Source organism: Furipterus horrens, unplaced genomic scaffold (genome assembly GCF_987537825.1).
Source record: "Furipterus horrens unplaced genomic scaffold, mFurHor1.1.pri manual_scaffold_3, whole genome shotgun sequence".
NCBI classification, from domain to species: domain Eukaryota; kingdom Metazoa; phylum Chordata; class Mammalia; order Chiroptera; family Furipteridae; genus Furipterus; species Furipterus horrens.
The window spans coordinates 174,606,137-174,678,225 of NW_028327173.1; the positions used below are offsets into that span (position 1 = coordinate 174,606,137).

The 72,089-nt window shown below is 42.0% G+C and overlaps 1 protein-coding gene across 2 annotated transcripts; it reads right to left on the reverse strand.

Moving 5' to 3' along the window:
- Window positions 1–30,173: 30,173 nt before the first annotated feature.
- On the reverse strand, window positions 30,174–37,006 carry BMP4 (bone morphogenetic protein 4). Of its 2 annotated transcripts, XM_090270899.1 has the most exons (4): window positions 36,919–37,006; window positions 33,520–33,644; window positions 32,049–32,375; window positions 30,174–31,061 (listed from the first exon to the last, which is right to left on the reverse strand). In XM_090270899.1, exons 1-4 carry the CDS (start codon window positions 36,978–36,980, stop codon window positions 30,205–30,207), a joined length of 1,371 nt encoding a protein of 456 aa, XP_090127025.1. In that variant the 5' UTR covers window positions 36,981–37,006; the 3' UTR covers window positions 30,174–30,204. The 2 variants fall into 2 exon arrangements, with proteins under 2 accessions (XP_090127025.1, XP_090127024.1); XM_090270898.1 differs by lacking the exon at window positions 36,919–37,006 and having other exon boundaries at window positions 32,049–32,428; window positions 33,520–33,579.
- Window positions 37,007–72,089: the final 35,083 nt, after the last annotated feature.

Below are 72,089 nucleotides of genomic sequence, written 5' to 3' on the forward strand. Positions count from 1 at the left end.
CCTTGAAGCTAAGTTCTTTCCTAAGCTTTGTTTTAAAGCATTTTCACCAATTCTTGTTCTGAGAACAAAAAATGCTTGTCTAATAATCAAGAGTCTTAATAAAAGACAATATAGGAACTACTTGCACTTGCTTTTCCTTTTTTCCCAGTATGTTGGGGATAGATAAATCAGGTTATCATCTTGCAAGTTACTGTCACCATCACAAAAAGGAAAGCATCAAGGAAGTGCTCAGTCCCGGGTTTGGGTTACGCTGCATGCCTGATCTGTATTTCTTTCTCATCAGCCAAAAATAAAATTGTTAGTCTAGCACACATGTGAAATCTGCTTACTAAGCTCACCCACAACTAGGGTTTGAGCACTGGCCTGCAAACCAAAGGGTCACCGGTTTGATTCCCAGTTGGGGCACATGCCTGGGTTGCAGGCCAGGCCCCTAGTTGGGGACATGCAAGAGGCAGCCACACATTGGCGTTTCTCTACTTCTCTTTCTCCCTCCTTTCCCCTCCCTCTAAAAATAAATAAATAAAATATTTTTTAAAAATCTCACCCAAAATTAAATAAATACAAATAAAAAGAAGATTCAATAAATGAGAATGCCTGGAGATACCCAGTCCAGGCAATGGTGTCAGGATATGAGCCCTCTGACAAAGTGTTCATGGGAATACAGAGGACTGCAGCCCTTTGGAGAGCAACTTCAGGATCTAGGAAATAAATACATATATCTAGTCATCCCAGTTTTAGAATCTGAACTACATATATAAAAGAACACAAACACACATATTATAAAGATCCTTTGTTGTTAAAGATGGGGAAAAAAATCAGTACATCCATTAGTAGAAGAATGAATGAATCAGTAATGGTAGATTTATGCAATGGATGATCATGCAAATATTAAAAGAATGAGAGATCTATAAAACAGCCTTGAAACCATGATGAAGTTGTCCATATTTTGTTAAAGTAAAAGTATCATTAAAAAATCACTTGATTTTTTGTAAAATTTACCAAAGAAAACTTACCCATGATCACTCAGTATTATTAATTGACAGAATTTGTGTTGCAACTCAAAGACAGCTGTCTCTATATGTCATGTTCTTCCAGGGGCCCTGCCTACTTCCCGTATGCAGTAGTATCATTGCTACATTTTGTGACAAATTCAGAGAAGGGCTCTGTTTTTTTAAATTCCCTTATTTGAAAGGCCAAATTTGCACAATAGATTAATTCAGAAGCAATTGTCTCTATCACAATAGTTTAGTTCACTTTCAAATAGATTCAAAACAAGGATCCTTTAAAAGGGAAGGTTTCCTGGTACTTTAAAAATATGGCTTCATTTACACCAACTCTAGGGGAATATATGTTATGCAAATTGAGAAATGTAAGCAATCAAGGCTCTCTGACAATCCCTTTTCAAAGAGCATTTGGAACAACCTGTCTAACCTGTCATCCTCAGTTTGTAGGGACAAAAGAATTACCCGATCATTTGCCCTCTACAATTCATCACCTTGTACCAGGTAGGAGTGTACTCACAATTAGCATGTAACACTAAATCCTTCAATTTTCTCACTGAAAACCACACAGGGCATCAGTTACCACTTAACCACATGTTGGAGTGGAAGCATTTCCTGATATACCATGTTTTTACTTACTGCCTTAGGCCCTATTTGTTCTCTCTAAAAATCATCCCCCAAAATACAGTTCCATGAACTGAGATTTTCTGGGGACCCATGGAATCCACATGAATCACAAAGCATATTGGATTCAACTTTCTAGCCATAGAAGACCAAGTGTCAAAGGTCCATTGGATCAACAATCAAGGCCACTGTGGGAGAGAAACAGGCAAAATATTAAAAGAGCTGGTGATACATCTGAACTGGACCTCAGGAATGGCCTGGTTCAAGGCCGGGCACAAAACAACCCCCTCCTCTGTAGCCTTGGGCATCACTTTTAACAACTAACTTCAGTTTCTTCCCACCTGTAAAACAGATAATCATCACCTTCCTTTGAGATGTGTATAAATTAATTAGTTGAGGTTTGGAAAGAGCTGTGAAAGCAAAATGATACTCATAAATGTTAAATATTAGCTGATTTTCTTTTCAATTTCATGGTTTGAGTTTGGCATCATGTATCATATTACACACACACCGAGAAGCAGGAAATATCACCACCTTGTATCTGATTATTCTTCCTTAAATTACATAAGGGCTAACCTCAGGGATTAAAAACAATTCCACAGGACTCATAAATCATCATGCATTATTAAGGAAAAAGATTATTACTTGCAAGGCATCTTAATATCCTATAACATCTCCTGCTATTTTATTAGTTCTGCTTCATAAACACTCATGGAGGTGGTATAGTTTTGTCACTGTCTTACAGCCTAGAAAACAGGAAAAGATTGTGCATATGCCTTACACAGGCCACTTCCTGTAATTAGAACTCATGATTTCTAAATTACCAATCAATCTCCCCTAAATCAAATCTTCTCTATAAAAGAAGCTGTCCAAACGTGCATCGTAGGCATCCAAAAGAAAAAGGTGTATGGTTTATATTCTGTGGATGTCTGTAACAGTTCTAGAAGCTCAAACACTCTCTCTCAATCCTTTAAAATTAGGCTATATACTGGAAATTGTCTCTTAAAAATTTTTTTAACATAGAAGACCTCATGAATTCATATCACCATTCAATTTGCTGAGAGGTGATTTTTTAAATCTCTTCCCCAGCTAAGCAAAGGCCAGCACTCTGAATGTTCTTTTGGGGACTTTGGACCTTATTTGAAAGGACCCAGGGGAAGCCAGGTTGGCAGGGAAAAAGGGGGTTATGTGAAACGCTCAGGTGTACATTTTGGAAAACTCAGTCTGGCTTCATGAGGAAGGACGGTCTGAAAAAGACAGTATTATGTGCAGAACGACATTTAGGGGAGCTGAGAGATTGTGAGATTGTGTTGGCCTTAAGGAAGACAGAGGCAATGAAGCTGGAGATATGAAAAAACCCAAGAGCTGCTAAGTCAATAAAATCAGAGAACCTTAGAGACCAGAAGGGATGGGATCCAGAACTCACCAGCACCTTACAAACATTTTAAAAGAATAAAGGAGGAACATGCCCAAACCATCAATGACTGTCAGTAGAAGGTGAGAGAAAAGTAGTCAGAAGCTGGAGGTTAGCAGAAGACAGCAAAGAATCCAGATGATCTTAGAAGAGTGGGGGGACAGACAGGCTGTCGGGGAATGTGGGAGGAGGAGTGGGGCAGGGCAGGCAGTCTACACTGGGAAGACCCCAGAGAAAGAGTCCTGGGGAGCAGTCAGGTTTGACTTAAAGCAGAAACAGGAGGAATGCTCTGTGAACCAGGGAAAGTATCTGCCATAGAACAAAGCTTTGCTCTACTAATACTTCAGTTTCTATAATATCAAACACATTCTGAAGTCTAACTCTGATCTTGAAACTAGTTTTAGTTTTCCCTTCTAAGAAAGTGTCACCTAGACTTCTGGTCAAGATAGAAGCACTAGGAAACATGCTTTGCCTCCTCACACAACCACAAGAAGAATCACAATTAACCTCAAAACAAAAAACACCCAGAACTGCCAGAAAATCAAACTATATGGAAGTCAAACAACCAAGGATTTAAAGAAGCCAAATTCATCCAGTTAGGTAGGAGAGGCAGAGACAGGGAGTCGAGGCAGAGAGGATGTGGCATGGTGGCGGCAGTGGAACCGGTGGCACCACATTTACAGTGGTGGACAAAAATCAGGAGGGATGCTTTGGGAGCGAGCGGTCCCAGCCCAGGCCGGATGGTACAACCCAGGGATCTGGCCTGGGAAGATAAAGGCTCACAACTTCTGGCTGTAAAAACCAGTGGGGTTTGGGGCAGCAGAAGATACTGCCAGTTTCTCAGGGAAATTTGTTTAAAGGGTCCACTCAGGGTTAGAATGTATACAAATCCACCCACTCTGGGAATCACCACCATGGCAACAGCCAGAAGGGTGCCAGTTACATATGGGAAGTGGGTGAAGTGACTGGAAATGGGGCGAGTGCCGGGCAAGCCTTCAGAAGCCAGGTAGCATCACTGTCCCTTCTCCAGCTCTCCTCACCCCACAGAGCCATAGAGCCACAAAGCAGTGGAGTGGGTTGCCCCACCCTGGTGATTACCCAAAGCTCTGCCCCATTCAACTTAATAGGTGTGCTAAGACAAGAAATCAAAACAGCTCTACGTAACACACAGAAACAAACACAGGAGGCTGCCAAATTGAGGAGACAGAGAAATATGGCCCAAATGAAAGAACAGAACAAAACCCCAGAAAAAGAACTAAATAAAACAGAGATAGCCAATTTAACAGATACCGGTTCAAAACACTGGTGATAGAGATGATTAGAGAACTCATTGAGTATGGCAAGAACATAAGGGAAGAAATGAAAGCTACACTAAGTGAAATAAAGAAAAATCCACAGGGAACCAACAGTGATGGGAAGGAAGCTGGGATTCGAATCAGCAATTTGGAACATAAGAAAAAAATAAACATTCAGCTAGAACATAATGAAGAAACAAGAATTTTTTAAAAACCAAGGACAGAATAAGAAGATTCTGGGATATCCCCAGAAGTGCTAACATTCAAATCACAGGGATGCCAGAAGGAGAAGAGGAAGAGCAAGAAACTGAAAATTTATTTGAAAAAACAATGAAAGAAAACATCCTTAATTTGGTGAAGGAAATAGACATACAAGTCCAAGAAGCACAGCAAATCCCAAACAAGTTGGAACCAAAGAGGACCACACCAAGACATATCATAATTAAAATGCCAAATGTTATAGATAAAGAATCTTAAAATCATCAAGAGAAGAGAGTTACCTACAGAGGAGTTCCCATAAGACTGTCAGCTGATTTCTCAAAAGGAACTTTGCAGGCAAGAAGGGGCTGGCACCCTGGCTGGTGTGACTCAGTGGATTGAGCTCCAGCCTGTGAAACAAAGGTCACTGGTTCGATTCCCAGTCAGGGCACATGCCTGGATTGTGAGCCAGGCCCCCAGTTGGAGGCAAGTGAGAGGCAACCAATCTATGTTTCTCTTGCACATGTTTCTCTGCCTCTTTCTCCTTCTTTTCCCCTCTCTCTAAAATAAATAAATAAATAAAATCTTTTTAAAAAATACAAGTCCTAAATTTGTTTCTAACCTCACATATGTCCAAGAAGCTCCACAAGTTCACTAGTAAAGGCCATGAGACAACAGAAAGCCAAAGACTCTTTAGAGGAACATATAGCTCTCCATTCAAGAAAGAAAAAATTTTCTATGCCATAAAAGGTCATCAAATCCTACCAACATATTCGAACAGAGGTTCTTCCAGGTCACTGAGTCATTATGCCAGGCTGGGCAGGTATCTCCTGCAGAAACCCTTCTGTCTGGGGACTCCCCTTAACATTTAACTCCTTTCACTGAATCTTGCTAGTCCCAATTTCTATGAAGCAAAATCAGCACAGTCAGAAGATGTTATTTATGAAAAATGTTTAAAGCTTAAAATTTTAAATCTTAATATCCAAGCTGGTTTTAAATCTTAATATCCAAGATGGTATCAATGTTCTTTTATAACTAAAAAAATAGATGTCTTCTCCCTACTTTTTGTATTCCTATTTTTATGGTTCTGGAAGACTTTCTATTCCAGGACATGTAGTTTATATACAGGATGGGGCAAAAGTAGGTTTACAGATGTTCATATGGAAACTAATACAATAACTAATAAACACAAGAATATACTGTATTTTGCATACTCAAAACTGTAATCCTACTTTTGCCAACCCCTTTCCATAGGGTCAGACCCAGAAGCTCAGCCATTGTGCAGAAGGAGCTGTGTAGGCCCAAGCTGCTTTGTTTGTTTTTTCTGGCAAGCTTCCCCAGGAGCACAGGTCTACAGGGAAAATGTATACTTCTTACATACCAATCAAAATAACAACCCCTAGAATTTAATTTTTCTCCTTCAGTTTTTTGTTTAATATTGAAGAGTAAACTCAAGACAAAGTTGACAATGGTGTTTCTTCTCACAATCAGCTAATAGGCACAAATAAGCTTTTCTTTTCTTTTATCTTTTTTTTTTAAGGTATGAGAGTAAAATCTAGAGCGTCTCTGTAAAGGAAAGGAAACAAATTCCAGGCAGCCATATGATTATAAAAGGAAGTTTTACTCATGCACTTCTCTATATAGATTTACGAGGGTTTCTGCTGACATGAAGTATGTTCTTTACTGAATTCCTCAAGTGAAGCAAAACCACACATATCTGGTTCTAAAGCAACATACTGAGTCACTAGTTTACACAGTAAATGTGAAATAGTCATTTGCAAGCCTCTGCATACCTGTGAAGTGGACTGAACCATAACAACTGTCTGGGAAAAGAAAAGAATTTTTTAAATGCAAAAAGAAAATTAAACCAACAGTCTAAAAATCAGCTTACAAATCATCTCAACAACTTGTCATGAGCAGAAATGTTTCAGCAGAGTGGACACTGGATAGGAAGCAGGAAATCATGATGAATATGTTTGTTTAATGAATGAATGAACCCTTATCGCTTTTGTGGAATGGACATCAGTCCCCCCTTAAGTTCTAACTAGAGGCTATTCTGAAATACTTGGCCAAGGTGTAGTGTTTGGACCTAAGGTTATCAAGGCCTTGTCTCTGTTGCCATTGCATGAAACCAGGCAGCAAAGCTACTTCTGTAATCTTAGCCTCAAGTCCATCTTTCCTTTCATTCTTGCTATGACAGCCTGAGTTTTGGCTCTCATTCTCTCTTACAAATTTTATTGCAATCTTTCTCACTGGTTTTGGGTGCCCAACATTCCCCTTGCACACAAGGGCCAGACCAGTTCTCTCAGAACACTGCTCTGGTCATGGCTGAACATTAAAAGCTTACAGTCCTTAGGCTCTCCATCAGTTGGCCCCCTCTCCTATCTATCTCTCAGCCTTCTCACCTACTACCGGCCCAGCACATCCCTTATCCTCAAGTCGACTGGATTGGTTGTTATTGCTCAAGCTTACTCTATCTTTTTCTACCTTTCTGCCTTCACTTCTGTTTTGCCCTCTGCCTATGATGCCATTCTCTATCCCTGAAAAACTTCACCTTCTGCAAAGGGCCAAGATCAATACCACTCTTTGAGTGAAATTTTCCACGAAAAAGTAGGATAAACTCTCTTTCCCTTCCAACACTTTGCTTTGTTTATGCCTCTACTATGACACTTCTAAAATAGCTTTTAGTGTTTGGTTTTCCACACTTGTTTAATTCCCATCTTATTCATGCATTTAATGCATATGCATTGAGATTTAGCCACATTTAAGTCACCAGGTTAAAAATAAAAAGTGCTGTGGAAAATGAGATGCACATAGACCCTGCTTTCACGAACACTTAGTCTATGATGGAGAGACAGTTATTGGATAAATAATTGCACAACCATTTACAGAATGAATAACAATGGTGATTAGTAGTATAATTGATAGTTGCAGTCTACATAATAGGCACAGCTTTCAGCAGAAGTGATGTTTAGGCTGAGATATGAAGAATTTGCAGGACCTAACCACACAAACAAATGAAAAAAATTGGTGAATAGAATAAAGGGCCAAGGAAATTAATGTGCAAAGTCCCTAAACCGGAAGGAGTGCAGTGAGGTTTGGCCATAGAAAGAAGTGGAAGGAAAAATTGCTTAAAATGAGGTAGAGACGGAAAAGGGGCCAGGGGATATCAGGTCATCCAAGCCATTTAAGAAGGTTACAAATGAAGGAATGATATAATTAGAGCTGCCTCAAAAAAGTCACTCCAGAGACAACATAAATAATGGGAAAAGAAGACAAGAACAGATGCAGAGAGGCCAATAAGAAAGGTATCTCAGCCTCTGAAGAGCCAGCACTTGGACCAAGATGTTGTCACTAAAATAGAAAAAAGTGAACATAGTTGATAAGTATTGGGTGTAATAATTTGTTTTTGTACCTAAAGAATCGTTGCTTATCAACAATTTCATATTTAGGAGGCAGGTGCAGTAAGACTTGGTGTTTCACTGGGTGTGGGGGATGAAGAAGTTGTCAAGGAGAACGTTCAGTTTTCTGGACTGTACAAATGACAAGTCACTTACTGAAATGGAAAAGGCAGAAGAAGGAGCATATTTAGATAAATAAATCAAAATTTCCTTTTAGGACAAGTTTTATAAGAAGTCTCTGAGCCACCCAAGAATACATCTGTATATGGTGATCTGGACTCAGAGGTAGCTCAGGGAGATGGAGATTTAGATTTAAAGGTTATCAGCATATGGAAGTCATAGGAGAGGATGAGGTCACCTAGAGAGAAGGAGAAAGGGAGACACAGAGAGAGGGAGGAAGGGAGAGAAGGAGAGAGAGTACAGCCATGGTTCTTAACAAGAAGATCTTATTAAAAATAACCTGTGGCCCAATAAATCAGAATTTCTGGGTCCAGATATGTGTAGCTTAAAGAAAAAGAAGAAGAAAAAGAACACTCCCAAGTGCTTCTGATGTACCTCATGATTAAAATAATCATAAAAGGGTTACAAGAAAAGAGACTCCAAGTGGGGGTCTAAGAAAAGCCAATATTCAGATTTGAGAAGAGACAGGAGGACTGGTGAAGGAGCACGAAAAGGAACACCCACAAAGTAGAAAAGAAAACCAGAGAGGAGAGTGGAAACGATGACGTGATCACATGTGGAAATGCTCCTGGAGGTGACATTAAGGTCGAGAGGGCTAAAAAGTGACTATTAACAAAGCTACATGGTGACCTGAGCAGGCACAGATTCCTCAGAGTGGTGGGGACAGAAGGCCAAGAGGAGAGGGCTGAGGGGGGGCATGTGAGGTGGGGAAAGAGCCACATGGAGCTTGACAGGGAGTGGAGAAGTAGGCACGGTCAGAGGTCAAGGGGGGCATGTGGTTTCCACCTGACTGTTAGTTCTTCATTAGGCATTAATCTGATCTAAGACTTCTCTGCATCCCCACCATGCTGGGTACACTGCTTACACACAACAAAGAGCATCTGAATTTACAAGCTTGGTAAAGTGCATTTTGCCTCATTAGGAATATATACACTTAAAATGGACTTAGTTCAATTATGTTCATTTATTCAAAAGACTACGTGTTCCCCTCTTTACATGCCAAACACCCCTAATCATTACTGAGGACACAGAGAAGACATGGTCACCTGTCACACGTTTATAAATGGGTGCGTGCCCAATGCAGGCCATAAGGACATGGAGAAATAGATTCCTAGGGAACACCTCAAGGGTCAACAATGTAGGGCCTAAGCTGGGGAGTCATTTCATTTAACTTGGGAAATACCCAAGTCGTATGAGTGAAACTACTCAAAACTACATTCCTGTACTACCTAAACTCTCCTCTGAGAAAATCTATGGGAAATCTGGAGTCCATTCCCTCCTTCTAAAGTTGTATATAGTCCAGGTAAGACATCTAAAACCAGGAAGCTATTACAGGGAACCCCAACTCGCAGCTCTCAGAGCCTTCTTGAGTTTTTCAGTCTGCAGTGATGGTAGGAATATCCCTTACCACCTTAAAGAGCTAGTTCAGGGCCTTCTCAGCTGGAGAATTTGCTGACCTCTTCTTTCCTTGGGAAGCCTGCAGGGGTCAAGGCCAGGACTTCTTGAGAAGTTCTGAAACCAGGGAATTGGGCTATACTGAGGACCCAGTAGACTTCTCACATAGTTCAGAGAGATTTGAAGAGAGGAAGAGCTTGTCTCTTAAGAACCTCTCCCCAAAAGAGGGCCATGTAGCACCTGTTTGGGGTCACCTGACCACTAGGGGGCTTTAGTTACACACTGGAAAACAAAAGGATTTAGGTCAACAGCACTTTACCTGTTCTTGAGAATACATACATTTATATTTTCTCCACCTAATCAGATCCCTCCCCCCAATTCTTAGGGGTCTCATAATGCCGCTGAACAATTCCACTCAAACCCCAATATCCAAATGAGCAGAACTTTAGAACAGTACTGAATGATGTGTGATTAGCAGCCTTTCAAAGGAACTATGAAAGTAAAATCACAGATTATCCATGAATAAAATTAGACCATGTGGAGAGACAACCAGGAGCTGCATTCATTCTCATTTTTTCAAGAAAGAAAACTCAGGAGTACAGGGGACTTAGGAAGTTCGAATGGCGGGAAAGGGAAAATGAATAGAAGGAAGATGCTGTGGTCATCCTTGGGGAATTCACTACTCCAGGGCATGGTTTGATTTCAGAGACATTTAGAGTTAAGACCCTTGCTTTATAAATGAGATCCAGGCAAATCTAAGTGCTTACTTTAAAAACATCCTTGCCTAGTTGTTCAAAAGAGAACAAACTTAGGCCCTGTCATAAAATATGCCTGGAAACGATTAATGTATCAATGGTCTTAAATGGAAACATTTCCTGTAAATATGCAAGATCCAACACATGTTAACTAAAAGTAACTTTTTTTTCCATTGGATTTCATACTTTGTAACCATCAAGTAGCTACATACCTTTGCTAAAATCAAATGCTTCATATACAAATATATCTTTATATTCCAAAAATGTTAAGCTTTATCTAAAATCTTTAGATATTGCTAAGCAGAAATTACTATATGGACTTCATTTGTCACCACAAGTTTCTAAAGGCACACAAACAAGAATATTTTAAGTGAAGAGTTCACCTTCTCCCCAGTTTTTAAATTCTCTGGATTATGAGGTTTATCTCATCCCATGAAACTCTGTGAAAAACTATATACACAAAAACAATAAATGGAACAAAACAGTAGGTTCTTCTATTTTACAAGAAATAGCCCTGATTAAAATCATATTTCTATTCCAAATACTTTTATCTAATTGAAATTACAGAACAGCTCCACACCCATGTGTATAAATTTTTTTGCCAACTCCAACCCAATCTAGGGCTGGTATAATTCTATTTCTTTGGTGTTGTATTTAGATTTCTACCATAGATGATTTTTTTCAGGTGTAAGATTTTGAAGTCAGTGTTCACTACATATATTCCTTTTACTAATTTGGGCAGGTTAATAAAACTTGCTTAAAGCCATTCATGTAAAATATGTTTAAATGACTTCAAAATATTAATAGAGAAAAACAAGACTTTGTACAGGGGTTACAGATGAGGTAGGTTTACTTGCCACCTTAGTTTTCTAGGGCTCCATTAAAAAGAAATACCACAGACAGGGTGACTTAAACAGAGAAATTTATTTTTTCATGAATCTGGAGACTAGAAGTGGGAGAACAAGGAACTGGCTGAGTTGGTTGCTTCTTGGCTTGTAGATGTCTGTATTCTCCCTGTCTTCACATGGACTTTCCTCTGTGCATGGCTTTGTCCAAATGTCTTGTTATTATAAGGACATCTGTCATACTGGACCAGCCTATCCTAATGACCTTATTTTAATTGAATCACCTCTTCAAAGACCCTATTTCCAAATACAGTCATATTCAGAGGTACTGGGGGTTGTTAGGACTTTAACATCTCAATCTGGTAGGAGGGGGTGGGGGGTTGTGGCAATGCAAATCATCCCATAACACTTGTCTTCAGGCAATATGTTTATATTCTTAATTTAATTGGCCACTATTGGAATAACTCATGCTTACTAAAAGGAAAGTTCAAGATACACTACAAACCCTTTTCATAATATTCTGCTAACCAAGAATTGTACTGATAAAGAAAACTAAGAAATCTCAGCAAGCTAACAGTATATAGAATGAAGTATTTAAAAGGCTCTTTTGGTTAATATTTTGACCCTAGGAAGCATATTTCTGTCCCAATTTTCTTAATTTATATTTGAATTATAAAAATAATACAAAAAGTTTCATCTCTATAAAATACTAAGGAAAGTAAAATTCTCCTAAATCATTAAAAATCAACAAAAATCCCACTAATCTAATTTCCTAGAAGTTGTCCTTATATCTGTATTACTGGACATTGTCATATCATCTATCCATGCACACACACACAATTTAATATTGATGGAAGTGTCCTACATGGTTGTTTTCAGGACTGCTTTTGTTAAATTATTAAACATATTATTGCAATATCTGTACATGCCAGTGAATATTGCTATGACTCACTCTTTATAATGGCGACATAGAGTTCCATTACATGAATGCAAAATAATTATTTTGATCCATTCTTCAGTGTTGTACAGGTAGAGCTCTTACTATTTTTTCTCCAATTATTTCCAATGCTGTGATATATATTTGGTACACTTGAGATACATTCCTAGAAGTAGAATTTTTAATTTTGATATCTAGTATCAAGCAGCTCTCCAGAAATTGTACAAATTTATACTTCATTAATAATGTATAAGTGCTTATTTTCCCAGATTCTTGCAAAGATAACCTATCACCAATCTAATTCTTTGCCAGAAGTTCAAATGTGATAACACTCGTATTTGCTTTATGCATTTCTTTGATTACTACTGGAAATCTCTACCTTTTTTACATTTTACATAAAATACTTTCATTTTTATTGTATTGGTTTGAAAAAAATGTTATTTTTAAACCATCACAGAAAAATAGGAAATACCAAGATTATATCTTGCTCATTTATTCTTCCTTTCCAGTGAAACTTCCCAACTCTGTCCATACCATATATGGTAGTAACCACCTGATACTGAGAAGTCAATCAACCAATCACATTCAAACTCCCTGCTATTTTAACCAGGACATTCCAAAAAACACTGCCAGCTGGCAGTGGAGCTGAGTATTAAAGGATCACATGAGGTAGGATCACATAAGGTTATCATCATTCACAATAATGTGCAATTTTAAATTACAAGAGAATGAAAAAGGTTCAGTTTTATAGTCCCAAGGGGAAGTCTTGTTTAAGAAATTAACAGGACTTTAAGGAACAATTTCAAAATTTCAGCTAAATCTTCAAGTAGCCAAAGGAACAGCTGTGGTGAGGTATTTGGCTCAATAATGAGCTCATCCCTGATTCTTGGTTGGCTCGGGGAAGAACTGAATAAAAATGGATAGAGAGAAAGGAATGGATAAAGTAATAACAATGGTTAGGTATAAAAATAATAATAATAGTTATGTGTATAATATTGTAGTTTACCAACTTCCAGTCAAGATGGAGGCATAGGTAGACACACCTCTCCTCGTTGCACAACTACAGCAAAAAATTACAACTAGTCTACAAAACAAATATCACCCAGAATTGTCAGAAAATTGAGCTGTGTGAAAGTCTGACAACCAAGTATTTAAAGAAGGCACATTCACCCAGACAGGTAGGAGGGGTGAAGAAGCAGAAACACATGAAGAGGCATGGAGAAGTGGAAAGGTGCAGAGGCATGGAGTAGCATAAAAAGGCACAGAGATGCAGAATGGGCAGTCCCACATCCACATGTGGTAGATAAAAATCAGGAGGGATACCTTTGGAGTGAGAGATCCCAGCCACAGACCAGACCACCCAGCCTAGGGCTCCAGAACCAGGAAGATAAATCCCCATAACTTCTGGCTGTAAAAACCAGTAGGGGTTGAGGTGGCGGAAGAAACTACAGAATTCTCAGGAGATTCTTCTCAAAGCAAACTCAATAGACTTAGGCCTTACACAGACTCACCCCCTCTGGGATTCAGCACCAGGGCAACAACTGAAAGGGCACCAGTGGCATATGAGGAGAAACTGAAATGACTGGCAACAGGGTGAATGGCAAGAGAAAGCTTCTTTTCATGCAAAACTCCAGAGGCCAGGCAGCAGTATTATTCCCTCTCCAAGCCCTCCCCTACACAGAGCCACAGAGAGGTGATGCAGGTTGCCCCACTCTGGTGATTACCTAAGTCTCTGCCCCATATAGCATACAGGTGTGCTTTTCTATAACAGGCCGAACTACTAAGACGGGGAGTCAAAGCAGGTCTACCTAACACACAGAAACAAACGCAGAGGCTGCCAAAATGAGGATACAAAGAAATATGGCCCGAATGAAAAGAACAGGACAACACTCTAGAAAAAGAACTAAATGAAATGGAGATAAACAACCTATCAGATGCAGAATTCAAAATACTGGTTATCAGGATGCTCCAGCAACTCATTGGATACTTCAACAGCATAAAAAAGTCCCAGGCAGAAATGAAGGTTACATTAAGTGAAATAAAGAAAAATCTACAGAGAACCAACAGTGGAGGAGATGAAGCCAAGAATAAAATTAGTGATGTGGAACATAAGGAAGGAAAAAGCATTCAATCAGAACAGCACGAAGAAAAAAAACAATTAAAATAAAAATTTTTTAAAAGGATAGGTTAGGAAGCCTCTGGGACATCCTTAAACATATCAACATCTGAAGCATAGGGGTGCCAGAAGGAGAAAAGGAAGAGCAAGAAATTGAAAACTTACTTGAAAAAATAATGAAAGAAAACTTCCCTAATTTAGTGAAGGAAATAGATATACAAGTCCAGGAAGCACAAACAGTCCCAAATAAGTTGGACCCAAAGAGAACCACACCAAGCCACATCATAATTAAAATGCCAAAGGTTAAAATAAAGAGAGAATCTTAAAAGCAGCAAGAGAAAAGAAGAGTTATCTACAAAGGAGTTCCCATAAGACTGTCAGTTGATTTCTCAAAAGAAAGTTTGTAGGCTGGAAGGGACTGGTAAGAAGCATTCAAAGTGATGAAAAGCAAGGACCTACAACCTAGATTACTCTATCCAGCAAAGTTATCATTTAGAATGGAAGGACAGATAAAGTGCTTCCCAGACAAGGTAAAACTAAAGGAGTTCATCATCACCAAGCCATTATTATATGAAATGTTAAAGGAACTTATTTAAGAAAAAGCAGATCAAAACTATGAACATTAAAAAGGCAATAAATTCACAACTATCAACAATTTAATCTATAAAACAAACTAAGCAAACAAGCAGAACGGAACAGAATCTTAGATATGGAGGTCATTTGGAGGGTTATCAGTTGGAAGGGGGAAGGGGAAGCATGGAGGAAAATGTGCAAGGGTTAATAAGTACAAATTGGTAGGTACCAAATAGACAGGGGGATGTTAAGAATAATATAGGAAATAAAGTAGCCAAAGAACTTATATGTATGACCCATGCACATGAACTAAGTGGGAGAATTACTAGAGGAAATGGGAGTACCAGGCAGAGTGGGGCAAAGGGGGGAAAATTGTGACAATCATAATAGCATGATCAATAAAACGTATTTTTAAAATAATAACGTAGTTTACTGATTCCATGTGAATTGGAGGGTCTGGCAAACCATGGGATGGTTAGAAAAATGCTTCTCTTCTCCCTAATGAATTTAGCTGGATATTACAGATATGAATACCTGTTAGGACTAAACAGATATTATAAAAGTGGAAAAGAGGCAAATGTCTGTACCATATTAAAGACAGTCAAATTTAGAATCCTTTAAACAAGATGCTAGCCAATCATGATCGCGGCGGCGGCAGTCGTCCGTCTCGAGAGACGATGGTGTAGCTTCTTAAGAGTCTATCTGCACCGCCAAGAATGGCTGTGCAGTCCGACTCGGGAGTGACACGGTATCTGTCTCCTCCCGTGTTGAATCGACATCTTGCGATGACGCTGGAGTGTCCTCTCCAGTGAAGCTGAAGCTACAGAGCCTGGGCAGGGTGATATGGAGGGTCTGCTGTTGCCCATGCAGCAGACCGCCCCTCTCTTCGCAGCTGAAGGATCCAAGGGAAAGACGGAGTCAATACAGCTTGGCTTCAGGTGCGCCGCAGGAGTTGCCGGTGTTGACTACAACGTCAAACCGCCTTAGGGACTCCGGCTCCGGATTTTCCGTCAGGGTTTACTCCCTTAGCCTTTCCCCTGAAGAGGTATGCCGCAAGGCAGCGGAGGTTTTTTGGAATCAGAGTTTTCCTTCTCTGATGTGCCCTGACTGGAAGATCGAACCAGCGACACTTAGCTCACAGGCCGACGCTCAATTCACTGAGCCAAACCAGCCAGGGTAAGCCAATCATGATCACATATTCAATTAATCTATAAATTACCATAGTGATAGTTGCTCTAGACTCTAGTTGATATTGAGAATTGATGTTGAATCTAATACTGTACCAAGATGCCATCTGAGCTCACTTAAAACCTCCCCTACTTGTTAACACTTATCTTACCATCATGTCATCGTTATGGGTTGAATTTTGCCCTCCCCAAATTTATATGCTGAAGCCTTAATTCCCAAGGCTTCAGCATGTGACTGTATTGGAATATAGAGCCTTTAAAGAGGTGACTGAGTTAAAATGAGGCCATTAGGGTTGGGCCCTAATCCAATCTGACTGGTGTCCTTATAGGAAGAGAACATTTGGACACACAGAGGGACACCACGGAAGCATTCACACGAGGAAAGATCACACACAAACACAGAGGAGGGTGGCCACTGCACACCAAGGGGGCTTCAGAAGAAACTAAACCTGCCGACACCTTGATCTTGGACTTCTAGCCTAGAACTGTGAAAAAATAAACTTCTGTTGTTTAGGCTGCCCTGTCTGTGGTATTTTGTTATGGTAGCCCTTGCAGAGTAATACAGCCATCATAAATACACATCAGTGTCTTATTCCAGAGCAAAGGCTGAATCTTATTCAGATGCCCACTGCCAATTACAGTGGTGACACATGGTAGCAGTTACTCAACAATTATGTATGTGTGAATGAGTGAATTTGCTACAAATTATATAGACTTTCCAACTTGGAAGCCGTTTACGTTTTTAGTGTATTCCCTTTGTAACCAGGGAGAGCTAGAGAAGAAACTTACTAGTTAGTGAGTGAAGACAAAAAGCCCAAGACACTTCAGGAAGATTTCCACTCAAGTCAACAGCAACCAGCAGCAAATTCGGTACTTTTTTTGTTCCGAGAGACCAGGCGCCAGAATAAGCACAACACAGGCCTCCTTGTGTCAGCCCTGACCCTCAACACACCTAGAGCAGGGCTTCTTCCCTAATGGGGCAGGAGACCACATCCTCTCCCTCCCACCACTGTAGGTAACACAAGGTCAGCATCCTCTCTGGGCTCATGGGCGGGAATGGCCTGGAGTTTAAGTGCCCTACCATTCCCTACAGACAATGAAACTGAGTACACCAAGGCATTAAACTGATGCTGTGGGTAGTGGCCATGGACCTGCAGTTGTGCAATTACCTAGACTCTAGGCCATATTTTCCCAATTTGTTGAGAACTATATCATGTGGGAAAGAATTAAAAGGTTTACTAAGGTCAATACAAACATAATTTATTGCTTCCCCTCAGTCAACCAAGCCCATCTACTTAGGTCTGTGACTAGTTAGCTAAGTTGGTTATATCATTGTCTGCTCAGGGGCAAGGTCACGGTATCAATTTACAAAATTGGTTACTTTCCCTATGTAGCACAGTCACAGATGACTGCCCTAATAAGTCAGTATTTTTTTGGTCCCATGAGGAACCCAAAGTCAAACTCTATGTGGAAAAGCAATGCAAGCCAAGGGCACTGCTGGAAAACTGCCTCAAAGTCTACATGGGGTACAGCAGGGGTGGGACTTTGGAAAGAACACGATTCTCAACCTTTAAGGGTCCCAGTTCAAATTTCACTTGCTCTATGAAAGCTTCTATTAAGACTATGTAATAAACTTGAATGTTCCCACATATTAAAGTTAAATTGGCAGGGTGATTAATTCCCTTTTTAAAAATAATTTATTATTTTATTTAGGCATCTTGTCAATCATCTCGGAATTCTTTGGAATGTTTGTTTCACACACTGTGGTGATTTCACCCAATTCTTTCTTGTCTAGAACCTGTAGATTTGAATACCACCAGATCATTTACTTAAGCCTTCAAAAGTTCTTCATGCCGATTTGGTTTTCTGCCCTCACATTATTTATATGATCTGTTCTGGTGTCCAACTCACAGTTGACCAAATGTAAAATCTAAGATCAAAAGCCGAATAGCTTTGTTTTCTTCTACCAAGTCTCTTTCCTCATGATATCAAATCCCGTTTCAGTTTTCCTTCTTGGTTCGATCTTTTCCTTCCTTGGGCTGTTGTGATTTCGCCCCTGACATACCCACGCTGTCTTCAGAGGCCTCCTTGGTTACCTGGCCTAATTCTCCATTTGGAGGCACTCCAGTGATAGTGCTCAAAAGCATCATTTCATTCTGGAAAATTACAAATGTTGTATACTAATGTTCTATTCAATATGAAATCAGGCAATAAAATGAGTTTCTAAATAAAGTATTTTTCGCCTCCTTTCAAATCAATCACTTTAGAAATGGATGACATCCAAGATTCTTTGTGGTGTCTTTTTATTTCCCTAGGTTAACAGATAAGGTAGAGTTTTTCTACTGAAAATGGAACTTGAAGAAGAGAATAATTTGCACACCTGAGAAAAAGTGTGAAGAGTTATCAAGTAATACAAATCAAATGTAAACAGAATTAAAGTCAGCACTAAAATGGTAGCTATCTGTGGTTCTATGTACCTGAGTGAGGTTCCTTATTTTGCAGGTCTGCTACTAAATGTGTTCCCTTTAATGAAACACTTATGGGTGAATAAACTGCTGAGCTAAGCATCTGTTACAAGAAAATTACAGTGTAATATTAATGGTATTCTAAGCATCTCCTTTAATTACAAAGAAGGATCATTCCCAAATATTAAAAAAACAATTATTCTAAATTAAATATGATGATGCCATCTTGTCTGCCTAATAATGTTCATTAGAACACTGGAAATGCTCCTCAATAGCTCCTCAAATGTGTTCCATACAGCAGCTAGAAACAGGTTAAGTACATATCAGTAATTTATTTTCATGTTATGTTATGTTTAAAATTACAGGTCCTCTACTACATTAAAAAAAAGTTTCTATACCCTATACCATATAGAAGAACCAATGCTGTTACAGACTATGTGCAATTTATTTTAACTTTGCAACTTTACATTAACCATATTTATTTCCTAACTTCAGTATTTAAATAATCTCTTTAAAAGAAATCACACAAAGGGTTAGCTAGCTAGTACATTAAAATAATAAACAAATTTCAATTGATAGCACTTAAAACATATTTTTATATCATGCTTTAATTTTTTAAACCAAGATGGAAATTATGTAATTTAAATATACCTTTCTAGCTACTGTGTCTTTACACTTTGGTAAAAAATTATTTCTGGATCATAAACTACTTATATTTTACAGAGACTATATTTTCTTACTCTGCACAAATAAAAAAGTAGTATAATGATCATGTGAACTGGGTAATTGAGTCTATTTATTCATTAATAAGAAGAATGATGATATGTTATGTACATTAAACCTAGTCAAATGTCTGCTAACCAATTCTTTAAGTTTGTATGCTGGCAAAACACCCATCATACTCCAAACAGACCTAACCTATAAGATGACAAAAAGAATTTTCTCAAAACTTTCAAAAGAATTGAAATGAATTTTACTTTGAAATGGCATTTCTGCCCAACCGGCTCTAACTTTTCATTTTAAAGAAAGGGGGGTGGGGGCATCATTTTCCCAAAGATATTAACACATGACTTTTACACAATGCTTTTCTCCCATGAATCTGAACAGGTCTTCATAAGCATTAATTAATTTCTCACTATCCTTCTGACGCCCACTTCCCAGTACAAACTATTAGGCTAGGTTGGGTGGCGCGTCTGACGCTATGGATGCTATAATTACATAACAGTTCTCTGACCAGTGCTCATACACGGAGCTCACGTACACATCAGTGCATCTTCGCACTGCAGGTCAAACATCTTAGCCCGCAAAACGCTCAGATGGGCACTTGGCATTCCCTCCTTACTGGACTGGGACCACAGAGCAGCATCTAAATCTGGGCCAGGTTCTTGCCCCTGAGCTAATTTGAGCATCACCACGCATGGGAAAGGTTTTGCTTTTGAAAGGTTTCAACAACAGGTCTTTGTTAACCATTTAAGACAATAGAAGAAAGCTAATAAGTTCAAAGTGTAGGAACTAGTGTCTTCCACATAATTGATGCCGAAGTACCCTATTTAATGCAAATACTTTGTAGTACTTAGTAAGCTTCTACTTTACAAAGGACTAAGAGGCCAGCCAAGTGAGTTGACTGAGCTCAGAAGTACTAGTTCTGCCACCTTTAATTCAGGACATTGAAGTCTTTGAAAATGACCTTAAATTAAAGCATGTAAAGAACCAGTTTTCTCTCCTCAGTGCAGACAAGCTCCAATCTCTTTCATTTTGTCAGCTTTTTAATTTTCCACAGAAGAGACTGCAAAAAACACAAGATTTAATTTGCCTTATTGCAATTTCTTGTCTAGCAATGTTTAGTGGGTGTGTACATGTTTACATCAGTGTATCAGAGGGTGTGTATTTGATGTTCTGCTCTTTTCATTTAATATTGATAAATAAACACAAGTGCAGACATTGATGTAAATTACACTATTGTCATTCTTAACAACCACAGAAAGATTGTTTCCAATCTTCTGCTATTATAACCATTGCTGATAGCGATTTACTGGGGGGGGGGAGGGATACTGCTTTCCTCTTCAGATGATTTCTATGAGGTATGTTCCCAAAGTGTCAAGGAGTATAAAAAATTTTATAGTTCTTATTGCAGGTTACCTGTATGTCCCAGAAAAAAAATTAATGGCTCCATTTACAGAAACATCAGCAATTGACAGGTGTAATTACATGAGCTGCTTAGAATAAACTTTGAGTTGCAACGTAAACTTTAAACTGTATTAACTTGCATTGTAACTGCTAGCGACACTGTGGCATTTTTTCAAGTGATAATTTATTGTTTGTATTTTCTTTTGCAGGAAATAATATTTCCAAAAAATGTGAAGTGTAATCTGTGAAATAACTCTCCCTCTCCATGTCCATCTCCTTCCCTATCTATACTTCTATCTTTCTCTCTTTCTCAAACTCTCTGAAAAAAAAATTATATTGCCTATATTTTATGTGGCAGACACTTCTAGAGATGGGTTAATCTAAGGAAGACAAGAGGGGCAAGGGTCCCTCTACCACAGAGCTTCTATTTCAGTGAGGAGATGATACACATACATACACATACACAGAAACAGAAAATTTCATATAATAGTCAATAAAGAACACGACTGAACCCCATGGCTGAGCATGCTGGGAGGAGGGAGCTGTTTTAGAGGATCTCATCAGAAAAGGCCTCACTGAGAAGGAGACATGTGAATTGGGAACTGAATCACAAGAAGGGCAGCCTTGTGGAGACCTTGCAGAAGAATCTTTTAGGCAGAAGGCACAGCAGAGAGAACATCCAGGACAGGAATGAACAATGTGGTGGTTAAACCACAGAAAGAAAGACTGTGTGGCTGGAATCTAGTTAATAAGGGAAAAGAAAGCCTGAATTGCCCCAGAGAGATAGGCAAGGGCCAAATCATGCAAAAGGCAGTGCAGGGTAGAAGATCTGAGGAATAAAAGGGGGTACTATGGTCAACTAAGTTGAGTCATCACTGGGTTGACCAAAGGTAAGCTTTTTCCCTATGGAACTTCTCAAAGCCTTTAAATGTGAATGTCTGTTGTAAATTTCCAAGAGAGTGATGCAGTTCTCAGGGTTTCCCAAATATATTTGGTCACACCATTCTTTTTTATAAAAGAGCTCTTGAGACTATTGTTTCAAGGAAAACGCTTTGAAGAACACTGGCCCAATGCTGGGGTTGACACTATAGCTCCCAGGCCTACTCAATCTGCAGCCTACTTTTGTAAGGTTGTGAATTAAGAATAGTTTACATATTTACATAATCTTTAAAAATTTAAAGATTTCATAACATATGAAAATTATATGAAATTCAAATTTCTGTGCCCATGAAGTTTTACCGGGATACAGCCATGTATATTTGTTTACTATTCTCTATGGCTGTGTTTGTGCCACAAGGACAGAGTTGAGCAGTTGGGATAGAGACTTGTGGTCTACAAAGCCTACAATACTCACTATCTGGCCCTTTCAGAGAAAAAAGTTTGCCAGCATCTATTCACCTACTTTGATTATACATCTTCATATGGACCTTGGATAATAGCTATAATTTATATATTATATAGGAAATATTTATCAATTACTTATCCTATTTCATACTGCTGTTTTGCCTTATATACTTTTATTACATTTTGTTATAAATTGTTTAAAATTTCTATTTATCAAACCTAGTTTCTTTACCTTTAAGAATGCCCTCAATTTCTTAAGTAGTCAACATACCTTTCTTTGACAGGTTGGATAATAGGCAATTTGGTTTTATCATACTTAAAAATAAGTTATGGTTTTAAATATATTTAGACATTTTTAACTTTGGTGTAACATATATATCTCTATTAAATCACTTTTGCAGGATATCCATTTAACCAGGTAGTAATTCCTATAACTACTCCTATATTACTTCCACTTTGTCAGATGTTAAGCCCTAACAATATTTTAAATCTATTTCTGAGCTATCTGGTTATTCCTTTCTGTTGATAACCTAATAACAAAGGCTTCTTATAATTGTCATTTTATAACACATTTTTAGATCTGCTACAGCCAGTCTACCTTAAAATCTGAGAGCATATTCTTTTCCATTCATTGACCCATCTGAATATCTTCCAGGTTTCATAAAATATGTTTAAGGAGATTTTAGTTAGTGTTGCACTAAATTAACCTAAGGAGCATTTTTATTATCATAACATAATTTCCCCACCAATGGCCAGGCTTGTCTATTCAGATATACACATCTTTTTTAAAAAAAGAATGCCCCAGGGATGCAATCAACTCCTTATAAATTCATGTTTATCTTAGTAGACACTCACTTCCATTAAAATTTTGAGTTTTTATATGTAGTTATGGATGTACACCCTGAATATATTTTAATTGTGAGCTATTATTCTAGGGAAAATATAAGCCCCTTCTTGACTCGCCCCCTTGTCACACACCCCTTCCCAGAGCCACGCGTTTCCGTAAGCTTTGTCAATGGTTGAAGCACTGCAGAAGCGGCCACAGATCATTTTGTTCTGCTTGTCATTCTTCTCCTACACTTCCCTAAATGGACTGTTCTTCAAGTCACCATGATTTGTCATACAACACCAGTGATCTTAAGGAGATATGGCTAGAATTACATTCTCCCACAAATGTTCAAAATGTAACAGTTGGCTTCTAGCTGCAAATCTTTTAAATTTTTGTAATTGCCCCTTCTTATTGACAGACCTTATTAAAGGACTGGTTTCTTCCCTCAGATCCCTGTGACTAATCTCCCAATTAGGAAATAATAGACAAGTTAAAAGAAGTACAATAGATCCCATGCTTAATTAGAGCCTTGGAGTGTTCAGTTTTCTAGAATGCTAAGAAGTCCCCTTTATTTATGGTGGTGGGTCTCTAATGTGGGGCATATTTGGTCAAAACAAATTATGAGCTAGTTCTGGAGTACTGTTAAGTGACAATTAAATAAACAATAACCTACATACAGTGTAGGCCCTCAGAGACCACGGTTTAAATGCATAGATGAGTTTAGGTAGAACAAGCAGGACGACCGAGTGACAAACATAATATCAAGATAAAATTGTAGAATTCCCATGCAAAGTGTCATCAATATATTAAAACTTTCCTCCTTGATTCATTTGTGTGTGTGTGTGTGTGTTATTAAAAGTAAAATGCAATGGCTGTAGGAAAGAGGAGGGTCATTTTAGTGAAGTTTGTTTTCCTGGAGTTTTTACCTGCAAGTCTATACTATCTGGCTAAAACAAACGATGCTAGCAGACCTGTCCTCTCAGCAGCTATATGCTAAATCCTACAAACTCTTCATCTGGAAAAGCTGGTCAATCTCAAGATAGATATTGAGCAAAACAGTCTGAAGTTCTGGAGTTTAGAGGAGGGGAAGGATTGATCAAACTGCTGAGTTTTGAAAGACTGTGGGAAAAGTGACTCTCCTAATTCAGGGTGCCCTCCCTCTCCTTTCCAGCTAAATGGAATGCTTTGCTATGCAAATAACCAGTCTGATCTCAAAGGAAGTGAAGGACTCAGGAAGGTAATGGAACTCACCTTTTGGAGGTAAATTAACTCTTTTAAGGTACCATTGAACAAATTACTTCTCCAAGCACTAGAAGTTCTCTTGGTGCCCTAAAACCTCAAATCACCCAAGATTAGTTTGCTCCTTCAAGGGTCAGACCTCAGAAAGAGCGAGTCCCTTTGGAAAAACATCTTTTGTCTGCCTTAGTTAAGATACACAAAAGAAGCATGTGGCAATCACTCTGCAACTCGACATTTGTGTTTGACCCCAACCTACTGGAATCTGAAGGTTGAAAGTATCAAGGTCAGTTTGGGGCCTGGTAACCTAAATGTCTGAATAGGTTTCAATTTGGTAATTACTATTTAAATAACTAGCTCCCTTGCCATTACTCCCGGTTCCCACAAAAATCGGTATGTCAGGGCAAGAAAATGAGGCAAATATTAAACCCAGTAGGAAATCAATTTACTAAACTAATGGCTTCTGAGAATATGAAATAGATCTTTAGCATATCTCTTTCTCCAGGTCACAGTTACGTTTCTCCAGAAAGAAACATCCCCAAGATGACTAAATCAAGAGAATACAAGTGCTCTGATGTAAAAGTGCCTGAGCCTTGGATGTCAAGTAATCCACTTTTTAGGATACCTAAAACATACAGAGGAGCATTCTGTTTAATACTTGGACCACAACATTTAAGCAGAGCCTTAAAAAGTCATTAAAATACTTAATGAAATTTGGAAGTGTTGCCCACAATCCTGATGTCATAACCAGGCTGCTTTTTATTACCTGAGGATAACCAAGTTTTATATCCTGCTTACTTTCACACAAGAGAGAAGGTGGTCAATATTAACATATGTATAATCCATACCTTTGAAATTTAAAACATGTTAATGTTATAATATTTATCTAAAACTAAGAAAAATATTACAAAATAAGTTACACGTAAACATATGGACAAAGATTGAAAAGGAATAGAAAATGTAAATAGTTGTTTTAGAATGATGTGACTATAAGACAATTTGCTTTCTTATAAAAAATTAAACATCATTTTAATTGAAACTAGAAACAATAGAAGGAGGAAAGACATAGTTGCATCTCAGCAATTGAAATGAGATATTACAATTTCACATTAAATACTTGGGTCTGAACTTACTGAAGGTGAGGTTAATGCTTTGGGTTATATAGCGCTCACTGACCAGATGATGTAAGTCAGTTCTCCAAAGTACAGTTTTCTACTTCTGAATCCAACTTGAATTCAAGGGACAGTGGGTATAGCCTTAAACATGCCTGCTGTTATCCTTGAAAAAGAGCACTTTATTATTTTTGCATAATAATCAATAGAAGACTAGTGTAAGGTGAAGTACACTCAAAAATTCTCTCTCTGATAATGCGCATTTCTTTGGACTCCTCCCCTGGGTCCTACCTTAATAATAAACTGCTTTCAAAACCAAATGGCACTGATTTAAAAATTCAATCAGTATGAAGCTTGAGATAAACGATTATACATTTTCTCAGCCGAATAATGAGCAATTATGTGCAGGATGGAGCTAGTTTCTGGTACTAGAGGAACAGTGTAACAAGTTGAGGAGTAAATGATAGAATCCAATGTTTTAAACTCTCCAGTCAGTATGTTGTGGATCCTTTAGAAAATTATGTGCTTACATGGCTCCAGTTAATAAAACTGAAAAGATATAAATATATAAGTATATAAATATAAATAAATGTGTCGTTAAAGTAATGACAATGAAATTATGCAAGACTAGAACCTACTTGCCCCTTAGCTGAGGTTCAAGGATTTAGGATGGGAAGGGGGCACGTTGTTTTTAAATATTTTTGTTAGGAATAAAGTTATAAAAAGTGAAGAGAGATCAATGAGACCTTTTCTTCAGAAGATGCGGCAACACTGACTGAAAGCTGGACTTAAGAAATTCTCATTAGTAACATAACTCAGCAAATTATTGTTCCATCTTGTCTTCTTTTCCTCAAATTTCACATTTTTTTGAAGTAAACATTTCTGAATACTATAGTATTTTATTTTTTGAGTAGTTTGTTCTGAACAACATGAAAGCATTTATATTTTCATTCAGAGTTTTTAGAGAATATTTTGAATAGAGAGATAAAAGCAGACAACTGGAACTTGCTTCAGTTAATACCTTAAATAAAGTGTCTTATGAACGGTCGTTTTAAATGGCTTCCTCTTTTTCTAGAATTGACCAAATGTTACACACCTTGACTTTTTTGTTTTCCAAATGTTCTGGTGACTTTTCTAAAAATAAAAATATTAGAGCAATCCAAATTTTTTCCTAAAACCAGGCACTTTTCTTCATTGATGCACTCAGTTTTGAGCTGTTTATTTATTCTGCCACTAAGTGTTGAAAGCATAGGGAAGTAGGACCCTTGCAGTCCCACCGGGGTCACATTTCTGACCACTCCGAATTTACTTCCAGTTAAGTTTTCAAATCGTGCCCGTCTATCTCAAATGATACACCCGAATAATCATGCGTCAATTCTAATTTGGCAGTCCACCAATTACCCTAAATTCCTCCAGGGAAGAGTAATAACTTTCTGATTCTCCGGTAATCTAAGGTCATCAAAGTTGCTTTTCCATTGTTCTTGGTATTTTAAAAAGAGAATCGCTGTATATTTTATACAATTTGCTTTGTGTGGAAGCACAAAGGGCAGCTTGGAGACTTGGGCCTTCGCTTTATTCGCCTCAATTCGCCTTGGGAATCACCATTCTCAGTCCCGGGCTTTGGGTCACAGGTGGAGGGTGCGGGCACTGTGAGTCCTTGGGCCACAGGCCCAGAGGAGGTCAGCTGAGGTGCTGTCAAGAAAGTATGAGCTTGGCATCTCGCTTCTGAAAGAAATCAGCCAACTCCATTCAAGCACATTTCTTCTACTCCCCTCCCTCCCCCAAAGGTTGGAGGGAGAGAGTGGTGGCAGTTGAGCCCAAGACCGGGGCTCTGTGCGTCCTCGAGGAGGGTGAGACCTCGGCTCCTGGGCCCTGGCAATGGTCTGGTCCCCACTCTTCACGCCCCCATTCAGTCACTGCAAGACGCGATCCCACTGTGAGCTCTATGCAAGGAGAGCCTCGCTCACTAATTCCTGCTCTCCGGCCCACAACAGAAAACCCCTAAAGACACAGACGCCTCTTACACCCCTCCACCCAAGCGAGCGTGCTTCCCAGACTCCTTGGCTCTGCGCGACCACTTGACCCCTTTTCACCTTCAAGGTGCCGAGCACCCGCCCTTAGGACCCGCGAGCGCTAATCACATCCGCCTGTCTTTGCAAAGCTTCACCTGAGCCGGCTCCCGAAGGGCGGATGAAGTGGACGGTGGTCAGCTCGGGAGGAGCGGGAGGGACCTGAAATCTGCAATTTGGCTGAGGAAGGGGCTGTAGAGAGCAAGCCCGCGGATCCCCTCCCGCGCGGCCACCAGGCACGCCGTCTAATCCCCGGCGGGGAGGACGCCCTCTGGCGCCCCCGCGGCCGCCGAGCCCAGGAGCTTCAGGCGCTCCAGGAGCAGGCGGGGGCGGAGCCTGCCCGCCGGATTTTGACGTCAGTCCAAGGCCAAGTGATTATTGGGGTCCGCCAGCGCCGCCGCTGCCCTGAGCCCTCACAGCGTGGCGCTGCCCGGCGGCAAGGCGGTGGTGGAATGAAGCACCGTCAAGACAGAAAACAAAGTCAGCAGGTCACCTGGCAGGTTCTGAGCGAATTATGCAACGAAAGCCAGGGAATAAGTGATGCGTTCCACCCTCCTCCAACCCCCTCCCCCCGCTTTTTTTTTTTTTCTTTCTTTTTTTCTGAAGCTCCTAGGAAGCCCGTCCCAGTTTAAGGGTTGGGCAGGGATCCGCCAAGCAGCTCCTCTGATGTGGTTGACTTTGCTGAACTCCTCAAGAGTTATTCTTCCTCCCCACTTTTCTTTAAGTAATGGGAACATTACTCTGGGGAAAAATAAATAAAGAAATGAGGGGGGAAATGGCAGGCGTGATCCAAAAGCAACGCCGAGAAGACTGAACCCTATATTCAGTCTCTCTAGCATGTTCAATTTCTTATCTCATCTCAAAAAGAATCTAAAGAGTTAAAGCTGGCCGTAGCGCGTTGTTTTTCATGCTAACATTGTGGCATTAGGACTATTTTGTTAACTAGGTATATGCAATTCACAGAATTTCACGGTAAATTCCCCAGACCAAATATTTGGCTGAACAAATAAACAACATTATCCATTCCTGAAAATAAGCCAGTAGAAGTAGGGGGAAGTTGGGGGGAGGGTGGTTGCTAGAAAGTGACCTGAGCCAGGGAGCCACCGGGCTCAGGACTCGCCCTCGAATCATTTGTCCAAGTGCTAGAGATCTGCGGGTTCCTTGTCAATGATACGGACATTTCAGAAAGTTGCTGGAAATCGGGCAAAACAAAACGAGGCCGCCTGAGGGGAACCCATAATGGGCTTCCCCTAAATGATTTATTCGACCTCCATACCATTAATCAAAGGGGCAGCGACCTGGGGGACTGGGGGGGGGGGGGCGCGGTATCTCTCCTTGCAGGGAGTTTTGGAGGAATTGTGGAGTCTTGCTGCCTTTGCCTGGGGCTCTGATCTCCTCTCTCCACCTGCGCTCTCCGGGGAGCTGGGGCTTTGGCAACCGCTCCACTTCTATTTTTATTGGTTTCCACTAAGCTGCTCATTTTGGAGGATTGTAGGACTTCAGTAATTAAAAACAAAAATGAATCCTGTTTCACTCACCCCATTCCCAAGAGCACATGGAAGTGTGTGTACAAGAATGCAGGGGTGCACACCCACCCACCACTACCCCACACCCCACAGCACCTTCACAATGGAGAAATGCACTTCTATCAGTCCATCCCACACTGCTTTTCTCCCAGACTCACCCAAGCCTTTGCAAAACAAAAACAAAAACAAACACACTTAAGAAGTGAGCCTAAGCAGGCTGAAATTCAGGGCTTAATTTAGCTGCTGGTGGCAAGTAAGAAAAAGCAAAGGTCCCTCGTGTGGTCCTCCCAGTCACTATATGCATGTCCTTTCAGAAAGTATTTCTCTGCCTTGCCTGGCAGCCCTTAACTGAGACTGCTCAAGCACATTAGCATTTTCCTTTTTTACTTTGGCCAAAATTTGAGCTTTCTCCTTGAAATCCTGGCTCAGGACATAACATCACTTTCTGCCCAGCTCCAGGGAAGGGGGGCAGGCAATACAGAGATGAGGAAAATTGGCATGACTCAAGAGAATCTATATAGTGGGACACTTTTACAGTGCCTACTTAGAAATTCTGACCCTTCAGTACCTGACCCCATTGCCAACCCCCACCCAATACAATTTGTTGCTATTCTGAACTCTATAAGGGCCTTCGTGTGGGAATAGGAGACAATGAAGTCAAAAGCACTATAGAATTCTACCATGTGGTATATTAAAATAGTGGCCACCAAACTTTTTGAAGGTAAGGCATTTTACTTATTTTATTGGCTAAAACCCAGTTCTAAAAAAAAAATGTTAAAAACACACATATATATGTTAATATGTGAGTGTGCAAATTAGTTTTGAATTGAAATATACAACATTGAGGCCTATAATAACTGACGACATCCTGAGGTATCATAAAAGCAGAGGTGGGCATCATTTCCCAAGAGTTGAGATTCTTACCCATCACACTCAGCTGGGAATGCACCTCTAACAGGTGAGCAAATCCAGGAGATGTACAAGGAGCCCAAAACTGAGTCTTTAATCTGGCCTACTCCTTTTATCCCACTGTTTCTCCAAGGCATGTGTCATCCAGATGGGAGAGGATGCTGCATCCTTGTTAACATTAAATAGAAATGGAAGACAATTCACCCTGGCAATTACCATATCTCTCTACCATCAGTTTATTTCCTGTCCCTAAAACCTAACCACCTCCAGTTACCACCCTCTGACTTCCATTCTGCCCCCAGTCCCACCTGAACAAGAAAAGAAATCTCATTCAAAAGAGAGGGGGCAGAAGGAAAAGAGAAAGGATTTGTGAGAAAATAATACACTTTACCTTTAAAATAATGACTCATTTTATTTTTTCTTTTAATACGTAGTTATAAATATATTTTGTCAAAATATATGATCAATATGGTCAAAACATTTGCACATAAAGTCATAAATAAGGTCAAGGTGAATGTTTAGGTTTTTTTCCTTTTGTTTTTAAAGATAAAAATCCAGCTATAAGGAAGCAGTCTGTAGTCTGTGGGTGAGTGGATGGGCGTGTGTGTGTGTGTGTGTGTGTGTGCATGCGTGTGTGTATGTGTGTGTGCCTAAGGACTGCTGATCTCAGCGGCACCCACATCCCTCTACTACCATCTCCTGATAATTTTTCAGTACCACTTTGTCATACTCATCCAGGTACAGCATGGAGATGGCACTCAGTTCAGTGGGAACACAACAGGCTTTGGGAATACTGGAATTGACAGAGTTGACCAGGGTCTGCACAATGGCATGGTTGGTTGAGTTGAGGTGGTCAGCCAGTGGAAAGGGGCAGTCCCCGTGGCAGTAGAAGGCCTGGTAGCCTGGTGGGGCCACAATCCAGTCATTCCAGCCCACATCGCTGAAGTCCACATAGAGCGAGTGGCGTCGGCAGTTCTTATTCTTCTTCCGGGCCCGCTGTGGGTGATGCTTGGGGCTACGCTTGGCCCTCCGCCGTCGAGTCAAGGCATGTCCCCGACCATCGTGGCCAAAGGTAACCAGGAGGGGCCGGAGCTGGGCCCAATCCCCACTCCCTTGAGGTAACGATCGGCTAATCCTGACATGCTGGCCCTGGTGGGTCCGTGTCTGATGGAGGTGAGTCACCTCAATGGCCAGCCCATAGTTCGGCTGCTTCTCCCGGGTCCAGCGAAGGACTGCAGGGCTCACATCAAAAGTTTCCCACCGCGTCACATTGTGGTGGACCAGTCTCGTGTCCAGTAGTCGTGTGATGAGGTGCCCAGGCACCAATTCTGCCGGGGGCTTCATAACCTCATAAATGTTTATTCGGTGGAAGCCCTGTTCCCAATCAGGGGCCTGGTCCACCTGCTCCCGGAAAAGTCGAAGCTCTGCAGACGAGATCACCTCGTTCTCTGGGATGCTGCTGAGGTTAAAGAGGAAACGAAAAGCAGAGCTTTCGCTGGTCCCTGGGATGTTCTCCAGATGTTCTAGGCACAGTTAGGGAGGAAAAGAAAAAGGAAAAAGGGACGGGGGGTCGGGGGGAGAGCACATGAACTTTTCTGAGACTGAAAAGTCAAGAAATAGCTAAGAGTTGGGTGATGAGTGGTAAATTCTGTTTATATAGTGGAAGTCTATTTGGGGGAAGCAAGCATATCTTTTAATTTGGAGAAGCAGATAAGTGGGGTGGCTAGCAAACTCAGAGAGACTTAGCTAGCATTCCATAAGCACCAAAGACAAAGTATCTCCCAACCTCCTTTGTATGTCTAATAATTTCCATGTGTCAACTCCTTACTCCACCACCATCAAGACTCCCCTTTTAAAGCCCTCTTGGCTTTGTGTACACAGTTTTCTTTACAAGTGGTTGCAAAGAAAGAGGGCCCAATAGAGCACAGGCAGGAGGAAACATGCACACAACCACCCTCTCCCTCTTCCTCCATCTTCGAGTATGTTACTAAACATTTCCCCAGCGATCTTGGAAACACAGAGCATGCCTTGTTGATCATGTTACAGAGGGGAAAATAAATTCCAACACAGTAATGATGCTGGTGGATTAATAACTCAGATTTACTTTGGAAAAGAAACATCCGCTAGGAAACATTCAGATCGGATTACAAGGCCCCTATTGAATAAACCTGACAAACACACAGCTGTAACATTAAATTCAGTAGGTGCTTTGAAAAAAGGGGGGGGGGCAGAAAACCTGGCAGAAAAGGCTTTGATATAGCAAAAACACACTGCTGGGGCTAGCCCACGCCTGAGTGGTGTCATTCCCCTTTCCTCAGCCCCTCCCCTCTGTCTCAGAAAAATAAATTTAGCCACAGCTCTGGAAATTCTTGGAGGTAGGCAGCTCTGTTCCCCAGCCTGCTGGATTTGGGGCTTTGATGTAACCTGAACTACTCTCCCCCAGGGCTTCCACTGCCCCACCAGCCAACCCTACTGGGCCTCCCCCGCCCAGACTTGAGGCAGGGACTGACCTTCGTGGTGGAAGCTCCTTACGGTGTTGGCCCGACTGGCCGGACGCTCAGGGTACTCCAGAGCGGTGCTGTGGATCTGCTCTTCCTCCTCCTCCTCCCCAGACTGGAGCCTGTAAAGATCCCGCATGTAATCCGGGATGACTGCGCTCTTGCTAGGCTGCGGGCGGCGGCGCAGCCCGAACATCTGCAGAAGTGTAGCCTCGAAGTCCCGCAGGAGCTCATGGCTCTGCCCTGAGCGGCGTCCTCCCGCGTGGCCCTGAATCTCGGCGACTTTTTTCTTCCCCGTCTCAGGTATCAAACTAGCATGGCTCGCGCCTCCTAGCAGGACTTGGCATAATAAAACGACCATCAGCATTCGGTTACCAGGAATCATGGTGTCTCTGGGGAGGGCGAGGAGGTGGAAGGTTAAAGAATAAATAAACACCAATAACGAGAGAGAAATAGAGATATCTCTGCATATGCATATAGGGCGAGAGAGAAAGAGGGTCAAGATGTAAAACAGGTCAGAAAGATCAAGTTTGTGTCTTCTCCCTCACACACCCCCCTGCGCCACCAGCTGCAACCATGCAAGGCCCGAAAGTAGGAATTGCCCTGTAATTACTTGGTCTAACTTGTTTACAGTCAAATAACCCCAAATCAGATAGCCTCCATCCTGTTAATCTTTTTTTGTCCCAACTGCTATCTGAGCCATGATCTCAGCTTGGCTTCTTCAAGGATAAACAGTTAACATTGAGGGGGTAAAAAAGGATGGGGGAGGGAGAATTAAAATGCCATCGCCCTCCACTTCAGACCCTCAACCTCTCCCCCTCTTCCTCCACCCCCACCTTCTTCCTCCGCCCTCCCAGCGCAACTTCCACAACTTCCAGCTGGTTCTGAGCAGGAGGGAGGAAAAGCAGGGAAGCAGGGGCAGGGCAAAGACACAGGGCAGCAGGGTCCTGAGGCCGCGGCGAGGACGTGGTCTGGGAGCTGACTGAGTGGCTTGACGATTTATTTGACTGTGGCCGATGAATTTGAAATGCCCAGCAAAAGGTATCTGATCGTGCCAGCTCGCTCGCTCACTCTCTCCCGGGGAAGGTGCAGGGGGTGGAGTGGGGGGCGATTCAGGAGCGACCTCTGAGTTTTGACAAGCAGCTGGGAACGCGACAAGAGGGCGTGGGCACACCCCCATTCAAGTGGGAAGGGGGGCGGTGATTAGCCCATAAGGTGCAACCCGGCGCTGCGGACCTTTCATGTCTTTAGCCCCCTCTCGCTCCGCTTTCTTACAACGCACCCAATCTGAGAGCGCGAGTGGGAGCACGCAGCGCTTTAAACAGAACCGGTCTGCCTAGAGCACCGCGGTTGCCCGGCCAAGAAGAAAGCGACAGCGCTGCCAGAAAGCGGAGTATGGACTCTGGAGGGAAGGTCCAAGGCGAGCAGAGGTGGGGAGAGCAGAGTGAATTCCCGGGAAGGGAAGGAAGAGGTGTCTACTCACTGACAGAAAACAAGGCATATAATAACAGTCCATGATTCTTGACAGCCAATCTGGAACAAACTTGCTGGAAAGGCTCAGACGAGCTGCAGTAGTGCGTAGCTCTGGATGGCACTACGGAATGGCTCCTAAAATGAATATTTGAATATAATGAGACTCTGGCGCAGACTTGCTCTGTTTTTCTTCCAGCCCCTCTGAACCACGTGATCGCAGAGGCCCCGCCCCGCGCACGGAGGAGCCCGCCCTCTCCGCGGCCGGCGGCGAAAGGGCCCCAACGCGGCCCCGCCCCCTCCTGGAGAGGCCAACCTCCAGCCTGCGGCTGGAGCCTTCAGCTATCCGGGAGGAGCTCCCGGCGGCGGTCCGCGGAGCCCTCCGCAGGTCATCCGGCACAGCGCGCGGAGGACGCGCCCTCGCCTCTACCTGCGGCGTTCGGAACGTCGGGCGAGGCACTAGCACCAAGCGGCCTGAAGCCGGAGGACCTGGGGCACACTTTTAAGGGCTGCGCGTTTCCGCGCAAACCCAGCTCAAGAGGGCCGGGAGCGGGGGCGGTGGAGTCACAGCCCCTCAAAGCCTCACCACCAAGGGCCACTTAAGAAAGAAAGAGCTGAGGGACACACAGACGCGCGCGTTCCCCGCTACTTCCTCCTCAGGGTTTCAGAGAGGCCAAATATTGCTCTCAGCGACAGTCACCCCTTGAGGATCGCCTTCAAGTGCTCAAACAAACCGGGCAACCTTTTTAGTTCCCAGCCAAAAGCGGCTGACCCAGACACGCACCGATCCGGAGGGGGTGGTGGTGGTTGGTGCGATCGACGTGGGAAAGTGGGGAGGGCGCAGCCGCTAGGCTGTTTTCTCGTTCCATTACAGAGAGAATCTCCGCACCGCGTCGGCCTCGGCGTCCCCTACAGCAAAGCTTTAATCCCCAAAGAAAGCGGTCGGTAGAGCCATTCTGGGCGGAGGCGGACTCAAAAGGAGGCGTCGTCTCGGAGAGGATACATCACAAGTTCCTGGTCTTACAGTCGCCGAGGTTTTACAACTCCCGACCCGGCGCAGAAAGGAAACCCTACCACGCTCCCAGGAGTCGAGAAAACCGTGAACAGCTTTTGGCCTGCGCTCGACCTCTGCGTCTGCGTCTCTCCCTCTCTACAGCTTGTCTTATTTTTTAAACCACCATTCCCCCACCCAACCCCCCCTCCACTTCCTTCCCCCACCCCCTTCCTCCTTTGCACCAGCTGCAGAGTCGCAGCACATACTTCTTCAGGAATTTTACCAACCCACAGCTCAAGGAATTACTGCGATGTCCTGACCAACCGAAGATGCTGCACGCGTGGGTAGCTCAGCACAGGGACCTTTTCGAAAACCTGCCCCGCGCAAATCTGCGTCAGGGCGGGTCCGCCTCGAGGTCCTGAGCCCCTCGACTACTGCTCGAAACCCCACTGCAGGCCCCCTGCCACCCTTTTTTGAGGCTATTCCCAGTTCCTGCCTTGGGTCGCTGCAGAGATCAAGGGCTCAGGTTGCCCGCCTTACTCTCCCCCACGAATATAGGTTCCTTGGGGGCCATCCAGGGAAGCTTTGACAAAGAGGAGTAAAAATATAAAGCGCCTAGCCCTCCCGCGGAGCCCCGGCTGTCCGGCGCCGCCTAACACTGCGGGCCAGGATGCGGAGGGCAAGGGCGCCCTGCGAAACCATCCCCGCCAGGAGAGAGCCGCGCCGTTTTCTGAGCGGCTTTAGGTTTTCCGCTGCTGCGGCACCTCTGGGGCTGACTGCGAAAGGGTTGGGGAGAGCCAAAGAGTTTTTTCTTTTCTTTTCGAGACGCCAGGAACCCTTAAAAAAAATAATAATGTTCTCTGGGAGGAATTTTAGAAATGGGGAAAGCAGACAGAGGGGCTGGTCCCCGCGGGGCGAAGGGACAGTGGAGGGGGCCGGCGTCTGTAATCCCCGGACACACCAAGGATGACTGCCATAGCGCACGCCGCGCTAAAATTCAGTGGCTGGGGAACAGCTTGTTGTGTTTCAATTTCAGGTTCAATAAGTGGGATTCGTCTCTAATCACGTTTTTCTCCCCCAATTTTTTAATTGAAAAAGATAAAAGCCGAAAAATTCTTTCGTCTTAACTTTTTCTTGGGAGATGGGGGATGCAACTCATGGCGATTGCCCTTCACTTCCCTGCCTGACTCTTCTCCCAACGCCGGTCTGTTCCGAGGTCACCTTAGTTTACCAAGTCTCTGTCTTTCGGGGTTTTCACGTCTCACAAAGCCTTGAGCCCACAAACCGCAATCCTTACAACCCATCCACCTAAGAGGTGGCCGGGAGGCGCCTGAGGCCGCAGGCCCAACTCCCGCCGAGAGTGGTCCGCAGGGACCTGGAATTCCTGGGACCCGTTCCTGTCCGCTCCGGGAAGGGAGCCCATTAAGAGCCGCGCGCCCGCCGAGCCGCTCGCCCGCGACTCTTCATAGGGTAGGGCTCCGCAGCTCGTTCCCGGAGTGCCTGGCATCCCAGCCATCCAGACCCTACACCGTGAAATGACAGAGGAGAGGCTCCTGGGATGCTGCAAGCCCATGAAAATAGTTCGTGGAGGAGGTGCGTCTCGCCCCGGCGGCTGGCAAGCTCTCAGAGGCTTCTGCCGGCTGGGGGCCGTGTCGGGTGACACTCCCCTCCACGCAGCCCCTTGCAAGGCGCGCACGCTCCAGAGGCAGTAAAACAGCGCTCTGCTCCGCAAACCACCCCTGGTTAGGTGTTCTCCCTCCACCTTGCCGTCCCTTCACTGTTCCGACCTCTGAGCTGACATTCCTTTCTCTGCTGGCCCTCCCCGTCCGGGGATCGTAAACGCCAGTCTACCCACAACGTGTTCCGTTCAAGACCTCGCAGACTTCCCAACGACCCCCAAATAAAGGCTTCTCTTCCTCTCTCCTCTCCCGCCCCAAACCTACTAAAGGTGAAAATAGCCCCTGGTCGCCGGACGGAGAAAGTCGCCTGGGTAGGCAGTAGCAGATATGGAAGTGTCTTTCAGCGCCAGCATCCCTACCTCTAGCACCACCGTTGGTAAAAGAAAATACCAAAAAAAAAAGGTCACCTTTTGCCGTAACCAAAGCTCAAGCCCCCCGCTTCTCCTCCCACCCCACCCTACCCCACCCCCACCAAGGATGTGCCTCGACCACTTCTGCCCAGCGACCCTCGCCAGTCAGCCTTGCTCACCATAGGTCCCTGCAGTAGCGGGCACGCCAGCAGCAGCTCCTGGGGACCTCTGAACAGCTGCAGTGAACCTAGGCGAGGGCCGAGGACTGGGGCGCTGCAGACTCGAGACGGCGCGGACCCGAATCCCATGAGGGAGGGAGGCGAGATACTCAGCCCGGAGCAGCAGCGGCGTCCCAGGCTCCTGTCCCTCAGCTCGGATGCCACACTCACCTAGCTTCCGGGCCGGGCTCCGCACTCCTTCCCTCCCTCCCTCCAGCTCTGCCCTCTTGCATCTTCTCCTTCCTCCTCTTTCCCTCTCTCTTTCTTTCTTTCCTCCCTCCTCCTCTTCCCTGGCAGCCCCTCCTTTCTTCCCTCCTCCCTCGTTCGCCTCCCTTTCTGGGATGGGAGCCCCGCCCACATCCTCCTATCCAGCCGCCGGGCCTCGCCTCGCAGGCCCGGGTCCCGGAAGCCCGGGCAGCGCCGGAGCCCGCAGCTGCCGCCTGGGCTGGGACGCCGCTGCTTCCAGCTCCGGGAAGCGGCCGGGACTCACCTGGGGACCACGTGCAGAGGTACTAGAAAGCATGCACCGACTAGTCTCCGTACCTTCCAAAAATACCCATGGGAGTCTGGGCTTCCCTGAGTTAAGAGTAACTGCTGCCCAAACTGATGATTAAAACATTGAGTAATCACCATTTACCCTGAGTAATTAGAGATAATGAAACACCTCTAAAATCAGGTTATGGAGAAAGGAGCTGTTGGATTGGTTTTAAGGGTGGCCTTCCATAAACTGTTAAAGGATTTCCAGAGGTTGAGAAACAGGCTGTGCACAGAACTGTGTGCCAGAGAGAGGTACCTCTTTGGCTATTAAAACTGTGGCTTTACTTCCAAAATACATATTTTTTAATGCTTCTTATGAAAAGCCTTGCTGATGACCCTCAGAAAGACAGCCCCAATAAACAGTGTGTTTTCCCTCCTGCCCCACCAGGCCTAACACTTTTGAGGACAGAGATGGCTTGGAGACTGACTGGGGCCATGTTTTTTTACAGTTAGAAACGTCTGTTTATAACTCAGAAACCCTCTGAGAACCTTCACAGCAGTTATTTTTGTTGTTATTATTATTGTTGTTGATTTTTGGTTAGTTGTAGTGCAACTAGGAATCCTTAACCTCAGCAAACTGTCCTTCTGAGGAAGTAACACCACAGAAGCACAGAAGCAACAACCATTTTGGCCATGGAGAGACAAAAAATACCCTTCTCGTTTGTTTTTTAGGAAGAAGAGGGATGAGGAGTTGGCCCTTTCCCATAAGGAAGTTCTAGTAATCATATTAGCAGGGAGGTGCAATGTGTGGCTTTAAAACCTCCCCAAACAAACAGGAGCCAATTTCACACAGTGCCTCTGATGGAGCAGTGAGGGAGATATCAGCATCATCTCTGTTTTACAAACATAGAAGGGGAAGGACAGCCAGGTTAAAGGGACTTGCCTAGAGCCCTGAAGTAAATCACAACCTCTGCTCTAGAGTCCTGAGTTAATGCTGCAGGGTGCGGCTAAGGGGTCACAGCCCTGAGCTCCAGGTAGTCAGGCCAGTGCTGGAGGATTGAGCACTTCCTGTCCTGGATTTCTTTCCCTGGGATAGACATTATTACACTTCACTGTCTCAGCAATCCATTTAGATCTTTACTTAAACAGATATTGGTCCAGAGTAGCTCATCTATACAAACTTTATAGTTACCTTCAATATTTAGAAAACAGGAATTACGAAGGGTGGGAAGTACAGGAGATCAGAGAAACAACTGTGAGAGCAGGGCCTCAGCACCCTGCCATCTTTCCGAGTTAGGCCTGTGAGGTCATTCAGCCCAATAATGCATTAAACAACGGAAATGAGCTGTATATCTAGGCAAGTCCTTTAATACCTCCGTTTTCTCATTTGCAGAATGATATGATTCGGCCAGATAATTTCCATGCCCCCTTTCAATTTGAACATGATTTAATTTCTTAATTTAAATTTTATTAAACATCTACCTTCTTTCATTTTAAATCACTATGAGCCTACCACCTCTAAGAACCTCTGATTAAACAGGGCAGGGCAATACCACCACCCTGAAAGGATGTCTGACAATATAACTCCAGCTTCCAACATAATCAAAATTACATTAATTATTATTAATAATAACAACACAATTAAAACCCCATTAAATAGTTACCTAATGTTTATTCTGGGGCATTAGGCAGTGTGTTTCTTCAACACACTGACTGGAGTAAGGACAGATTAAATGTTCACTGAGCCCCCCCCCCCCCAATCAATAACTATTGTTTTAATCATTAACAAATGTGTTATTTAATATTTAAATTCAAAAACAACAGTGATATGCTGTGATTAAAAGCAGGCCTTTATTTTCTTTTGAGGCACCAGATAATAGTTTTTTTTTCTTTTGTAAAACTGAAATGATTTTGGATGACAGCTATTTTCTCAATTTGCTGAAACCCAGATAATAAAGTAGCCACCCATGAGTGTGAAATGTATAGTCCAGGAGTTTCTAATTAAGCCACCTGACATACCTGTTTAAACCCTGATATGAATCTTCACATATGTAGTGGGAGAACTCAGTTCCAGGTCTCTTGGGACAAGTTTATTTCTAGCCCACGTTTGAGATAGGTACAAACCATCTAGTATTAACTACCTTTACTCTTCTTTTCCTTTTTTCTTCCTTTCTCTTATGCCAAAGAATACACTATTTGTTGGTTAGAGAGCTAAATCAGTCACACCTTAATAATCAGAGATGGTGAGGAGAATCATCTAGTCTTTTTCCCACCTCAAGCCTACTTGTGAATCTTGGTGTCTTTATAGAACATAATATAGCTGAACCAAATGAAATTGTACCCTTAAGATATATAGATCGGGAGGAGAAATTCATCATCTTTCAAGAGCAACTATTGCTCCTCTTCTACTATTCTGAATGAAGGGCATTCATTTGTAGGGTTCTTTCTGGGGAGCATTAAGAGAGAGTAGCTGGACAGCAAGCCTGTAGGACAGTCTTTCTTCAGAACAAGGTTGAATGGTCTGATAAAATAAAGATTTCCTGGCTCTGCCTACCTAAAATCTGGCCCCAGAAATTTACATATTTCACAAAGTTTCCTGTTGATTCTGAGCATTCTAAAGCTTGAGACCTACTATTTTAAGTTATTTCACTTATATTTCCAGGGCTGAAAGATATCATTAAAAGGCTGATACCTAGACATTATTAAACAAGCAAGGGATATTCTTGGCTTGTGCTTTATACACTATTGTGGTAATTGTAGAGTTACTATGCCTAGAACATATGAAATAGGTCTTCACTGTGAAAAGATTTCTAATCCTATAGATATAGTAGCCCTTGCGTCTAGGTCCTCAATTAAGAACCACATCCGATCTTCAAATCTTCCTTGCCAATTAAGCATCTGTTGAAGCTATGTAAGGGTACTTTGAGGGAACTCCAGCACCATGGCTGACTTTTGAGAAGTAGGAAGATAAATTGAAATTGGAATTATAAGAGATCTCTGAAACTGCCCAGGACCATTATTTTTTCTTTTACTAATATTTACCATTAGTTACATATTTGCTATCTAGCCATCACAACAAGCCTCCTAAAATCACTGTTCTACAGATGAGAATCTGAAATTTAGAGAGGTCATATAAAATGGTCAAGATCACAGAGCTAATAGGTGGTGGACCAAAAATTCAGACCAGGTCAGTTTGTCTCTGCCTCCATATGCCATGGGCAGGGCCTGCAGAGGGGATGGATCTCCACTGCCACAGCTTCTGACTAAACAAGGCTTGTCCTAGATGCTTTTCCCAAGGCCAAGGCACAAGCCGCTACTCCATTTTTGGAGCCTGCTATTACAGAGAATTTCAGGATCTCCCCAGTTCTTAGAAGACAGAACAAATCTGATTACAAAGCTCACCTTAGGACAAGACTTTATGTGACCTTCCCTGGGGAAAAGTTGTGATCTTGAGAAAGAAGCTGCTTATTCCTCCTGGGTTTCAGTTTTCTTATTGTAAAATGTGAGAACTCACCATGTTCCTCACAGGTCTTTCTGAAGCCCCAGGATTACAAAGCAATCTATCTACCAGTTAAAATCATGGTCAAATAGCATAACCTTCAGAGCAACTGGGTTCCTCATTTATAATCGGAGAATAACAATTTCTATTGCATAATGGTCTATTAAGCATTAACTGAATTAATGTAATAAAATGGCAGGCACATAAGTGCTTGATATATATTAGCTATTATTATTATTCTTTGCAAAGATTACTGAGCAAAGTAGAAGAAGAGCCACTCTGATATTGAATTATATTTACACTTGGTGATAAACTTTTTAAAGAAAGGGAGTTATATCTCACATTTATTTTGTAATCATTGGTGCTGCACATGTCTCAGGTGTTGATTGAATAAAGGCTGTTTCTGTGAATCAGCATTCACTGAGTTAACACTCATTATGATTTGTCTAGATAAATCTCTGCCAAGATAACTAATAACTGACAAAGTGGACACTCATAACTGCTGAGAATTAAGGAAATTACAGACTAGATGATGTATCCAAAGCATTTTCCATCTCTGATTTTTCTGATCCCTAATACCTCTGACTATAAACAGTTTTTCTCTATACTTCTTCCTAAAATGTAAACCCATATCCTTTTGCCTGGTCTGAAGAAGAATTACATGTGAATGCAAATTTCTCCTTCTCATTTGAGACTGTTGTCAATCCTTGATATACCTCATTCAAAGTTAATTAATACTAGATTCTAGTATCTTCTCATTGAATAAAATAAAATGCAATGCTACTTTAATTCCCTACACCTTAAATTGTCTTACTACTTTCTGGAATATGGTTCTTTTTTTTTTTTTAAATCCTTCAAAACAGACCATCAAAAATGGACAAAGAACTCCAATCAAAACCCCAAAGAGATCAGACAGATGAAAAGACTGCTTTTATGTCTTAACATGTTTAACATGTGGATGGCAGACAGGGCATGGCTATTGAAATTCCTCCCTTTCCAAGGAAAGGTTATCACAAAGAGGATGTGGTTGGCACCCAATGAAGGGAATTTGGCTTCTCCCTGTTTTAGGCTTTGTCTGCTAACAGTGGTCAACTGCATCCCCCTGATTCTACAGAAGGGATGCCACTTGGAAATAGATTATTATAGAATGGATCAAGAAGGTTAAAACTGTGGAATGTCTTCGTTCTCAGCATACACACCCTTCACACTCTTTTACTCTCCCTGTTGTGTGTGAACCTGGATAAAATCGCATCCCGCTGTGGGGATGAGTTTTGGAAGCAGCAGCAGACTCCTGCATGGACATCATGTTGTACCAAATGAGTCTTTGAGGTTTCCCAGCCAGATGTCAATTGGACAACACAATCTAACATTCTCCCCTTGACTCATACTAACAGCCTTCTAATCTTTTGCAAGGAAAGCTTTGTCCAAAAGGGGTATATGACCAAGAAATTTTTACTGTATAAATAAAACTTGGATGTTTTTACATATATTCTAAATACTTCAGGCTCTTGAGTGGGGGAGTTATTTTCACCAATGTCCTCTTCAAGAATAAATGTACATTATTTATAATCCCCTCAGGGATTACGTATAGATCTAATTAACACTCAAAAATGCTTGTGGATGTTCACTTTGTGAAAATTCATCAAGCTGTATACATGAGATTTATGTATCTGTCTCTTCATATTATATTTCAATAAAAGTTTGCTAAAATATGCTTTTGAAATAATTTTTTAAAGTTATATTCTTTGACCATCATTTGAAACTCACTGGCAAGAGACAATGTTTCTAGCCACCTCAAGTAACCAAGGGGTTGCACAGAGTAAAACTAGGAGAACATTCTGTAGTCTGATGGTGGCCACTGCACAGATAAAACAGGACCACGGCTTTGGGCAATACCTTTCCAGACCTTCCAAAGAAGAAAAGTTGCACCACCTAAGGCCTGGCCACTGGGGATCAGAGTAGCCCAAGTTAGAAGCCCACATGCCTGTCTAGCTTGACACTTCTCTCAAGCCCAGGGAAGTTGGGGGGTGGGGGGTGGGGGTGCGACGGTGACGCTAGGCCGGAAGAGAAGCGCCTAGAGGCATCTGGGCTTTCTACTCAGCTCTTTCTCTCCTTGGCTTCACTGGCAGGGAGGCTCAGAATGGGCGCTGCAAAATACAGTCTCTGGGGATAAAAGGCAGGGACACCAGACACATTTCTTAAGACAGAAATGCACTAAGCCCAAGAGAGAAGTTAACAGCTTCAGAAAAACAAAAGGACTCCATTCCCAGATTCTGGGAGCCTTAGGCTTGGGAGGAGGGCCTCCCTTGAGGCCTCACCAAAGCCGAGTCCCAGCTCAGACGAAGATAGAGATCTTCAGTGCCCGTGGCCATGGCCGCAGTTTGGCCCTTTTCGAGGCCTTGCGTCCCCAGGGTCAGACTCAGAGATCACGCAAACTCAAACTCAAAAGAAGTCAAAGAAACCAAAGAAGGGTGTTGAGAGGCTGCGCTGCGAGGAAATAAAGTGCGAGGTGGGTGAGAAGTTGCGGGAACCCGCCGACCTGCATTGGCGAAGTAGCCAGATGCACGGTTCTCTCACCTCTTACAGGCAGATGGAGAAAGAGGTGCAGACACCCAGAAATTCCGAGCCGCTGCCCCTTGGCGACTGCTGACGCGTAGCAGGCCGGGCACACGAGCCTCGCCAGGCCCAATGTCTTCCCCTGTCCTCGCTGTCCGGCTGGCTGGATCCTTCTGCCAGATCCTTATCCCCATACCCTCTCTGGTCAGACGCAGTGTTGGGCTTCTCACCGTGCACCCATGATGCCCCAGAGCCACCAGAGGAGGCTCGGGAAGCGAGCGCCCCCGCGGCAACGCTCTAGTAAGTGGCCAGGAGTGTCGGCGCAGGGTGGGTGTAGGTCACCCAGCCCACCCGGCCGGGCTGGCCAGGCGCGTTTTCCGAACTAGCACAGTCTGCGCCGCCTCCGCGGTGGCTGGCAGCCGGCCCTCGTTATTTTTAGCTCAGCGCTGCATCTTCCTACCTGCAAGAGCTCGCCCCGCTCTCAGACTCGTTTTGCAGGATTTGTGCCCCAGGTGGCTAATCTGACCTACACTTGAATAAACAGCTAGCCGAGGAGAGCCGCTCGCACAGAATTTCCATCCAGCTGCAAGAGAGGCTCTTCAAATGCCCAGAGGTCCCACCTCTTTTTTCATTTACCTGGGCTTGGGAACTCGTGACCATTACTGGAGAAGGGGGAAAGAAGGAAGGGAAGGGGAAGAAAGGAAGGGACAGATCGGGGAGGGGACCTAAAGTGGTTTCTGGGACAATTTGCTCCTGGTCCCTGTAGTTCTCCCCCCGCCCTTGGCTGTGATGGAACACAGGGTACAGAAGTCCCGATTATACTCACAGAAAGTTAAATTTGCATAGTATTTGTTAAGGTTCCCTCCCGAGCGAACCACCCCCTCCACTACCGGTTCGCCTCGTGACAGATTGTCCAGGTGGCATAGTCTGATTTCTCCCATCAGCTAAGGAAAAAAGTTTGCTTCCCCGGTTGCCTGGGCTCAGGGGATCTACTGTTTCTACTTGCCACGCCCAGCAGCGGTACCTGCGGGTTTATAGAACACAAGGGAAATGAGATAATATAAGCGTAGGAAGAGGAGGAGCAGGGACCTGGCATGGAGAAGGCCAGCAGTCCATGTGAGGTTGCTGGAGGGGCCTCAAATAGACTCGGGTGGGGCAGTGGGTCATTGCAAACAACCTTCAAGCCTTAGCCTTCCCTCAAGCAGGGTAAAAATGGAACAGAACAAGGAGATTCCTTTATTCAGCACAAAGAGATGACAGGTTGGACTTGGAAGTTTTTGTCCCAGAATTCTGATTTTCTTTCTGAAAACCTTTTTGTTCCTTTTTCACTTCCTTCACACCTTAGGGTTTCAATTCCAGGTAATGGATAAATATGCCTTCAGTTTACACCAGAATGTTCTGTCCCTCTCCTGTGCCTGACTAGTTCTTTAGCTAGAACCCAAAGAGTTCGGAGGTAGGGTTTATTTTCCCCACCTATAAGTAGAGTTCAGGGGGGGAAAATGGGCTTAGAACCTGAAGGACTGAAAACTAAAGGTCTTAAAGGGAATATAAAAGTGAGTGCAAGCTTTCCTTGTTGCATTTAAATTGAACACTAACTCTTTAAATTAGAGATTCTTAAGCTTTCTATGTGGCCTCATTCATGACCTGTACATGGATTTTAGGGGACCCATGAAAAATGAAAAATTTATGCATACAATTTTAGGATAAGTATAAAAGTGCATGGAGTGGGGCATAATTTTACCAAATTTTCAAAGGAATTTGGGACTCAGGAAAGGTTAACCTCTAGAATGTGGCACATGTGTTAAATCTTTCTTATTGGGATAATATCTCCAAATTGCACACATGCAAACCTTGATCCAGTGGTATATAGCTTTCACACACCCAAGAGCAAAATGTTCTTAACTGTTCACTGAGATAACGAAACTATCTCTGTTTAGATCAATCCACACAGGGGAAAGGCAGAAGGGCAGTAAAGGAGTGATTGGGAATCCCAGTCCCTGCTTACCACCACGTACCCACCTAAGACTCTTGAGGTTCTTGATTTTTAGGTCGAATACTGGAGTATATGTGAAACTAATTTACAGATCACAAAACACATGGCTAGTGTCACTTACGAAAATAAATGTTGGTGGGTTTTCACATGCTAGTCATAATTGGATGAACAATTATGTAAATAACTTTAATTATGTGAATATTTGCATATTTTCTTCAATTGTGTAGTTACAAGGAAAATCAACATATTTAGGATTCCTAACCATTGTCAGGCATGGTCATGTTTCATTATCTCATTTAATCCTTGAGACAGTTTATGGTTTATATACTACAGTTATCCCACCCCACTCCCCACTTCCCTTTTAACATTCAAAGGAAGAAAAGTATAGAGAGGCTAAGTAAATTGCCCAAAGCTAACAAACACCAAATTTGAACTCCAGATAATATCCCTACTTTAGAGAGGGGATATTAGATAAAAGAACAAATTTTGTTCAGATTTAGGTAAATTTAATTCCTTTGGTGCTTGTGCATTCTGTGTTAAAGTATAAGAGTTTGAAATAAAGCAGCCACACTTGCGGTGATTGGTCTTCTCATATACTTTTTGCTGGAAAGCTGTCTTTAACCCATTCACTTCCTTTTCATTTCTTCCACACTTCAGGTTCACTGGCATCTTAATAGAAGTTTATACACATAGTTTTTATTAGCGGCATCTATGCTTCAACTAATTAGGCAGCCTAAGAACACCTCTGCCCTCCACTCCTGCAAGCCCTTCCAGTAACCCCTGTAAGTAAGAACTATCATCTTCAGCAGCTAACTGATGGCAAAATTGAGCCCTTCCCTCTCCCCCCAAATGGTTAAATATCTCACCCAAGGTGAGTTAGCAAGAATGTAGCTTTTTTTTTTTTTTTTTTTTTTTGGTCTATATAGTACCATCAAATAATAGCGCTGATGAACACAAAACAGACTCATTTTGCTATTCCTAAGTTATGGGTACATCAAAAGAATTACCACAACTCTGGTCCACTTTCTTTTAAATACTTTTTTACGTCTTTAGCATTCGTTTGTGGGTTTGTTCAACAGATAATTCTCCTATTCTGTTTCTCTTTGGCATAAAATCCATAATACCAAACTACACTACACAGTTTGTGGAAGCTCCAGAGAGCAGGCAGACATCTGTTCTTGATCTTTAATTATATTTTAATTATGGCTTAAGAACCAGCATTACAGAAAATGAGTTGCTGGAGAGCAAGGCTCAAAAGCAAAAACAAAAACAAATTATGGACCATAGTAGGCACTTTACTCAAAAGATGATGAATTATGTTTCTCTACAGGGCTCAGGTTATTAGACTGTGATAATAAACGAAAACATCTTCTTAGTAATATTTTGGTACTTTAACTTAAACAGGGGAGATTGATTAATTGATTTTTAGAAGTTCAGTAGTCAGCATGGTGTGAATTTTTAAAAACAGACTCGAAGTCAGATAGCTTGGTTTTAGGTATAGTTCAAGTCAGTTCATACTATATGTATGAACTTGGATATTTTATGTCTAGAGTCTGCCATTTCTTCATTAGTTATATGGCCTATAAGATCTCTAAACTTTAGGGTCAAGAAGCTTTTAATGTAAAGTAACAGATATTTTAAGTTCCATGGGCCGTATACTGTTTCTGCTGTTTTCCCTCTTTCTCACCTTCCCCCTCCACCCCTACTCTTGCCTTCATACAGTCTTCTTCCTTCTCCCTTTCTGCTTCTTCTCCTCTGCCTCCTCCAATTGTTTACAGATGTACAAATCATTTGTACTAGCTTGTTAGGGCATCTGTAACCAAGTACCACAAACTGTGTGGCTTCAGCAGCATAAATTTACTGTCCTGCTGTCCTAGAGGCTAGAAGTCAGAGATCAAGGTGTCTGTCAGCAATTGGGTTCCTTCTGAGGGCTATAAAAAAGAAACTGTTTTATGCCTCTCTCCTAACTTAGGGTGGTATGCTGGCAATCTTTGGCATTCCTTGACTTATAGAAGCCTTCATGTTCACATAGTAGTCTCCTTGTGTGCCTGTATCCAAACTTCTTTTATAAGGACACCAGCCAGATTGGGTTAGGGGCCCACCCTGCTCCAGTATGACCTCATCTTAATTAATTACATCTGCAATGACCTTATTTCCAAATGAGGCCACATTCTGAGATGCCAGGGATTAGGACTTCAACATATGAATTTTGTGGGGGGCACAATTCAATTCATCAGATCATTCTTAGCTTGTAGACCACACAGAAATAGTTTGTGGGCCATAGTTTGCTGATTTCTTTAATAAGGCCCCTGTTTATTCTAAAATTCTCTATTCTCAATGGCTGTGTAGCAAATTATCTCATAAGATCTTCATTCATTTAATAACTTTGTTTTGAGCGTTTACATGTGCTAGACACTGTTTAAGATGCTAGAACATAGCAGTAAAACATTGATAGAAATTGTTGTCTCCCTGGGTCTTACAGTCTGGTAGGAAAGGTGGAGTACCAACAAAATAAATATGAACAATCTATAATATGGCAATAGGTACTAAGAATAAAAATAAAGTGGGAAAGAGAGATGGCAATGGGGTTAATTTTAATAGGATAGTCACAGAATGCTTCACAGAAAAGGTGACATTTGAGCAGAGACCTAAAGGAAGAGCAGTGTAACTTCTGAGGTGGAAGTAGGCCTGGTGTGTTCAAAAACAGCAAGGAGACAAGTGTGCTTGAGTAGAGTGAGCCAAGCTAGAGAGAATATCTGGAGGTGAGGTCAGAGAGGTGGGGCAGGTGAGAGGTTAGATGGTGTATGATCTTGTGCATCAATGTAAGAACCAGTGTCTGTACCAGAGCAAGGTCAGGGAGGCACCTAGGGTGCATGATTTAAAAAGACACTCACTCTCAGGGTCATGCAAATACAGGGTGGGCCCCTGAAAGTGAGTGCCTCCTTAAATTGTGTGCGCTAGGTGCCTCCCCTGCCTCATCTCACTTCCTGAATGTTCTCAGCAGAGGAGTGGCATGATCATTTTTATGTTTTATCAGGTTCACTCTGGCTGCTGTGTTTCGGCCAAGCACAGAATAAAGGATATCAGTTAGAAGACTATTGAAATAACTTCCAGAATAAAGTGAAAAAGTTCTTAGCTGGCAACCTCCCAAGTATTAGGCCACCCTAAGTAGTTATCAGGTGCATAGCCAGTGGACCTTGGATTGTCTTTTCTTTTTGTTCTCACTCAACATTCTTTGGGGGTTACTTATATGCTAGGTGGTATGCTAGGTGCTGGCATTCCAAAAATTAATAAGAAATGGTCACTACCTCAAAGAATTAATAGTTCCTTCTTTCCTTCCTTCCTTCCTCCTTCCTTCCTTCTCCCTTCCTTTCTTTTCTTCCTTCTTTCCACTTTTTTTTCCTCCATCCTTCCTTCTTTAAATATTTTGAAACTTAATACAAAACAATAGCCCTGCCTCAAAGGTTATCTTCTAGGGAATTCATCACACATAGTTTACTGAGGTTTTCTGGTCCAGGCACTACATTCCTCTTCCATTCAGAGTTGTATGAAAATGGGGGTGAGCATCAGGGAAGGATGTAGGAGATCAGCCATGATTTATTTTGACTTCTCATGGAATACATATCTCTCCTCCAATCATAGGACCAGGAACTTTTAGATCCAGAAAGTGTGAGACCCTCACACTCAATCATTTCATTTTATGGATGAGGAGGCTGAGACCTAGAGAGATCAACCTACAATTACACAGCTACTTAATGGTAGAGTGTGACAGATTGTATTTTCCAAAGCTGGCTGCAACAATGTCTTCCATCCCACATGCTCTTGAATGTGATGTTGACACTCATCCCATTGAAAGATGGGTGTCTGTGTTTCTTCCCCTCAAATCTGGGCATATTTGTTTTCTATTACCGCTATAACAAATGATCATAGACTTATTGGCTTCAAACAATACAAACAATACAAATATATTATCTTATAGTTCTGGAGATCAGAATTCCAAAATGGGTCTTACTAGGCTAAAAGCAAGGTGTTGGGGCTGCGCTCCTTCTGGAGCCTCTTGGGAGCATCTGTTTCCTTGCCTTTTCCAGCTTCTAGAGGCTGCCTGCATTCCTTGGCTCCTGGCAAGCATTGCTCCATCCTGTGCTTCTGCATCACATCTCCTTCTCTGACTCTGACCCTTCTGCCTCCATGTTATAAGGACATTTATGATTACACTGGACCCACCCAGATCATCCAGGATAATCTCCCCATCCCAAGGCTCTTAACTTAATCACATCTGCAGAGTCCTTTTGGCCAGATAAGGTAACATAGTCACAGGTTTGGGGATTAGAATACAGACATCTTTAGGGGGTTATTATTCTGTCTGCCACACTGGGTAAGCTCATGACTATGTAGCTTTCTAAACAAGCCCATGGAGGCGATACTGCTTCCAACTGGTTGTCTTGGATCACTTCATTTTAGAACCCAATTGCTACTGCCATGCTGTGAGGGGGCCCAAACTAACCCAAGCAGAAAGGCTACATGGAGAAGCCATGTGTAGTGTTCCTGCTGACAGCCACCATCCATGTGAATGAATATGCTTCCGGGTGATTCTAATCCCCAACTGTTGCATTACATTCAGCTTTCAAGTCCTCTCAGCTGAGGCTCCAGACATCACAGAGGAAAGATAAATACCTCCACTAGGTCCTGTTCATACTCCCACAGAAAATGTGAGGAATAATAAAATTATGGTGGTTGTTTTAAGCCACTGAGTTGGGATGATTTGCTACACAGCCATAGATAACTGATACAAAGGGCCGTAACCCAGGTCATCAGTATCTCAACCCCAGTGGTTTTTCCACCCTTATATTCGTGCTTAGTTAAGCAAGTAAATGAGTGAGCAAGAATCATTTACTGAGCATATATTAAGAGTAATGCCCTTTGCAGAATTTAAAGGTCTGTAAAACGTACTCTTTATATTCAGAGAACACTCCCTAACCTGGTGGGAAAGATGTACAGAAAGCATCTGTCAGGAGCGGAGTTAGGAGGCTGGTTGCACTAGTCATGGTGAGAGATGGTGAGCTCCAGAACTGTGGGCATGACACTGGAACAGGAGAGAAACTAGAGTCTGAGGACTTTTCTGAGGATCAGTTGACAAGAATGTCCAGGTGAGGGATATTCAGAAAGAGAAGGTAAGGAGGATTCTGTTGTTTTTAGCCATTAAAGCAGATATGAAATCAGAAGGAAAACCAGGTTTGGGGAGCCTTTATGGCACATAAATTCAGTGTCTGGTCATCATGGAGGCTAATCTATGTGTTTGAAAGAATTTTCTCCATTAAATAATGCTTAATTTCTAATGATGCAGCATTTAGAGAATTAGCAGGGGTACTTCTGTCTATGCAAGGAACCAGAATTCCTACCATCGGTTGCCATAAGCATATCTGGTTTTCAGTACCATTTGTCGTGGACAGTGCAGTTTTGGATAGACTTGTTCTCTTAGCAAAACAATGGCTATACAAACTGTTCACACCCAGGAAGTTCAGCTGCCCTCTTGCCATGTGTACTTCCTGACAGAGTTTCTCTTGTCTTAGGGAAGAGGCAAGCAGCTGTCTTCCATCCTTTGGTGAGTTTCAAGGTAACTTCATGTGGACCTCAGAGATATAAATGAATAAGAACTTGCTACCTTGAGCACTTTATTTCTCTGATGGGTCACTTTTACAAAGGGCTAGAAAGTTTATAAACATAGAAACTTAGATTATAACCAAGCAAAGCTCCATTTTCATCAGTGTCCACGACTCCACAATTGATCCCTCGGCAATCAGACCAGCAGAAACAGCTCTAGGAATCGACTTGAACCACCAACAAGTTACTCATTTTTTATTTTTTCTTTGTGTGGGCAGAAGTGCTGTGCTATGACTCTACTGGAAGTTAGAAAAGCTGTGACTGGAACAAATACACATGAAACATACTAAGTTGGTTGAGAAGAAATGGAAAGACTAATTTTTGTGGTCTCAGATGCGATATACGTAAGAGATGGGTATATCAATGCTCCGATTTGGTTTTATTAAATAATATTTTTCCTGATTACAAAACTAAGATAATTTTATTTAAATATTTGGAAAGTGTGTGAAAGACACTAAGAAAAAGCAAAATTCCCTGTGGACTTTTCATCCAGAAAAAACTATTGTTAGTAGTTTGATGAAAAGGTTTTTGAACTCTTTCTGTAAACATACTTTCAAAGACTTCTTTAAAAATAGAACTCTGCTACACTTACTGATTTGCAAACTGATTTTTTTTAAACTAGCCTTTTTGCTTAACATACCATGATTATTTTTACATGTCATATTTTGCTCTTGAAGCCAGCGTGAGCTTTCTACAGGCTGAATATATTTACCACATAAACATTTTATAACATATTGACTTCATCTAAAATACCATTCATCAAATATTTATTGCAACCTACTGTTAGCCAGGTACTATTGCCAGCATTGAGGATAAAAGGAGAATGAAACAGGCAAAATCATTTGAATAGTGTTCACCTATTGCTTAAGAAAAATGGAAAAAGTTATAAAGGTTTAACATACAGACTTCAACTGGTCCTGTTTTGTATATTTACCACAAAACTCTAATTTGATCAAAAGAAACAGCTTGCAATCTTCATCTACCATTTAGATGTGAGTATGTTGTAAATGCACCAGCAGTTTTGGGGAATCATAAGTGTTTCAGTTACCTCGTCGTCGGCAGCCGTCCGTCTCGAGAGACGATGGTGTAGCTTCTTAAGAGTCTATATGCACCGCCGAGAATGGCTGTGCAGTCCGACTCGGGAGTGACACGGTATCTGTCTCCTCCCGTGTTGAATCGACATCTTGCGATGACGCTGGAGTGTCCTCTCCAGTGAAGCTGAAGCTACAGAGCCTGGGCAGGGTGATATGGAGGGTCTGCTGTTGCCCATGCAGCAGACACCCCCTCTCTTCGCAGCTGAAGGGTCCAAGGGAAAGACGGAGTCAATACAGCTTGGTTTCAGGTGCGCCGCAGGAGTTGCCGGTGTTGACTACAACGTCAAATCGCCTTAGGGACGCCGGCTCCGGATTTTCTGTCGGAGTTTACTCCCTTAGCCTTTCCCCTGAAGAGGTATGCCGCAAGGCAGCGGAGGTTTTTTGGAGTCAGAGTTTTCCTTCTCTGATGTGCCCTGACTGGAAGATCGAACCAGCGACACTTAGCTCGCAGGCCGACGCTCAATCCACTGAGCCAGACCAGCCAGGGGTTCAGTTACCTAGTGCTTCGTAATAAACAAGCCCAAACAGAGTGGCTTAAAATAATTTGCTGTCATCTGTAGGTTGACCGGGCTCAGCTGGGCACTTCTCACTTAGGGTCTTAAGGAGCTGCAGTCAGATGCCGTCTGCGGCGACGGACATCTGAAGGCTCAACTGGACTGAATGTCCAAGATGTCTTCTTCCCTCCATGTCTGGCACATCACCTAGATGACTGAAAGTGCTGAGGGATATTCAGGTATCACTTTTTCTTCATGCAGCCTCTCAACATGAATAAGCTTGGGCTTTACCGCAGCATGGTGGTATCATAGTAGTTGAACTTAGACAGGAGCTGGCTTTCCCAGAGTGAAATTTCAAGGAACACAAGCGAGAAGTTACTAAGCTCATTATGACCTAGCCTCAGAAATCTCACAATGTCATTCTACCATATTCTATTGGTTACAGAAAGCACACCTAGATTCAATGAGGAGGGGTCTACATAAGGGTGTGAATACCAAGAGGAATGGCTCATTGTGGGAGCATCTTTGGAGACTAGCTACCAAGATGAGGAAAATAGCTTAAACAAAACAAAGTTACATAATACTGTGAAAATATCAAAGATTACCCCACCCACAGAGCTCAACACAAACCAAGTGAAGCTCCTTCCCCAAAACAATCCCCAAACCCAAGCCTGCTAATTCTCTGGGTCAGTTAATACTGGCAGTGGACAGAAATGCAGACAGAGCCATTCTCTTCAAAAGCTGTGCCTCTCTGATGCATGAGGTTGATAAACCTAGGGGGCCCTTTTCAGGGGGGTACAGGACTCCTACCACTAGGAGCCAGAAAGTAGTACAGTCACGCACCACTTAATGATGGGGATACACACTGAGAAATGTGTCGCTATGCAATCATTATAGAGTGCACTTCTACAAACCTAGATGGTATAGCCTACTACACACCTAGGCTACATGATGCTGCCTGTTGCTCCTAGGCTACAAACCTGGACAGCATGTTATGTACTGAATACTGTAGGCAATTGTAAACAACGCAATGGTAAGTATACTGTACCTAATTACATGTGCTATACTTTTATATGGCTGGGAGCGCAGTAGGTTTGTTTATACCAGCGTCACCACAAACACACCATGAGTAATGCATTGCGCTGCAATGTCACTAGGTGATAGGAATTTTGCAGCTCCATTATAATCTTATGGGAACACCATCATACATGAGGTCCATTATTGACTGAAATGACATTATCCAGTGCATGACTTTTCTCCAGGACTCAAGCACATTTAAATGCCCAAGTCCCCTTTGCTTCATACTCCAGGTATGTTGTCATGGCTGCTCTCTCATATAGGCTAGTAGCGGTCTTGGCAAAGAACTAGCAAATACTTGGTGGGACCAGGTGCTAGGCCAGTCTTGATAGTGTACTTACTCATTTTGTTCTCATAAGAACCTATGAAGCAACTGTTGCCCCTGTTCTATAGATGAGGAAACTGAGGCACGGAAACTTTGCCCCAGGTCACATAGGGATTCAAACCCAGGAAGTCCAACTGCAGAGCCCATTCTCTTGACCACCTTGCTGCACTGCCTTGAGCAAGTTGCTTGATTTCTCTGTGTTGCAGTGTTTTTTCCTGCATAAAACAGACCTAGCATCTTTTCCCTCACAGACTTGCACAAAGAAACAAGTGTTGGCCCAGGTTTGCCACTTACAAGCTATGTGACCCTGGGCAAATTGCTTAATCTTTCTGAGCCTTGGTTTCCTTGTTTAATAAATGAGTATGTTCTTATGAAAAGTCCATGGGATGGTGCAGTGTCTGGCATAAGGGGTTTAACAAATGATATTAATTGGTATTAATATTATTGCTTCTATTATAGCACAACTTCAAGGTTCTTAACTTGGGCCTAATACCCACATACGTCTCCTGCTGAAATTGCTGTTATTTTGTCGAATTTTACTGTTTTCTTACTTTTCCACCCAGGAAACAGTTGCATATTTGGGCAAAAGGACGTGAAAAGCATTGTTAGATAGTCACATTGCCACCACAGATGTTCCTGCTTTGGCTGAGGACGGAGGACAGCAGCTAATATTCACAGAGGACTGCAGATGTTCTCCTTTGACTCAGATCTGAGGGGCCATTATAGACACAGTGTGGGGATTGCAGACTTTTCTGTTCAGTGCAGAATGTTGCAGAATGTGCCTGATTCATCCGACACTTATTAAATAGCTATTCTGTGCTGAGTTACCTTGAGAATACAAAGATGAATGGGACATGCTCCCTGTCCTCTTGATCTCAAAATATAGATGAGGAGCCCTGGCCAGGTGGCTCAGTTGGTTGGAGCGTCATCCCATGCACCAAAAAGTTGCAGGTTCAATTCCTAGTCAGGGCACATACCTAGGTTGCAGGTTCAATTCCTGGCCGAGGGGCATATGGGAGGTAACCAATTAATGTTTCTCTCTCACATTGATGTTTCTCCTTCTCTCTCTCTTTCTAAAATCAATAAACATATTTTTAAAAATTAAAAATGGATATAGTTCCCTTTTCTTCACATCCTTGCCAGCACTTGTTTTTTGTTGATTTGTTAATGATGGCCATTCTGACCAGTGTGAAGTGGAGTCTCACTGTGGTTTTAATTTGCATCTTCTGTATGTCCTCCTTGGAGAAGTGTCTGTTCTAGTCCTTTGGCAATTTTTTTTTTTTTTTTAACTTGGATTGTTTGTCTTCCTGGTGTTGAATCTTATGGGTTCTTTATATATTTTAAAAATACAAACAGTGGTTGATATCAGAAGGAGAAATTTTATCAGAGAGGTTTGGAGGGAGACCAGGAAGACTTTTTGGAGGAAGTGGTATTTTAACAGGACTTAAACAAAATAAAAGGTCTTCAATAAGCAGAGATGGGGCAGGGCAAAGGTAATTCAAAGTGAAGGAAATGATGTGAAGGCAGATGTGCAGTAAAGTGAATGAGCCTCTTAATTAGAGTGGGTGTGTGTGTGGCAGGTACTGTTAATTGGCCACAAGCCACCCACAAGCCCACCTCCCCCAGTCACCTTCTACCATGTGACAACACCCTTCTGATCACTGAATCATAAGCTGGGTTAGGATTCTGGGCAAGTATTCACTTTCCACATAAAAGTAGGACAGGCTCAGAGGGGCGTGACTGGGCAGGGGGAGAAGCGGGGAAAGAAGGGGAAGGTTTAGTCAAGGAACTAGTATAAATGACCCATGGACATAGACAATGGCGTGGGGAATGACTGTGGGAGAGGGGGGTGGTGGGTGGGGCAGGGGAGAACAATAGGGGGGGGAATTGGACAACTCTAATAGAATAACAATAAATTTTTTTAAATGAATAAATACAAAGATTACATTTATTTTTTTAAAACTTAAACATACCACTAAATTTACCATATGTTTATGAAATTCTAGAAAATAGCTTTTGAAATATTAGGTTTTTTTTAAGCATGTGACCTCACTTGTATTCATTACACGTAAGAAGTGTTCGTACTGTGCAGAAAAGAGTTTGCAATAAAAATCCCACTTGATACAAATTAAAGAAAAGACAAAACAGGACAGGCTCAATGAGCATGCACTTTCCCTCAACTTTTGCCCTTTGCTGTCTCTTCTTTTTCCTGCTGGGAACGTGGGTGCAAGGTCTGGAAGAGTATCTTGTGGTCAGGAGGTAGTAAGCAAAGGTTGCTAGGCCACAAGGTGGGATGGGGGAACGGGGAGATGAAAGGAATATGGGTCCACCACTGAGTACTTGCATCAGCCCTGAACTGCACACCTATTAATTCCTTACCATGTGAGAAAAATAATCCTCCATTTGTTTAAGCTAGCAAACAGTGAATGTTCTGTTGCCTGCAGCCAAAGGCATTGCTGATTGATACAGGGGGCAACAGTAACTCACGGAATGTAAAGCCAGAAGAAAAAAAAAATCTCAGAAAAGTGAGATCCATATTCTGAAAGGCCATAGGGTCCATTTACCGACTGATTGTTCCTTATTTAGTGGGTAGTGAGGAGACAGTGAAGGTTGGTGAGCAGTAACAGTACCGCAGGCATGCTTGAGGAAGGTTTATCCAGCAACAAAAAAGAGAGTGCTTGGAGTCAAAGAAACTGTCGAAGGAACAATTCTATTAGTTGCCGGACCAAGTAGGATCTCCCCATCATAACCTCTATCACAAATTTTAAAAATATATATGTATAATTTGATATGTACAATGGACACTTTCCCAATTTATGTAAGTTGTATGTATATAAAACTTCGCTCTATTATCAATTTGTAACATACAATCTGAAGAAAATTTCATTTTGCTCTCTGAAGGCAGCTTCAAAACCAGTCCCCCGAACCTCCATTGCAACCAGATTGTGAGCCACCCCACCACCCAGTTCTTTCCCATTTAAGAATGGAAAAGCCATCACTCTACAAGTAGAGGAGTAGCAGTAGACGGTGAAGGGGGATGAGGGATGTAAGAAGCATTTTATAGGGAGAATTGACAGGTCTTGGCAACCATTTAAGATTTTATTTATTTATTTTGAGACAGAAGGGAAGGGAGGGTGGGAGAGAGAGGGAGAGAAACATCAATCAGTTGCCTCTCACTCACGCGCATCCTGACTAGGGACTGAACTGGCAACCCAGGCATGTGAACCAGTGACCTTCTGCTTTGAAGGATGATACCCAACCGACTGAGTCACACTGGTCAGAGCATGGCAGCTGTTTAGATGTTAGGACCAATGATCAGAATGAATGAAGGGTGACTCCAAGACCAGGCCTATGTGGCTGGAAGTTTTAGGAGAGAAGTGTGCAGCAGGAGCAGGTTGGAGGAGGGTGCTGAGACACAGTAGGATCCTCAGGCCATTAACTGGCAGGAATAGATGGTTAAAGAGCTGTCCCCATCAGATGGGACCACACCCACCTGCAAGTCAAAGGACTCTAACTGAAACCCAGTACCTCAGAGGATCTTCCTGGATCAACTCTATTCCATCCTATTCCCCACCCATGGTGGTCAATTTATGTGTCAGTTTGACTGGTCCATGAGATGTCCAGACTTTTGGTCAAACATTATTCTGAGTGTGTCTGTGAGGGCATTTCTGGATGAGATTAACATTTCAATTGGTAGACTGAGTAAAGACATTGCCCTCTCCAATGTGGATGGGTCCCATGCAGTCAGTTGAAGTCCCTAGTAGAACAAAAAGGCTGACCATCCCACTAGTAAGAGGGAATTCCTCCCAGCTGAATGTCTTTGAGTTGGGAGGTTGACTTTTTCCTGCCTTTGAGCTTGAACTGAAACATTGGCTCTTGCTGGGTCTCCAGCCTGCTAACATTCAGACTGAACTACACCATGGGCTCTCCCGAGTCCCCAGCTTGCCGACTGTGCACCTTGGAACTTGTAGCTACCATAAACATGTGCCCCATAATTTCTTATATCAGTTCCTTTTTGTATTTGGTTCTGCTTCTCTGGAGAAACCTGACTAATACACCATCCCTTCTCTACTTGCTCCATATCCAACCCCCTCTTTGTCCAGCTGGGTCCCAGTTGGGTTCTTCTGTCTCCAGCTTTGTCACCTCTGTTTACTACTTCTCTGCCTCATGACTTGTGACACCCCACTTGTCCACCCAAACTGCCTCAATGAATCTGTCCTTTCCTGGCTCACCTCCTGGTATTGCCACTTGGCTTGGGGGATACAAATATCAGTAAGACACTCTTAAGTCTCGGAATTCATCCATTTTGCAAACATTTACTGTCTACTACTTCCCAGGTTTTGGGTAAATAAATACAATACAATATTGTTAAGTCCCAGCCCTAATTAAGTTTGATAAAAGAGAAAGATAGATAAACTAACAATGGCAAAGCAATAGGTGAGAGAAGTGTGCTGGGGGAATGTCAGGAGTGGGTGGAGGAGTTGAAGGGATATCTGGGAAGGCTTCACAGTGGAGAGGACGGACCCCCATCTGGGTGTCAACTGGGGGAGAGCATCACAGACAGGGGTGACAGCATGTGGCAGAGGTGTCACCACACGTATTGCATTCTGCCAACAAGCTGCTGTGGCTCCAGTCAGAGAGGACTGTGTGTGTAAGTAAGTGGATGAATGAACTCCTAAATGTAATGTACCATTTACTTGGACCATTTACTGAACCTCTCTGAGCCTCCCTTGGCTTCTCTGTAAAACGGGGATTATCTCATGGGATTGCCGGAAGGATTAAATGAGACAATGAATGTCAAGTACTTAAACAATGCCTGGCACAGTAAGTGTCCGATAGCTCTTGTTATCTAGTAGGTCACAGGCCAGGACTGGTGTTTCACAAAGACTGTGGTTGTGTGTACATGTAGATTGTATGAGACAGGAAGTCCGGGTGGGAGCCAATGGCAATCGTCTCAGCCAGAGACAGTGGAGCCCAGAGTGGACAGTGACGGTGGGCTGGAGGGAGATGGGTACATAAACCTCCAGTTAGTCTAAATAGCACTTCTCTAAAAAAGAAGAAAAACTCTCACATTAAGCTAGCATAGTCGTCATCGGCAGCCGTCTGTCTCGAGAGACGATGGTGTAGCTTCTTAAGAGTCTATCTGCACCGCCAAGAATGGCTGCGCAGTCCGACTCAGGAGTGACACGGTATCTGTCTCCTCCCGTGTTGAATCGACATCTTGTGATGACGCTGGAGTGTCCTCTCCAGTGAAGCTGAAGCTACAGAGCCTGGGCAGGGTGATATGGAGGGTCTGCTGTTGCCCATGCAGCAGACCCCCCCTCTCTTCGCAGCTGAAGGGTCCAAGGGAAAGACGGAGTCAATACAGCTTGGCTTCAGGTGCGCCGCAGGAGTTGCCGGTGTTGACTACAACGTCAAACCGCCTTAGGGACTCCGGCTCCGGATTTTCTGTCGGGGTTTACTCCCTTAGCCTTTCCCCTGAAGAGGTATGCCGCAAGGCAGCGGAGGTTTTTTGGAGTCAGAGTTTTCCTTCTAGCTAGCTAGCATAGTAAATTGTAAATTAAATGCTATAAAACAACAGTAGTGAATAGTAGGCTGGAAAAAGGCTTAAGTAGTTTTAGGGAATTAGCCCTGAAGGTGTTGGGGTCTCCCTTAATTCTGGAGGGTAGGGGAGCTTCACTGGATGCACTTTCCCATTGGATTCTATCATTCTGTGGCCATTTTTTCAAGGAGTCTGGGCATGTCATCACACATAACAAATATTTATTGAGTATTTACTATGTGCAAAGCATTATTAAAAGTATCATAACCTTCAGTACAAGAGCTAGGTTTATTCAAATAGATTGTTCTTGTTCTAAAGCACCCTGGAAAAGATCAAAATGAGGTATATGTATTTTTATTTGATGATGTAAAAACAACTGAATTTATAACCAATTTCATGCATTAAACTGATTCTTTAAAAATTATATAGTACCCAAAACAAAGAAACAACTCAAATTTATCATACAGGGCCCCAAACCATCCAATATGGTTCTGTGGTTCCCAGCTGAGATGTTTTGGCAGGATAAACAAAGACAAACTCTAGAACTGTCTGTTTACTCCAGGATGGTTTGCTCTCAGGAACACATATCAATTCAATTGTTCACAAGGGCTTTCCAAAATTCACTTAATGTGATGTTGAGTGGTACATTAAACAAAAATCGACATATAAGTCACGATTACCTTTTATTCAGAACCTACCATGTCTCACATAACTTATCATTAGTCTTTATAATTACCCGGAAATATTGGCGTTATTATTTCCATTTAACAGAAGAAAGGACTGAGTGTCAGAGATTAAGGCTGAGTAGGAAAACCAGGATTCAAACTCAGGTTTTGTTGACTCCTGAGCTGAAGTTCTTTCCATTTCACTGGTAGCTTCTTACCCTACCTGTTAGTTATGTCTTCAAATAGACAGAGTTTGATTTGCCTTCTGAATTTTTCTTCTTAACCTTTTATCTTCTGGATTATAAAAATAACAAATATTCATTGCAGAAAGTTTGAAGAAAATAGAAACATATAAGGAAGTGTCTTATCTATAATTTTGGTAATCACATCTAGGTTAGGTTGCCAAACTGAAACTTCACTGCTCTCATTTAAAAAGCAATGCCTTACCCTGGCTGGTATGGCTCAGTGGATTGAGTGCTGGCGTGTGAACTGAAAGATCGCCGGTTAGATTTCCGGTCAGGGTGCATGCCTGGGTTGCAGGCCAGGTCCCCAGTTGGGGGTGTGTGAGAGGCAACCAATTGATGCATCTCTCACACATCAATGTTTCTCTCCCTCTCTTTCTCCCTCCTTTCTCCTCTCTCTAAAAATAAATAAAATCTTTAAAAAGCAATGCCTTTGGTTCTGAGTTGATTAAAAAAGGAAGGTGAGCGAATGGTCTTTGTTTGCCATTTTAGGGTTTATAGAATAAGTAAATAAACACCTCGGCCAGGAGAGATTTTTTTCTTTCTTTTGTTCTTTTTTTTTTTTTTTTTTTTCTTTAAATGGGCATGAGAGGAGGAGACACAGGATGACCCTGATAATAGAGAACAGAGGAGAGGCTCACACATTCTAGGGAGCCTTGTAGGTTACATTCAGTTTTCCACACATAGATCCCAATCCACTGCCACAGCTTCCTAGCTGTGGTTAGGGAGAGTTTGTGTCTTAGTTATAAGCCAAGGATGCAACAATTTTCATCTCATTTCAGTATAAAAGAGTTGGGGTGGGGAAGTCAGGCAAGAAATGGAAAGCACAGAAAGAACAGCTGTCAGGAATGCCCAGTGACTCAGCACACCCTTGTGCTGAACATATATACTGATGCTATTTAATTCTGGAATTAACGTCCTCAGTGTGGACAGTCACCCTCCCTTCTTTCATCAAGGACCTCAAGACATTTACCTTCACTCTAACATTCTGAGGCAACTCTGCCCTGTTCTCACATTCTACGTCAAGGATTGCAAACAGGTAGATATTTGGCCTGGTTCAAAAAGAATATTTTTAAATGTTTGCATCAACCTTTTAAAACTGGGAAATTTTACAGAGAAATCTTTAAAAAAATTTTTTTGCTCTTGTCAAATCAGATGATCTGGCAATACTGGGGGTAAATTTGTACATAGCAATAACCAGTTGGAGTGGCAGCCCCCTTGAGACATGGTGGCTGCAGCTCCTCTGTTCTCAACAACACTGTGGCCATAGGTTAGTTTCTGCTTCCTCCTTGCTTTAGCACAGTTGTGTTTCCTCCAGTAGAGAAAGATTATGTTTCTACAAAAATCCAACCTGCTTCATGCACTAGATATCTGCATAGTTCCTTGTTTGCCTCTATGGTTGCTGCTTTCAATAGCCTCCGTCCCCTTCTCAAGTTCAAGCTGTAAGACTAGTTCTGGGTTCTAATTTCCATTCTGCCCCAAACTGGTGGTGTGACCTTGAGCAAGTCCTTCAACAGTTGACCTTAATTCCTTTCTTTGTGAGTGAAGGCTCTGGTCTCAGTTCTTCAGCTTTGAAATTCTAGGACCTCTAAGGAGCTTTGATGGTCCAGGTAGAACCAGCTCTGCCTTTGGCCTCTTTTTCATAGAGGCCTCCCGGGGATAGGAAATTCAGTTTCAAGCAGATGACTCTGGCTGAAGAAGGAAAAAGAACAAGAGAAGAATGGGAGATAAGAAGAGGGAAAAAAGCAACTCATGGAGGAACTCAACCCAGAGAGGAGTGGAGAGATGGGAAAGGGAAAAGAGGGTCCAAAATTTCTCATTTAAATTTTTTAATTGATTTCAGAAAGAGAGAGAGGAAAGGAGAGAGAGAGAGAGAGAGAGAGAGAGAGAGAGAGAGAGAGAGAGAGATCAATTTGTTGTTCCACTTATTTATGCATCATTGGTTGATTTTTGTATGTGCCCTGACTGGGGATCAAACCTGCAACCTTGCTGTGGCAGGACGACATTCTAACTAACTGATTACCTGGCCAGGACAAAAATTTTCTTGTTTAAAATACCCAAGAATGAAATCACATGGTTGGATTTTTTTTTTTTTTTTGTCCTTTAAATAAAACTTAGAAATAATAAATATTCATTGTAGAAAATAGGAAAATTCTGAAAATTTTAAAAAGTAAAGAAAAAATAAACTATAATGGCACCACTTAAGGTCAAGGACTACCTAACTCAAGGTATATATTCTCCCTAACACTCCCCCCCCCTTTTTTTATAGTTGATATTATATAATAAAAACCTCATTTATTTTGAAAACAATAAAGTGAAATATTCAGAACTGTCTTATTAAGTTAAAACTAGATATACTGGCACATTTTTTTTTTTTGTTTGGTTTATTTATTTGTTTTTTCCCTCCCACAGGCAGCACTTCCAGCAAAATGCAAAACCAAACAAAATTAAAAGTTGAATAAAACCTTTCATTTTCCATTACCTTTTCAATTTGCCAGTGTAATATAAGGGTTTTGACATCATTACTGTGACATATGGGCTTTATTATAAAAGGGTTTAAAATAAGACTAAGTTGCAGATTCTTAATAAAGGAATAACTTTTTGCATTCTGACTTCTAGGTCTTAAGAGCATTTTCCTATGATCTTTTTCCCATTTTTTTTAAGTGGGCTTTTCTTTGGCAGGGGTTGGAGTGTCATTTCTGAGGTCAAGCATTCCTTGTGTCTATTATTTCATTTCAATCAAGAGCTATACACTGTTGGTGATAAAATCCTCTTAAAACTGTTGATTCTACCAGTTTTTGCGATGCAGCCTAGAGACGGTTACAATTCAGTTTTAGATAACCTCTTTTTGATGCACAAAGGAAAGGTAAGAAGATGTGATTAAAAATGTTTGTAAAAGTGAAAGAATAACCTTATTGCTGAGAGAAGCTGGGCCAGAGCCTATCTCTAGCTTTTCTTGCCATTAAGGACCTCAGACAATGAATGCCCCAGATACAAAGCCCAGGAGAGGAGAGGCTGCCTCTGCCTGAGCCAGGGCACTTGTTTGCAGGTCAGCTTACCTGATTTGCAGATCTCCAATCTTATCAGAATTGAACTACCTGGCTTATTCTATTTCTCCTTTGTTGATACTCAAGCTGGCCTTTTTTTTTTTTTTTTCCCCTTCTTTTTTTTTTTTTTTTTTTTTTAACTGAGAATGCCTAAAGCCTGGGGCAAGCTTCTGGGTGTTCTCAAGACTTAAATGCCACTGTTTAAAGAGTTAAAGATCTCCCGGCTGCAGTAAAAGGATGATAAGAAATCACTCACCCATTGGAGATGCTCCCCATGTCCTTTACCAAAACAAGGTCTGAGAAACATGGAATGCATTCAGCAGTTTAGGGAAACTCTACCTTGCAAAGCCAAAGATTAGTATTAGGTTTTTAAGGCTGGAGAAAGTTCTCATTGTAATAATTTATCTTAGAGAACAAGAGTTTATTTTTCATTTATCAAGAGCTTAACATTTCCCTCTTAGGAAAAATGCTTTGAGGGATACACTACACCCAGGAAAACACTCACTAACGACATATTTTTCTTTATCAGTTCAAGTCAAAAACTCCTCTTTGAGATTAAAAACCACTTCCAGAGTGAGGGGAATCCCATTGAACTGGCTGTCTGGAAGATTTAGCCTCATTTACATCCCTAGTAATTACTCTGGCAAGGGCAAAGGGAAAATTGCCCCTGATAGGTGTTCTAAAATAAAAATTAAAAGATCTCTGCAATATCCACCCTGCTGCCCGGACAAATCCCAATCTGAATGTCAGAGGAAGCCACTTGCGGTTGAGTACATGTGAGACAGGTGATCCTATTGAGTTGTGCTGATCAATATTTAAAAATATTATTCTAGTTACACTTATTAGAAAAAGATGGAAAGAGTGGGCAGGGGTGAAGAGGTAGAAGAAGAAATACCCTTTTTAGTAAGCATGGTCAGAAAGTAAGATACATTTAAAATACTAGCATCCTAGTGAAATAAAAGTTAGCCCTTAAAAGTCTTAAATTCCACTACCCTACCAAAGTCTCAAATTAAAAGCCAGTTGACTCAAGGTTAAAATGACAGACTTTTGGTAGAACTTGTTCTCTAAATAAAAGATGGTTTACCCAGAAGTCTCTCTTTTTCCTAATTAAGAATTCTGACTCCTTTTTGATTTTGTGGTGTTTACTCAAATTTTAAATGAAAGTTGTTGGTGATTGAAATGTTGGTGGAAGGCAAAAAGTTCCGTACAAAAACATTTGAAAATGAAACACCCCCCAATGCATAATCTCTTTCTCTGCAGTGCAAGATTTTCAAATAAGTGAAAAAAAAGAAAAATGCACATGAGACCTTGCCTAAGAGAATGCATGTGCACAGGAACCACCTGACTGCACTTTGAACCCTGCATGCAGCCAGTGTTGAACTCTGAATTCTCTCCTACCTTCTTCTTGGCCTCTTACTCTCTCCTCTGACCAACAGCCTCAATGCCTTAAGGGCCACTCACAAGGTGGAGATAGCAAGCAGAGCAGAGACTGAATTGGCTCCCTTGCAAGGGATAAATCAGTGTTCAATAGGAGCCATCAGAAGGCAGTTCATCAATGACTTCCAAAGAGCCACTTGCTGAGCTGGTGGAGATTTTCTGTCGGTGTGTAACTAGCTTCTGTGAGTTTGTAAAAAGCTGTAATTAATTAAATCCCAGCCGCGGAGCTTGGGGAGAGTGCCTTGTGTGATGGAACAGCACTACGGAGGTTGTTGTGGCTACTGTGGTGCCGTAGCTATGGAAGCATTCGGGTGTGGTGAGAGATTAGGCTGCCGCAAAGCCATTGCACCTTGCCAGATAGAATTACCCTTTGATGTACATTGGGGTCTAAATTTTTTTTCCCTTTGATACTTTTAAAATTAAGATTCCGTGTTAATCTCCAATTAATTCCAAGTTTAAGCTTCTATTTTAGCTCCTTCAATGGGTCGTGTTGGAATGCTTTTAGGGAAATGAAGCCAGAATAAAATATTTTCCAATTACATTAAACACCGTGTGGGCTGGTTATTAGGCAGTGCTGTATTGTGTGGGATTTTAAATCAAAATACCAGAAATTTACATTAGAGGTCATTTTAAGTCACAGACAGAACATATAGGGCAGCAGTGCTCCATATTTAAATGGTTGTACAAAAAAAAAAAATAGAAAGCCCAGAAACTGTTATCAAAAATGGAAGTTCAACTTGACCTGGCCATGTGGCTCAGTTGGTTGGAGTGTCGTCCCATATACTAAAATGTTGTGTGTTCAATTCCCAACAGTCGGGGCATGTACAGGAGGCAACAAACCAATATCCTTCTCTCTCCCGCTCCCTCTCTTTCTCTCTCTCTCTCTCTCTCCCCCTTCCTCTCTCTCTCAAATCGAAGCATATCTTCAGCAAGGATAAAAAAAAAGTTCAACTTAATTAAAAAGAGAGAATCATGGGTTGTGAAATTTAAAAGGATTAATATTGAGTCTGACACTCAGTATAGAATAGGTGAGATCACCACCAGCTGGGTAATGTGAAGATGGGGGGGAAAAAAAGAAGAGAAGGAAACCTGTAGTTGACCAGAGCTCTTTCTAAACTGCAATCTGCAAAGAAAATCAACCTCTGCTCACGTGGGGCCCCTTACAGGCCTTGACAGAGGGTCAGGGACAGCTGACCTGGACTGGATCCAGGCAAAACTGTGAGGTTAGTTGGGACTTAATGAGTCACCTTGTTAGACCTCCCAGCAATTTCATTCCAGGTGTTTGCATCTGAGCCCAGAAAGAGGGTAGTTCTTTGTGGTAAGGAAACAAACGTCTTCTGGTGACTTTTTAACTATCACGGGACATATTTGGGAATGAAGCATTATAGTGACCACCACCAAATGATGCCTGAGATTTGGCAAACATTTGTCACAGATTTGTAAGAAAGTTATGATTTAAAATACTCTGACCTTTTATCTTCCTAAATACAGGAACACTTGTGAGACCATGAGTCAGAGATGTTGTCTAGGGGGTAGAAGAGTTGTTACCATTCCTATGGAAACCAACCTTCTGATCTAGGCCTTCTCCTCTATCTTCAGGAAAGAGGGAACTTGCCTTTTTTAGCCATCATTTTCTGTGTCCTGTCATTTTCCTGGAAGTTGGATGAAAGCAGGTGATTACCTACCTTTCTCTTCCACCCTAATTAAGATCCTGAGTCCAAGGCGATAACATCTTGAAGGGAGCTTTACCATTATCGGTGGGTGCGGCTAGTAGAGTAGGGGGGTCCTTGTCTTTATCAGGTCTAAGGGAGCCTGCACCTCTTTCCTTGGTTGCAAAGGATTTTTAATATTACCTGATACAAAGACTTCCTTCTGAGACTCCTGGCCACCCAGTGCAGACAGCTGTGGTTCCGTGAAACACATTGGGTTTGGCATCATCAAAAGACCGAGGTTCGAGTGCCAGCTCTGCTATGATAAAATGAGATACTGGATGTCTAGGCCAAAGAGCAAGAGAATAGGCTGTCTGCTCATTTTAGGTATAACTCTTTGTGTGACACTGGAGCATCCCAGATGAGGACAGCCAGGCTGCAACTAGACTTTTATGTTTAAGTCCCCAAAACCACTGAGGTCTCATTGGTCTCACTGGTCTCATTGATTCAATGCTAAAATATAGGGTTGACCTATGCAGACTTCAAAATTATCCACAAGTCTTCAGAAAATCATTACTCAAATTGTGATTCATTATGGGTGGTCCCTTACTGATTTGTCTTCTAAATGCAGATGCTTAGACTGTGCCCCAGACCTGCTGAGTCAGAATTTCTAAAGGTGCAGAGCTTAGGAATTTCCATTTTAAACACTCCACAGAAGATTTTGACAGATCAATGTAAAGGTAAGAACCACTAACTTAGGGACCAAACTTTAAAACCACTCTGCACAGGAGATGTTATAAACAAACAAAAGCTATCAATGCAGTTTCTGAAGTAATTACTAGAAAAGTGTGTATGTGCGTGTTTGAGAGAATTGTGTGTCTGAGTGTTTGAGAGCGTGTGTGAGTGTTTGAGAGAGATTGTATGTGTGAAAATGTGTAAGAGCACATGAGTGAGAGTTCTGTGTGTGTCTCTGTGTGTGTAGTGTGTGTCTGAGTGTTTGGGAGACTATATGAGCAAGCATAGATGTGCTTACACTGCAGGACAAGCATGACTCTTGGGCCAGTCCCTCTGGATTGCTGATGATACCACTAACTGCACCTGGTCTCCGTGACTTTGCTCAGGCTTCCACAGACAACACTAGACATACTCTTGTCAAATTTGACCACTGTGAATTTAAAGAACTTCGAACTGGGGACCCACAGTAGAGTCTGTTGAAGTTTCCTTTAGCTCACACTCATTTGCCCAGGTAAACTGCACCGGCTTCTCAGGGATCTCTGAGCTCAATACAGACTAAAATTGGTGGTTGGAATTCCTACAAGGTAGCAGGCTGCCCAGTCCATATTTTTTAGAGGATTATTTGCCCCAATTTGGCCTCAATAGGCTCCTTTCAACCACAAAAAAAAAAAAAAAATGTGCTTCCTTGTGGTGTTGAACGCCTTTCATTCAAATACATAAAAGAAATAGTGCTGTGTTTGCATGACAGATGGTAGCAAACTCTGTTTTCTTCTAGCCCCCAATCTCTTTTTTCCTGGGGTGTCCCAGACTTTGCATTTCACTTGGGTCCAGTCCAATTTAACAAACATTTATTCAGTACCAGCTAAGCTGCAGGCACCAGCCAGGGTGCTATTCATGTTTGTGTGGTTGGGGGGTCGAGCAGACAGATGGACAAAAACCTATTCCTGCCTTCAAAGAGTTCCAACCACAGACAATCCATGGCAAACTACAGAAATAACTATACTCTACTCAAAATGTAATGAATGCTAAACCAGTAGTAGACCCAAAGTTTAGAAAGAGAGAAAGATTATTGTCTTAAGAAGCTCAGAAAAGTACACTTGATCAGGAGAGTAAACATTTGAGCCTCATTTCCTTGGGTCTTGTTTTTAATTCTGTGATAGTGCTGGACTTATAATAACTAAAAATGTACTGAACACTGATTACTATTACATGTATATTTAATCTTCACAATAGCCTTTAGTAATAACAAACACTGTTATTATCCCCATTTCTGAGATGAGGAAATTGAGGCAAAGAGAGATAAAGTAACAGACCCCTGAGGTCACACAGCCAGTAATCAGCAGAAACAGTCTTTGATCCCAGGCAGTCTAACTCCAGAGCTGGCGAACTTAAACACTGTGCTGTGTGTGCATGCACACATTTTATATTTTACACTACCAACAACCTGCTTTATGTTTTATTTTTTCTGCTTACATAAATATTTTTCTATCCAGCTTAGCACCCTTCTTATTTTTCTTCAACATCTCTATTGCTTGGTGAGAAGAATGACTACAGATTTTTAAATGTTTCATTTTGCTTTTAATCTCAATATTTTATGGATAATCGCAGAAGGCCCAACTTGAAGAATGCATGTCCTAAATGAGTTTTTCCTCTCTGCTTCTACGTTATTGTCCTAGAGATCCACTGAGGAATAGTCAAATGAGAAGGCCCACTGAAGATGGCAGGGCTATGAATTTTTTAATCTAGACCTACGTTAGTAAAAATATTATAAATGAGTGCCCACATGATTCTGTTCAAATATGACTGCTGCCCCAACTCCTCCAATACCCTCCTTGGGCACTCCTGGTGGTATCAATTTCTGCCAAAGGAAAGCAAAGATTTCTCAATTAGATCCTCTCAGGCCTCTGTGTTAGACACTCAGAAGGACACAGTTGCCATGACCAGTGTGGCTTGATTGGTTGGGCATTGTTCCATGAAGCGAAAGGTCACCAGTTCAGTTCCAATTCAGGGCACGTGCCTGGGTTGCAGGTTCAGTCCTGGTCAGGGTGCATAGGGAAGCAACCGATCAATGCTTCTTTCTCACATCACTGTTTCTCTCCCTCTCTTTCTTCCTTCCTTCCCCTCTCTCTTTAAAAGTAAATAAATAAAATCTTTTTTAAAAAGAAGTACAGAGTTAACAACCAGGTAGTAAGCACCTACAGTGGAAAGCAGCACATCATGAGCATTGAGAGGCTTAGGAATCCGACAAAACAGGAATCAAATCCTGGTTTTGCCACTTGCCAGCTGTGTGCCTGTTTAATCTCTCCGTCCCTCAGTTTACACCTCTGTAAATGGAGATAAGAACTCATTGACAGGATTTTGTTTGGGGAGGACTGAATAAGGTCATGTTCATAAAATGCTTAGTCCATAGTGCCTGGAACATAGTAAGGAAACCCTAGTTATAATGTTTACAATTTGATTATAATGAGGAAAGCATAGTATGGGATGTTTTGAGGGCTGGAGGAAAGAGCTCAGAACTGAGTGCTCTTCTGCAGACTGTGCCACATCCTTTCACTGTTTCTGCATCTGGCCCCAGGAAATCACTGCATTTATTAAAGCAGAACATTGAGTAGTGCAGAGAACAATACTAAAGGAACCCCAATGTTCTCCATTCACTGTTTTCTCACCCTAGTGCCCACACCACTACTACAGCTTCACCCCCACATCTCATGGCGTGGCCTCCTCTGAGGGGCCCGAGGACTCTGGCTTCTGGTTGCATTTTATTGGTGGGCCAGGCCAACTTCCCTTACCTGACGCTAAGTACCAGCTTCACACAAATATGCTTTCGATTTCACTTGAGACTTCCTCTTTGACCCATGGGTTACTTAGAAGTGTGTTGTGCAATTTCCAAACATCTGGGAATTTTCCAGATATCTTTCTATTGTAGATTTCTAGTTTGATCCATTATGGCCTAAGAACATATTTTGTATGCTATCTATTCTTTTAATTTTCCTAAGGTTTGCTTTATGGCTTAGGATACAGTATATGTTGGTAAACGTTCCATGTGCACTTGTGAAGAACACATATTCCACTGCTGTTGAAGGCAGTAGACTATAAAGGTCAAAGAGGTCAAGTTGCTGGGTATGCTGTTTAGGTCATATATAAATCCTCATTTATTTTCTACCTATTTGTTTTGTCATTTACTGAGAGAAGGGTGTTGAAGTCTCAAATTATCATTGTGTACTTATCTTTATTTACTTCTGTTGGTTTTTGCCTCATGTATTCTGAAGCTCTACTATTAGATGCATACATATATATGTATTATTATGACTTCTTGGAAAATTGACTCCTTTATCATTTATGTAATGCCCCTCTTTACCTCTGATAATTTGTTATTTGGAAGTCTTTGTTTGAAATTAGTATAGTTAATCAAACTTTCCTTTAGTTAGCATTTTCATGTTATATCTTCCATTTAAAATGGGTTTGTTACAAATAGCACATATTCAGTCTAACGATCTCTGTCTTTTAACTGGAATGTTTAGATCATTCACATTTTAAATTTTTGTTGGTATCATTGGATTGAATTCTACCACCTTACTAATTGTTTTCTCTTCAGTGTACTAGTTTTTTCTCTCCTTTTCTGCCTTCTCTGGGCTTAATTGAGCATTTTATGATTCCATTTTATCTCTTTTATTGGCTAATTATTCATAATTCTTTTTTTAAATGTTTTAAATGATTAGCTAGAATTCTAATGTACTTATCAATGGTAAAAAGTTTGATCATTTTGTATTTCCCACAGATGGGTTGGGAGAGGGCTATAGTTTTGTTGTCTTCTAAGATAAACTTTGAGATATTCTGGGTAAAATAGCTAGAATATAAATAGAATTTTGAAGTACAAGATAGCATTTACATTTGAATAAAACCTTTAATATGCATTTCATTTGTTACCAATGAACTCACACTTTTTTTAACATAGGAAGATTAAATCTAGATGAAAAAATATACTATTCTGTATTTTTAGGCAATAAAAATTGTGCCAAAAGAAAAGTGCAGTGAAGTTTTAAATTGTTCTGCTCAATTCTTCTGGGAAAAAAAATGTAACTAGAAATTATTGAGTTTTACTCATTGGGAAAGTCTTAGAGAGTTTTTTTCTTTAAGAGAAGCAGTTATTATTCTTGTTTTGGGGCTACAACCTCTTTGAGAATCTGAAGAACCATACCCTAGAAAAACACACACGCTTATCTCCACACCAGATTTTGCATATAATTTCAGGAATTCACTGACTCCTTAAGAGTCTCTACATCCTTTTTTAGGAACACCTGCCCTAGAATAAGTAGTGAATGCTGTCAACAAGTATGTTGATGTAACCATATATCTTGGTATGTAGGCCAAATAGCAGAAGTATCGGGTTTGACTTGAGCTTCTTGAGCAGGGCAATGGAAACTCTTGTTCTCTGCTTATTGTTTAAACAGCACTAGATCCAGGTCACAACTGGGTCTAGCTCTTAGATATGTCATCAACTCAGTCCTGAACCTTAGTGCGACAGCATCGCAGCCTCTACAATGGCAAAGGAAGCTTAGATGGTGAGAACCAGCTGGTTACTCTAAATGGCTGGCATACACAGAATGTGTTTGTCTCCTTTATGCTAAAAGGTAAAATCTTCCCAGGCACAGCAACTTCTTAAATTGTACCTACAAATACCAACAACTTTGTTCATGAGCAAACTTTCACAGTAATGTAAAAACTATCTTCGGAGAGAGCGAGATGAATTTCAAACAACAGCTGTTTAAATATTTTTTAAGAGTCTCCAATTTATATTTCAAAAAGTCAGAAACACAAAGCATTTAATGGCAATAAATCCCAAAGGATT

Excerpts from the sequence above, each read along its gene's own strand:
- BMP4 (XM_090270899.1), bottom strand. The coding sequence starts at position 36,980 with ATGCAAGAGGGCAGAGCTGGAGGGAGGGAGGGAAGGAGTGCGGAGCCC. Across the intron at positions 33,645-36,918 it reads GAGCCCGGCCCGGAAGCTAG|GAGCCATTCCGTAGTGCCAT; the intron begins GTGAGTGTGGCA and ends TATTCATTTTAG. Across the intron at positions 31,062-32,048 it reads AAGGAGCTTCCACCACGAAG|AACATCTGGAGAACATCCCA; the intron begins GTCAGTCCCTGC and ends AACTGTGCCTAG.